Below are 53,489 nucleotides of genomic sequence, written 5' to 3'. Positions count from 1 at the left end.
GATGGATTTGGCTTTTTTTTTTCTATGAGCTTTATACAATGATTTGCTTCTAGTACTGATTGTTATTAAACTTGCAAACATTAATTTGTATGTGTTAAAATCCAAAGCTGAAAAAACACTCATTCAGTTATTGCAAGAAATAAATGCACTGGATTCTACTGGATCACCTTCTCCAGCTGTTGATTCTGATAGAGAGAGGATGGGGTCGGGGTGGATGGAAGGGCTGTGTCCCTCCTTACTGGAGTGCGCAAGGAGCTCTCCGGGGCTGCACCGGGGTTTTAAGGCTTCCATGCTCCCAGGGATTTGGCGGGGTGTGAGGGGTGTCGGTTCAAGCCCACTGTAATCACAGAACCACGGAATGGCTGGGGTTGGGAGGGACTTCTGGAGTCCAACCCCCCCTTCCCAGGCAGGGTCACCTGGAACAGGAGCCACAGGAACGAGTCCAGGTGGGTTTGGAATGTCTCCCGAGAAGGAGACTCAACGCCCCCTCCTGGGTAGCTGTTCCCGTGCTCTGTTACCCTCCACGGGAAGAAATTTTTCTTCATGTCGAATTTGAATGTATGAATGTAAAGAAGTATCGCTGATGGATCGGGGGCTCGGTACCCGTTCCGTGTCTGTCTGGGGCAGGGAGGGGGCGGCCGTTCCCTGAGCGCCTCCGGGCTGGGCCGGCCCGGCCCTCCCGGCCGCCGGGGGAGCTGCGGGGCTGGGCCGGGCCGGCGCCTCCTCCGCCCGGCAGCGCTTCCCGTCCTTTCCCGTCCCTTCCCTTCCCTCCCCTTCCCTCCCCGCCGCCGCTCCGCCAGGGGCTGAGCCGGGCCCCCCTCGCCGTCCCCGGGCCCGCACGGCCGCGGCTGCCCTGGGTGAGGGACCGGGTGGGGCGGGGCCGGGCCGGGCTCCCTCCGCCCCGGGGGCCGCGGGTGCTCCCGCTGCTCCCGCGGGGCTCCCGGCGTCAGGCGGAGCGGTGGGAACGGCGGTAACCGCCATAACAGCGGCGGGGCCGCCGGCGCCAGGCTCGGCCTGGAACTTGGGGGTTATTCCTGAACTCCTCCCGTCCCCCCCATCCCCGTGGGGTCGTGCCCGCCCCGTGCTGGGGCCCGCGGGTCTGCCTGAGACGCGCAACGCGGCCACTGCTCCTCAGGCTGGGAATAAACATGTAGCTGGGAATAATCATCCCCCGCTCGGATGCGGTGCTGTGGGTGTTGGGGATGGGAGCGTGGAGGGGCCTTTAACCCCTGAGCGTGTGTTGTTTGTCCGCCCGCAGCCCCAGAGCCGCTGCCAGAACCGCTGGTTCCTCCCACAAACAACACCGACGTGTTCGTGCCTTACATGAGAAGTGCCCGACCCCGGCCCCAAACAGGAATGGTCACGGACCAGCACCTCGGCCCTCCCACCGCGCTGCTGTGAGTCTGAAGGTAATCCATCCAGTGTGGCTTTATTTTCCCAAATCTAGAACTGAGAGATACTCTAGGGGCGCATCTACAAGATACCTGTGCAGGATTTGAACCTTTTTACTGACATCTTCAATAAGTAATCGCAAATGGGGCTGTTTCCTTGTTTGCTTTAGAACATTGGACAAGAGCTACTGTTATTAATTCCTTTTTCATGTGTTTTTTGGGGTCTGTTTTCTCCTTCAAACATCAATGAAATGTCCCTGTGTCATTTGTGCTGTCTCTGTATTTCATTATTTCCTCCCTTACATCTGTCTTTAGCTATTAACACAGGGTTTGCTTTCTGCCTTTTCAGTATTCTGGTGTGTGTGTGAGTTTATTTTATAAAGCTACCATTTTTTTTCAGCCTGTAAAAAACTTTTAATTATATTTCACATTGATTAAGATCAGTTACTTGGGTTTCTAACTCTTATAGTAGTATAACATAGATATCCCAAATTAATATTGGAATAGGACGTGTTAACTCAGTTCATGTTGCAGAGTGGTGGTAACTCCACAGGAAAGTTAAATGTCTTCAGAGGACAAGGAAGCTCAGGAGGATGAGCTGTTGGCTCTGGCCAGCATCTATGATGAAGATGAGTTTAAGAGAGCCGAGTCTGTCCAAGGAGGAGAAACAAGAATTTGTCTGGAGTTGCCTCAAGACTTCAAAATTTTTGTGAGTGGTGAGTTGAGATGTTTTGTGTTATCCCCAGGGAGGTTTTACCAAGCTCGTTTGCTGGTTGTGGAGTGTCCTGCAGGAGCAGTGACTGGACAAACCATGGCTCAGGCTTTGCTGTGCTTGTGGTAGCGTTGGGGTTTGTATTTGAGTAGTTTAACCCTTTAGTAAACTTTACAGGTGAGTAATAGTATTTCTTCAGAATAATTAAGTTCATTTATTATTTTTTTATTCCCTTGAGGATATGTCTTTCCATGTTCCTGGTTTGAGCAGGATCTGACATTTCACAGTTGTTGGTGTTCTGCTTTAATCACAGAGCTACAACCCCATGATATTTTACCTCGCTGAGTTTAGTTATTTAGGGTCGAACAGATAATTTTAACCCCAGAAACGTATCAAGTTAAAAGAGATTGGGTGCTGTCATAAACAGTGACAGTTCATTAGTTTTCATTTTCCTGTTATTTCTCAACCTGCCTTGGTTGTCTCAGGTTCAGGCAGTTCCACAGAAAGCCTCCAGAGCAGTGGGTTCGAGTACTCCGTGTGCTTCCTGCCTCCCCTCGTGCTGAATTTTGAGCTCCCACCCGACTACCCATCAACATCACCACCTGTGTTCACCCTCAGTGGGAAATGGCTCTCCCAGGCCCAGGTTTGCAGAAGATTTTTAACATTTTGATAGAGCTGAGCAAGTTAATAATTGACAGCGTTCTGGGGAATGGTAATGAAATTAAATAAAAATAATGACATTGCTGTTCAGTTGGCTCTTCTTTTGTCTCCTTCTTGTTTTCACTTGGTCACTGTTCCGAGGAAGAAGAGTTTGCATCGAGGCAAACTATTTTATATGTATTTTATGGATAGATTAAAAACTGGTGAATCTGTAATCAAAGTGTGCACTATGGACCATGGGAGGAGAGGAACCCAGTAAGGAGCTGTCAGAACTTAACCAAAATCAGGAATTGTTTGTTCTTTTCCAGCTCAGCGCTCTTTGCAAACACTTGGACAATGTGTGGGAAGAGAATCGAGGCTGTGTGGTCCTATTTGCCTGGATGCAGTTTCTGAAGGAAGAAACACTGAGTTACCTGAATATTTCGTCCCCATATGAGTTAAAAATATGCCCTCAAGGGCAAGCACAGAGTCGGACGCCACTGGGGCCTCTCGACCCTGGGAAGGACTGTGGAGGTGCAGCAGGCTCTGCCACAGCTGAGGAGGAAATCATGGATGCCAGAGCTGTGCAGGACGTGGAGTCGTTGTCGAGTCTGATCAGGGAAATCTTGGACTTTGACCAGGCCCAGAGGAGGAAGTGCTTTAACAGTAAGATGTATTTGTGCAATATCTGCTTCTGTGAGAAGCTGGGCAGCGAGTGCATGCACTTCACCGACTGCAGCCACGTGTACTGCAAAGCCTGCCTGAAGGACTACTTTGAGATTCAGATCAGGGACGGGCAGGTCCACTGCCTGAACTGCCCCGAGCCCAAGTGTTCTTCTGTCGCCACTCCTGGCCAGGTAATACACGTGTGCACACAGGGCTGGAGAGTCCTGCTAACTCACCCCCAATTACAGGGACAGAGTGTGGCTCTGCGTAGTGAGCATTGGGAATCTCAGAGTCACTGAGGCTGGAAAAGACCTCTGAGATCACAAAGTCCAACCTGTGACTGATCCCCACCTTGTCAACTGGACCAGAGCATTGAGTGCCAGTCATTCCCTGAACACCTCCAGGGGTGGGGACTCCATGACCTCCCTGGGCAGCCCCTTCCAATGCCTGACAACCCTTTCCAAGATGAAACCTCTCCTGGTGTCCAACCTGAACCTTCCCCGGCACAGCTTGTGGCCATTTCCTCTTGTCCTGTCCCTTGTTCCCTGGGAGCAGAGCCCGACCCCCACCTGGCTCCCCCCTCCTGTCAGGGATTTGGGGAGAGTGAGAAGGTCCCCCCTGAGCCTCCTTTTCTCCAGGCTGAGCCCCCTCAGCTCTCTTAGCTGCTCCTTGTGCTCCAGACCCTTCCCCAGCTCTGTTGCCCTTCCCTGGACACGCTCCAGCCCCTTGATGTCTTTCTTGTTGTGAGGGGCCCAGAACTGACCCCAGGACTGGAGGTGCTTCAGTAGTGCCCAGCACAGAGGGAGGATTCCTGGGGACGTTTTCCAGGGAATATACCTGGGGACATTTTCTTCATGCTCTGAGCCACACAGACACAGAGTCATTGGAGTTAAAACTGGATGCCTTGGCACCTATTTTGCCCAGTTTATTAGTACTGGCATTGATCAGCAGCCTCCCATTCTATTTGACACTGCATGCAAATTCCATTTAACACTGCATGCTTTTCCTTTTCCTAATTATAATTAGAATAGCATTTCTAGGAATATTTTCATGAGCTGTTGGAGAATAAAGTGGATTCATTCCAACTGTAGGGATTTTTTCATTGCCTTACTGTGTTTTGCTGATGGTAGCAGGCTCAGAATTTCAGATGCAAGTAATCATAGAATCCCAGGATGGTTTGGATTGGAAGGGACCTTAAAGCTCATCTTGTTCCACCCCCCTGCCATGAGCAGGGACACTTTCCACTAGACCAAGGTGCTCCAAGCCCCATCCAACCTGGCCTTGAACATTTCCAAGGATGGGACAGGCACAGCTTCTCTGGGCAACCTGTGCCAGGGCCTCACCACTCTCATAGGGAAGAATTTTTTTCCTAACACCTCTCTGTGGCCTTTAGGTGAAGGAGCTGGTTGGAGAGGAGCTCTTTGCCCGCTATGACCGGCTGCTCCTGCAGTCCAGCCTGGACCTGATGGCCGATGTGGTGTATTGCCCCCGCCCGGGCTGCCAGACCCCCGTGATGCAGGAGCCCGGCTGCACCATGGGCATCTGCTCCTGCTGCAACTACGCCTTCTGCACCCTCTGCAAGATGACCTACCACGGGGTGTCTCCGTGCAAGGTCACCGCAGGTGAGGCACCTCCACCCTGTGTTCCAAAGACACATCAAGGTGCAGTTAAATCTTGTGTGAAATAGTCAGAAATTGAGCAAGCAAACTCCTCCCCGTGAGCTTTCTAAAAGACCAGACACATTTCATTTGGAGTAGGTCTGTTGCTGGCAGTTAAATATTATTCCTTTGCTGACAATCCACAGCTTAGGAGGTCCCCAGACTGCTGGTTGTCAAATGCTGAGAGGTCATAGCAGGGGAAGAATAATTTTATATATGTATTTTTTTTTTTACCTTTTCATGTGAATCGACTACTTTGTGTAGTCAGAGTTAATACTGAAATCAGGTGGAAGCTTCTCTCTCTGTTTGGCCTCAAAATCCTGTGACCAAGTTTCATTAAATATATGTTCGGAGAAAATTCCATTTTCAAAACTTTACTTTACATTGTAGACTTGTCCTGATGCCCTTGACAAGTCACTGTTATAATGAAATAGTGTAAAACTCTTGAATTTTGGGGCAGAGGGGTTTTAATATTTTACATTTTCTAATATTTTTCTTGATTTGTAATGAATTATGTTAGTTTCCTTTGAAAATCTTTATGCTGCAATTAGCTGGACTTCTTTATATGATATATTACAAAAGCTGTTTGGTTTGCTTTGGTTTTGTTCCTCAGAGAAATTAATGGATTTACGAAACAGCTATTTGGAAGCAGATGAGGCAACTAAAAGATTTTTGGAACAACGTTATGGCAAGCGAGTGATTCAGAAAGCCCTTGAGGAGATGGAGAGTAAGGAATGGCTGGAAAAGAACTCTAAGTCTTGTCCTTGCTGTGGGACTCATATAGAGGTAAGAATGGAGGGAAAGGATGGAAAATCATGGGAACAGAAATTAACAGAAATTAAGGCAGTTCTGTGTTTAGGCTGGGACAGAGGTGTGTTTGTAGCCTCCAGCTTCATCAGGGAAGGGGAATTTCTAGGAAATATTAAGAGAACTTTCCATTTCTGTCTGTGTTACATGGAAAAGGAGGCGAGGTGATGTTTGTGGAGCTCAGGGATTTGAGATCATCCAGCAATTGGTGGTGTTCAGGCTCCAGGACTAAACAGATCCAGGCTGACTATGGATCTGTATGAATCCTTTCATTTCCTGTGTGGTTCAGGTTACTGCTGCTTCACACTATAGCCAGGAAATAAAACCAGCTTCAGAAAAATATTAATTTCCAGTATTTTTAGTAGTATAGCCAATTTACAGTGCTGGGATTCCAGCTCCCAGTTCTGTTGAACAGTGAAAAAAAAATCAGTGTGTGATGGAGTCGGGGTCGAATGTATTAATTGGCTGGTTTAGTTTTGAGGGCTGTTGTCATAGAGAGACTGAAGCCTGACACAGTAAGATTCTGATGTTGCTGTTTCTTGGTTTTTCCCCCCAGAAGCTCGATGGCTGTAACAAAATGACGTGCACAGGGTGCATGCAGTACTTCTGCTGGCTCTGCATGGGCTCTCTGTCCAGGGCCAACCCCTACCGGCACTTCAATGACCCTTCTTCCCCCTGCTTTAACAGGTTGGTGCTTACAGGTATTTCCTCTAGTGCTGGAACACTTATTTTCTACTTTTTCTAACAGTCTCTCCCAGATTCTTACCTTGAAATTTGTAGCTATAGTTTAAGACATAGATTTTTCTCCCTTACAAGGACCCAATACTAACAGTAAAAATCAGGAGTGATTCAAGATGTGCTTTTGCTTTTTAAGATTTTTTTTTTTTTTCAAAATTCTGGAGGAGACTTGTGGGCCTATTCCTGATTTTTTTTTGGTCTGGGTCATGACCTCATCCTTTCTGTGCTGCCTCTGCCTGACACACAGCCTGCAGGGAAGTGTTTCCATGAAGATGCTCAGGTGCAGCATAAGGTTTTGGATCAGAAAGCTGCTTTTAAACAGCTGCAGACTTGCCTCACATCATCACTGCTGGGGAAGGATCAAGGAAAATAGGGTGCTGCTGCTGTCAGGACAGGTGAAAAGGCAGCTCAGAGGGATGTGACAGTGGCAGCCTCTTGGCTCTGTGTATTCCACAGGGATATGTGCCCATCACTGCAATAGTAGTGCCTGGATCCAAAGTCAAAATCCCAACAAATTTCTCAATCCACCATCCATTCTGCTGTAATAGATGTGGCTGACAGGATTTTTCTTGTTCTTGGCCCTTTTTCAGCATTTTCTCTTCTCCCAACAGTATTTTTTCACTTCCTACTCTGTTTTCCTTTTTCTCCTGTTGTCCTTTTTTATTTTAGTGTAGCGTAACCTCCCCTTGTCTTGACTAAGCTCCTGTGCTTTATAAAGAATAATTTAGAATCAGGGAATCATAGAACCATTTAGGTTGGAAAAGACCTAAAACCATCTAGTCCAGCACTGCCAAGTGCCTTTTTGTCCCCCCTGTGCCTCTCTGATGCTCATATGTTTTATTTGCCCAATTCCATGTGTCCAATGAGATTGTGAGTTGTCTGGAGCAGGCAGGTTTGGCTGCTGATTATATCCTGCCTAAAGACCACCCAGGAACAGCAGCCTGCTGGGTAACTTTAATATGGTTTGGATGATTAATATTTTCAGGGATTTCTTGGGATATGATGTGTGTAAGGTACCATCAAACCTGCTGGTGTAACGAGCTGTAGAAGTGCAGAGTCTCTTACTTAATTTGGCATTGATATCATGAGTGGTTTGTGATACTGAAAAAAACAGTGAAACTTACTGCTTTTGTACTTTTTGTTGCATTTAGATTGTTTTAAACATATTTAGCATTATTACCACTAATTTTCTGTCTTGCAGATTGTTTCAAGCCATGCACATCGATGATGGGGAGTACTGGGGAGTTGAAGACGATGACCAGTAGCTTTCTCCAGCAACAAAAGGTGAACAAACCAGAGACAGATGCTTTTTTCTTGGTGTCCTTTGTTTGCTTTTCACTTCCATTGTGTGATAGAAGAGTGGTAACTACCCTGCACTGCAGGATACTCACACCTCAGAGCCTGTTGCCAAAGCCAAAGGAGACCACTTTACCCATCCTGGGGTCAGGATCATCATGGAATGCCCTAACAATCACATCGATTATTAAAGACATACCATATTAAATACAACCAGTCAGAAGTTGGAAAAATATATACCAAGAGATGCCCCTTTTTTAAAAGCAAACAGAAGCCTCAAATCATGGAGAGATTTGGGGGTTTCTTTAGGGAGACCAACATTTGGAGACTCTTGGATCATGAATATTGTGGGGGTTTGGGCAGTTTGTTGGAGCTGTAGAGCTCTTTCTGGAGCTGTTCAGTAGTGCTGCTTGGACTGGGGAAGTTTAGCAACAAAGTTTGTTGCTTTTATGAATTTCCTGATGTTTTTCTCTGAAAAGCAGCTCATGGTTCTGTCACTGGTACTTTCTAATGACATTAAAGCTGATTGTCCCCAACCTCCTTCTCGCTGGCTGTTGTGCCTGGGCCTTTGCATCCCTGAGTGCTTGGGCAGAAAATGACCAACAGCCTTTTCCAGAAATTTCTGTCAGGTTGGTGACTCAACCCAGTGTTCCTGTTGGATTCACTCCCATTGCCTCTCCTTGTTTCTCCAGTGATGAGTGCTAAGGCAGTGAGCTGAGGATGTGAGAGGGTGAAAAGTACCAGGCAAAGATGATTCTTCAAGATACTGACAATTACCTTGTATTCTCAGATGATGAAGTAATTTATTTTTATTAACTCTTCACATAAGAAATTTGATTAGTTGATACTTTTGCTTCTGGACTAGATCCCTTACTTCCACTAGTTTTGGACTTCAAATTATTCAGAAAGCAAATTGTTTTCCCTAAAATCTCAGAAGTAGTTTTATAAACATGAAGGTAATTACTGGAGGGAACCACTAACTTTTTACAAGTTTTTCCACTTGCAGAACAGTCTAAAAGTTTATTTGGAAATTAAAGCTATGTGTGCTGTGTTCAAAAGTAGTAGGGCATGGAGGGATAGGTCAGGAGATGGAAGACTCTTCAGAAACTCAAAGTGATCACCTCTCAGTTTTTACTGATAGTTCATAAATTCATACTGGGATATGTGGCCAAAATGAGTGCTGCTTCAGTTCCTTTCCCAGAGGATGAGAGTCTATTCTGTCAGAAGAGGCAGAGATTAAAAAGATGAGATGGTGAGACTGAATCTCACCTCAGTTTAGGCTATAGGTCAGCGTGTAGGAGAAGTTTACATTGTGTATGATTTGAATTGCATTTCCTGCACCTTTCACATGCACTAAATTCACTTTAAGATGGTAAACACAGTTGTCTCTCTGTTTGTCTTCATTCTGGTATGGATTTGGCAGCACAGGTCAGTGTCCAGGTGGCCATTGGCTCCAGTGTTCGTGTGCCATGGGGCTGTGGAATGGGACAGCCCAGAGCTGGGCTCAGAGCTCCCAAGTGAAGCTGGCACAGCACGTGTTCTGCTCATGGAATTTTGGACATTTATGTATGCAAAGGGCCCTCCCACCCAAAGGGCCCTGGTTTTCCCTTGGAGGTACAAGCCCCTGACTGAGACAGGGTGGCTGTTGGGACACTGCTCTGGGATCACCATGTTGGATGCAGCTCTGAGCTGTTTCCCCTCTGGCCAGTTTTTAACTCTCCAGGCTGAATCACAAAGCTGCCTGCCTTTGGAGAGGACTTTCTTCCTGCTGAGCTGTGTATGTGGGCATGGGGAATGTTTTTGACAAGGAGAAACATATGCATAAACCTCCTTATCCTGCCTGGATGGAGGAGATGGCACTGGATCCCCTAAACCAGGACAGAGGTGGGCTGAGGGCAGTGCTGGGATGCCAAAGGGTACATGGGGATGAAGATCCATGGCTGGGGATGTACCAGAGCACAAATAGTGAAGTACTGGAAGACGTAGCAATGAACCACCTCAGCTTTCAAGGACTTTGTGTGGAGGGAGGAGGAGGAGTGATGTAGCCACCACACTGTCTATAAATTTGGGGACCCCTGGGCTGGAGTTTCCGGATTCTGCAGCAAGGCAGAGGAGGACGGACCCTCTGGGCAAGGGACAAGCAGATGACTGCACATGTAGGACTATCAGCTGGTGTTGCAAAGGCAGGACAGCTAAAACCAGCATCTGCCTGTAGAGAGAGCAAAGCAGCAGCTCTGGCAACAGAGTGCAGATTTTCTCCCTCAGTCTTTTCCCCTCTTGAAAACCTCACTTTCACCATTTCTATGCACGCAATTAAATTATTTATAAACACTTTGTGGTACCAGGTAGAGCTGTGGCCTCCTCCTTTCTCCTTTAAAGGCCCCCACATTTCATGTGGCATGCCTGCTGCCTGGCAGGACAGAACCATAGCAGGTGTCTGGTGGAAACCTGCCAGCAAACACTGGGCAAGGAAGTAGGGAGCTATTCCTACCAAACTGCTTCCAGGACAGCTTTGGTTTCGCAAGCACAGATACAGTCAATGCCACCATTTAGAAAAAATTAAAGATGTTTAGTCTAGAAAGTTGCGTTACAGATCAACAGCTTACAAAATTTCTGCATAAAGAAAATAAACGTTGGTCAGTTTTCTTGCCCCTCCTGTGGTAGAATTGGATGGAATCACATATCAGAATTAGTGGGGTCTTGCTAGTACAGGCTGTTGTCCACCCATGTGGGACTTCTGTTATTAAAGAGAGGCTGAAGCCAGTGGGAACAGAGCATTTCCTTGGAGGCTGGTTTGGCATTTACTCAGAGCAATGGAAGGTTCTGCAGTGAGGAGAGAGAACATATTGCTTCAGGCTCTGCCCTGTTACAGTGAACAGTGCTGAGCACAGAGTGGTCACTTCTGCTTCATCTGAACAAATCTACCCTTCTGAGTACTTCATAAAGCACCAGGGCATAGAAAGTTATACCCTGGGACTGAACATGAAGGGCTTCTTGTGTGACATCAGTAACATCCTCAGATGCCCAAACTGCATGATTAACCCTGTGTGGGTGAATGCTGCTGTAGCCTCCTGTGCTGAGGTGATCGCAAGTCCAACATCTGGCTCAAAGCAGGGCTCAGCCAGGGCAGCCAGGGCTTTATCCAGTCAGATTTTGGAAACCTCCAAGACAGAGCCTGCACAGCTTCTGGGGAGTCTGCCCCATTGCTTGGCTGTCCCCATGGGGAGGTTTTATCTTTCTATCCAGTCTGAGCATTGTGTCTCCACTCAGGTCCCACTGTCTCTTCTCATCTTCCTCCTGGCTCCATCTTCTCACTGACCCCCTCCTGGCTCTGGGGCTGCTCATGTGAAGCTTTCCCTTCTCCACTTGGACAAGTTTGCTTCCCATTTTCCATTAGTCTAATGCAGGAGTGTTTCATGGAGAAAGAATGACACACGAGGTACTTGTCCTAATTACAAGGAATACACCCCAAAGTGATTACCCACTCAGTTTGTGTTGTACTTTCACTTATCCTCACATTTCAGTTTTGCAGCCTTCAGTCCAAGATTACAGTCAGATCAAACAACTCATCCTTCACTGACTTCACCTTCAGAGAATGAGTTAGTGACAGAAGTTTGTGGAACACAGTGTACTGGATCCATCCATTTGGTTAATTAAGGCAGGTGTTTGGCATCTGTCTCTTTAATGGAGAGAAGCAACCATATGACCATTCTGCTAATTTAAGAACAAATATGAGATAAGTTTTTGCAGAAATTCCCTTTTTTCCCCAGCTATTTTCAACAGCTGTTTCAGCACTGCCCCGAGCAGATCAGTCACTGTATGGCTTCTTAGACTGGCTCCTCTCTGCTCCTGTTTCCTTCATGCTGTACAAGGGCTCCACGAGCTTGTTGTGAACCAGCATTAAACCTGATGGAGAAAGTAAAAAGATGATTTAAGTAGATATAATAAAGCAAAATTGTCATTCATTGGATGCTGATGAAATTAGACATTACTGATGTCCTTGTTCCTTTGCCCTTACACCTGAGCACTTACACATTTACCTTCACACTGATTACTGTGGTATATTTAAGGAATATACTCCTTTGGGAGGTGATTACACAGAAACATCTAATGCAAAGCATGGCTTGTACCACTTAAAAACTACCAAAAGAGCTGCCTGGCCTGGTCAAACACTCACCTTTAAAGTATTTCACTGTCTTGACTCTGAGCTCCAGCGTGGCATCCTCGTCACACACGAACACGGTGTTGGGGTGCTGCTGGAAGGCAGACACTGTCCACATGTGATTGATGCCTTCCTCGATGGCTTTGTACAAAGCAAAGGCTTTGTGGGCTCCTGTGATCAGAATCATCACCTGCACCCCAAGACACAGAGAAAGGCAGTCAGGGTTGTTGCTTCAAAACAGGATAACTTTTAGCTGCTCCAGAGCTACTATAGGAACTGCTTTTCCCCTAACCTCTCTGGCATCCATGACAGTGCCTACTCCGACTGTCAAGGCCATTGTGGGGACTTTGGAGAGGTCACCATCAAAGAACCTGGCATTAGCCAATATGGTGTCCATGGCCAAGGTCTTCACTCGTGTCCTGGACACCAAACTTGATCCCGGCTCGTTGAAGGCAATGTGACCATCCGGGCCAATACCTGGGACAGAGATAGTGGGAGAAGAGGGTCAGCTGTAGGAGCAGAGCTAACAGCTCTCCCACAAGGACAGTCAGTGCTTCCAGAAACACAGATCTGAAAAAAACACCTGCAATTCTTCTGGTCAAGCTCAAATTTGTGTCTGGTAGAATGACAGCAAAAGGCCCCTCTGAAGTCAACAGACTCTTCCCTAACTGTGCTGGGACAACAATAAAGCAAAGTAGGTGGCAGAATCTCAAGGCAAATTGATGGGAGAAGTTTGTGCTCCTGTTGGCTCAGAGGACTCTACTCCCAGGAGTTTCCTGTCAGCACTGACAACTATAATACATTTTGCATTTGTATCATTCTAGCTCTTCCCATTTCTTCTGCTAATCATTTCCTGAACAATTCACTGACTAGATTGAAAAACAGAAAACTGTGGGAGCAGTACACTGGGAGACAAGGCTGCCAGCACACATCAGTGCCCAGGGTGGTGGACTGTGGGGTGCCTTTCACTGCAAATCCACTGAAGGACACTGGAAGTGAACAATCCTGACAATTCTCACCTCCAACAAAGAGTTCAATTCCTCCAGCTGCTTTGATTTTCTCCTCAAATGCGTCACACTCTGCCTGGAGATCAGGTGCATTTCCATCCAAAATGTGGACGTTCTCTGGTGAGATGTCAATGTGCTTAAAGAAGTTTTTCCACATGAAGGAATGGTAACTTTCTGGGTGATCCCTCGGGAGACCTGGTAACAGAGCATGCACAGGACTAAGACAAACTGGAAAAACATCATAACATAAAGCACTTCCATACCCTTGGAGTGGCTTTGGTAATGGAGCACTGATCTGTCTGTCCTTTGTCACTCCCTCAGCTTTCACGAGTTGTTTTTATTTTCCTAAACAGCAGAATTAAGGTCAATCACAACAGCTCCTATAAGACATGTGCCCATATTAACAAGCAGCAGATTTTCAGAAAAGCAGGTATGTACCGTGCCTCATCTGTCTACCTTTTCAGCCTTCCTCCCACTTCATATTAGCAAGAGTGATTAAAAAAAAGTGCAAAAACCTGAGAAATAATAATAATAATTATATCATTATTGCATATTTTTCCCCTCAAATGCTATAAACCCACACTGGACTGCTTATTCCCTAATGCTGCTTGATTAGGATTGTTCACAGAAAAAATTCTTGACCAGGGTAAAATCAGCATTAGCAAATATTTAGCCTGTACGTTTTTCACCTTTGGATCTCTCTTTCTTCCAAAGAGGCTCTTTCACCACAGCTTCAGAAAAGAAACAGTCCCCTGCTATCTTAGCAGGAGTTACTGAAGGGCATTCAGGGAACACACTGAGTAAGGGACCTGAGCTACAATGACCTTTATAATCCCAGAGCAAAGGTGGTAGTTAACGCTGCACACTATCTGAGCCTGCAATGACAAGCTGGTTCCTTACCTGGTCAGCACATCAGTGCAGATAAAATACAGCAGTGTCTGTAATAGTGTGTGTAATACAGCCAACATCCAATACCCTTCAGTATCTGGGTTTTTTTCCATAGGTTTTCAAACCTATGGAAAAAATTTCAAATTTCTTCCACAGGTTTTTAAATTGTCCCCATCATTACCTTGGCTAATCCCCTGGAGGTGTTTAAGAAAAGACTAGATGTGGCACTTCAGTGCTACAGTCTGGTTGATAAGGTGGTGTTTGGTCATAGGTTGGACTCAGTGATCTCAGGAGTCTTTTCCATCCTAACTGATTCTGTCATCCTGTCTTTCTATGAAATGTTGTTCCATCTTACCTGGAGCCCTCTGAAGGTGGAATTTCTTGCCCCACCACGCACTGCTGTGGTGTCCGGCTGCGGCACCAGGCGCAAGGGCAGAGACAAACACACCCGGCAGGGCAGGGAAGGAGAGCCAGGAGCGCTGGCTGCGGGCACTCACCCACGTACTCGTCCATGTTGAAGGTCTTCACGTACTTAAAGGAGAGGTCCCCGTTCCGGTAATACTCCACCAGCTTCTTGTAGCATCCCAGCGGGGTGCTGCCTGCGGGGAGCCGCCGCCTCAGCCGGGGCAGGGGCCGGGCTGGACCCTGGCCCTGCTCCCACCCCCCGGCACCCACCTGTGGGCAGCCCCAGCGTGAAGAACCGCCCGGGGCCCGGCCCGAACTGGACGATGCGGTTGCGGATGTACTTGGCCGCCCACTCGCTGGCCTGGGAGTACGTCTCCAGGATGATGAGCTTCATGGTGGGGCCGCCCGGAATCGATTCCTCCGCCCGGGGTCGCCTCTGCCCGGGGATCGCCGCCTTCGCCCGGGGATCGCCGCCTTCGCCCGGGGATCGCTTCCGCCCGGGATCACCCGCCCGCCGCCCGGGGCCGCCGCCTCCTCCCCGGATCGCTTCCGCGGGCCGCCCCCCGCACCGCCCCGTCGGTGGGCGGTGAGAGCCCGGCCCGGCCCCCGCGGCCCTGCCGGGCCCGGCCCCGGGGAGCCGGGAGGTGGCAGGGCCGAGGTTTGGTGGTAGAATTCGGGGAAGCGGTTAAATCCACCCAGGAATGATGCGCCGCGGCTGCCACCCGGCTGTTCGGATGAAGCAGTCGCCAGCACTGCAAGAGGGCCCGTTGGCCAGATAAAGCTTTGGGAACCAAATACATTATTAAAACATTAATAAAAAGGCAGCAAATATTTCAATGCGGTTCTGCTGGGGTGCCCCCGTCACAGCAGGGATCCACCCGACTCCGTCCTTCAGCCTTTCATCCCTAAATCAAAGCCTTGTCACATCATAACAAGCTGCTCTCACACTTGAACTATCCTGTAGGGACACAGTTCAGGGCATGTTCTGCGGGATGGAGAGACCACGACCTGCAGGTGTCCACGGTGCTCCTGGCACAATGGTATTCCCAAAACACCCTCCTGCTGTTCCTCTGGCTGCCTTTAAGTTCCGATGGAAACGTGCCTGACCTCTCCTTACACAGGTTTGGATCGTTGTTGGGATGCAAAGCCCTTACTTCAAAGTTAGAAAGCTTTTAACTTTCATTAGAAGAAAGAATAAGATACAAATTGCTTTGCTGGGATCCAGCCCAAGCAGTTCCTTCTCATTTTAATAATTTAAATGACCTGGCTAGAACTAGTGCTCCTGGTATTGTCTCATCGTGGAGAGACCGCGGTTTGCATTTGGATAGGGAATGATGGGTGTGACAGGCTGTAGCCAGATGGCTGTGGTCAGACACGGGAAGGGTTTTAAGCCACAGAGACTAAATAAGTTCCAAGCCCCATGTGTTTCCATGAGCAGTGGTCAGCCAGCAGGCAGGCAGGTCTCTTGGTGGCTGGTGCTGGGTGAGGAGCTCACAGCAGCAGCATTCCCGGCTGTCCTGCAGTGCAGGGCAGCCTGGGCTTTGGCTCTGTGTGAAACAGCTCTTCCAGTTGTCCCATTGGGATCGTATCAGTGTGACAGACCCATTGGTCCTGTGGACACTGGCAGGAATCACGTTATCAGTGGGTTCAGAGGCACAGGATCAAGGTGCTGGGCTAAGCAGGGGCTGTGTCTCTGCTGAGATGGAGAGGAGGAGGGGACCTGGCTGAGGTCTGAACGATTCCTATCCTGGGGCTGCTTCAGTCCATTCTCCAGGTGCTGCTGGCCCGAAGGTGAGTGCACACCTGACCTGCACATGGGAGTTTCCACATCACCACTATTGCAGCACAACAGCAGCTTCTGGTGTACAAAGCCAAAACTGCTCCAGGGCTCAGCAGAGAGAGATGCTCTCTCTCTACCAGAACCTCGAGTCTCCAAATAACCCACATCGGATCCCTTAGCGTTACCATGGAAACGCAGCGAGGGCTCGGAGATTTAGGAAAAGCAAATACTGGAGGCACAGCCCGTGTAGGAATTGATTGAAGGAGACACCACAGACTTCCCACAGCGGTAGCTGTAGGGCAAGAACCGTGTCCCCCCTGGGGTGACTTGCGGGTTGTGTGGTTTGTCTGCCATCAGAGCAGCCTGTGGGCAGTGCCACCCTATCCTGCCTCCCACCTCACCTGCCCTGCGCCCCCTCGGAGGTGTGGAGAGCTGCTGCCTTTAAGGATTGGCCTGAAACAATCCCATTGTAGGGATGGGCTCGGTTTAAATCCAAGAGCTGTGGGGCTCTGCCTGTAGAGGATCTGGCTTTCATCTCCCGTGCAAGCGGCTTGAGCAGATACAGGGCACAAAGACACAGGAGGCAGCCGGCAGCTCCCAGTAAAAGCAAAACATGCTTTGGTGAGAGAAAAAGCTGCAATGGTCAGGAGAGCCAGGCACGTGCCCCTGTGCTGCCCACATTCCACGGATCTACTCCCTGCTGTCTGCATTATCTGAGTTGCTCTGGGGCTGGGTCATGCTTGTGACTCGCATGCAGAGTATTTTTAGGTATGATAATTTCGGCCCGTTATTGTTTCTGCGTTTCCAGCTTGCTGTTGCAATGCTGAAGAACTTCCTGGTGTCTGAACAGGCTGATTTTCCTTCCTTGCAAAAGCAGCAGATGGAAGGAAACAAACACTTCTCTGCAGGAGAAGTTGAACAGGAGAGTTCTAACAAGCACAGCATTTTCTTTTGCCCCATCTTGAAGGGATCAGAGTCAACAATGCTCAGAAGACCAGGGCTTTTGCTACTGGGAACTCCTTGGGAGCACTGGGATTTTTTTCCAAAAAAAAAAAAAAAAAAAAGAAACAATTTAAAAATATCTCCATGAAGGACTCAGTCTTCAGATCCTGTAATTAAAGAATCTTTTTAATATCCACCATCGATCACTTCTTCCTGCTCAGCATGTTCCACTTACCTTCTCAACCCACTTTATAAGAAAAGGAGAAACAACATCCCATATTGGATAGATCTGGAGGGGAGCTGCTCTTTTCTGCAAGCCTTGCTCACAGCTTAGGTCTCCCAGCAGCAACTCAAATCCCAGTTAGGAGGTTTTTGGGAGGGTCACAACAAGCCAGTGTGTAGGGCAGTGCATGAGCAGGCAGCTCCAGAGAGCACACATGCCAGTCCCTTCCCATATTGCAGACAAGGCTCCCATGGGAAAGCTGGCAGGGCTTCACTCCTCACCAGGTTAAAAACTGCCAGCCTAAGCAGTAAGGGATTTAATCTGGACAGCAAGATTAAATTAACCAGTGGTTAATTGTGATTTCTCCAGTAGGCTGAAGAAATAATGGAGCGACAAAGGACACTGGTGAAATCAGTGAGTTGGGGCTCCAAAAACCATGCTTGACTGAGCTGGCTGTGCCAAGTGGAGGCAATTTGGAGCTCAGCTCTGCCTTGCCCTGTGCACCATCCGTCATGTTGGCACAACTCAGCTGGATCACTCCGTATCTGCCCCTCGGTTCTGCTGCTGGATCTCGGGAGAAAAGTCCCGTTGGGAAAGTCTTCCACCTCAGTGCTGCTGTTGTTTTCATTCCTCCTCCTTACAATACTCAGGGTTTATTGGGGCATAATTTTCTGCACCAGTAAACCACGCTCTGCTTACGCCTGACTCTGCCCGGGCTGGAGGACGTGTGGCTGTGCTCGCTGGGGCTCTCCTCGTTCCAGCAGACCCGATGTGACCGAGTGGCTTTTGTTGTTACAACAAGCACTCACCGAAAATTGCAGCTCTGTGTCTGTCTAAAGCTGTGTATGGAACCCACACCTGTGTCTGCCATGCCAGGAACCTGCCACTGCGAGGCTGGCTGAGGTGTGGGGCATCTTCCTTGGACAGGGGCTGTCATAGAATCCCAGGATGGTTTGGGCTAGAAGGGACCTTAAAGATCATCGAATTCCAACTGCTCTGCCCTGGGCAGGTACACCTTCCACTAGACCAGGTTTCTCCAAGCCTCATCCAACCTGGCCTTGAACACTTCCAAGGACTGAGCAGCCACAGCTTCTCTGTGCAACCTGTGCCAGGGCCTCCCCACCCTCACAGGGAAGAATTTATTCTGTATATCTCATCTAAATCCACCTCCTGTTCCCTGTCCTGCTTTTATCTTTTCACTGTTCCAGAAGTCTTCTGTGATGTTTTGGGGAGGAACATCTATTATACAGCATTTATTAATCCTTAACAAATCTCTCCAGCCTAATTATACAGCTCTAATTCAGGATATTATTCCACAATGGGAAAACAAGACATGGCATCTATGCATATTCAATGGCTGTGATTCCATTTCTTGCACATGAAGTGCTTCTGCCTTCAGGGACACAGGAATACTTTATAGTGATGACAAAAAAGTTTTTATCATATGAATATTTTGTCTTGGCTTTTTTCTTAATTGGGTAATTTAGCACTAAAAGATTAAAAGAAAGATCTAGTTTTAATGTCCTGCTTATGTCTTACTGATCTAGGTTTAACCCACCCTGCCTTTGAGTTTTATTATTTAGCTTTTAATGTTCAATATTTATTACAAAGTGAGATTAAAAGTTTTCCTTTATTGCTCAGTCCTACACAATAATTAAAGGAACACACATACAGTGCCAGGATTTCAGAGCACTCACTCCACTGCAATTCTGTCATATTTTCAATTGCTTTCAAATGCTTTCACAGCACATCCCATGCGGAAGTCACTAAAAGCAACGACTTTGAGCTTCAAGTGTCTCTTGGGAGAAAAGACATTTTGCACTGGAGGAAAAGTCAAAAAACACAGAGGCATGAAGTGATTTGCCTAAAACCAAGAGGGAAATGAAAGCAGAACCAGTCATGTGCTGTAACCACAGCATTATCTTTCTACAGAGCTTCCCCACCTAAGAAAATAAAATATAACAGGGAAAGCAGCTGGAAGAAATTCCCATTACCCCTCCGGAATCAGTCGTGCTGAGACTAGACGGACTAATTAGGCCGTGATTTGCCTCCACTGGCCCCAAAATGGCTTTGACACAAACAGTTTCACCAGTTCTCCACGATACATTCCAGCATCTTCTCTGGGGGTATGTACAGGTTGCATCTTATTTTAGTCTCTACATTGTCCAAGTCAATCACTGTGCAGCTAATTACCACTGTGGCTACAGCCTTACTTAGGGATGTAATCCCACCTCAGTGGCAAGTAAATCCATGCATGTCATCTGGACAGCTCCTTACTCCAGCAAAACTCTCAGTGCAAATTGTGAATCTGGTGGAAAGGTGAAACCAGAGTCTGTCAGTGCCTGCAGCTCCTGTGCCAGCTCCTTCAAAGGCACCTGTGTTGCAGGAAACTTGCCTTCTCCTTGTATCTCCAGTATGACTCCTCAAAGAAGAGTCACTCTTTGAGGTTATTCCTGGCTAAAATCCCTCACGGTCCCTTCAGCATGAGAACTGGGATGTTCATTCATCTCACTAAGACATCGATGAACTACCTATGCCTCAAAGGCAAAATACAGGGAAAAAAGAATCCAACCTGATTATGGTACGGAATAATGAGCACTGAGGCATGTATTTATGACTGAATTGCAGTTCAAAACCATGTCCTCAGGCTTAAACGCTTGTAACTCTGAATCTGCAGCTTGGAATCCCAGAGGGGCTGATTCAGCCTTCCTCATCCTAAAGCTGATATATTTAAATCTCATCAACCTTAGGGATTGATGTGGGTAATTTTGTGCAAGTCTGACTACAGCTGAACTGTGCACGTAGAAAATAAAGGTTACACAAGCTAGAAAATCTCTTAGCCAATGTAACAACACAAAAACTCCCTGAATAAACCAACCTCTCTCGCTGCGTGGTTTCCTACACGTGCTCCTTCTGGAAAGAAATTTCTGAGCTGCAACACCATCTGCTTCATGTGGATATGGAAGAGCTGATGGCGCTTTTGGAAGAGTTGGCCAACATCTTGTGTTTGGCTCAGCTGTGGTGCAGCAGTCGCTGCCTCTTCCCTGCCTGCATGGGCATACATTGGCCCTGCAATGTGGTGGTGGGACAGGGGAGGACCAAGGCTTGGTCAGCATGGCTCATATAGTGCTGCTTTCTGAACCCTGGCCCTGGTGCGTTGCTGCTGAGGCGGCAGTGTTTGTCAGCATGAGTTTACATCAATTTTCTGACTCCCTATGTTTCGCTAACACGTCCTGTGGCAGCTTCCACTCTGAATAATTATACTTGAGTTCCACAGTGTACATTTTGTGTAGTGCATGGAGCTCATGGGGTCACTCCTGCAGCTCCCGCAGTGCTGGGGCCATGCTGCTGGCCTGTAGCATCCCCATGGGCAGTGACACACTAGGTCCCTCTGGCAATCCAGGCTGGCTCCAAGGGGTTGTGGTTGCCCTCTGGGCCCCAGTGGAGCTGCCCTGGAGCCACCCTGGTTAGAGTGAACTGCTTGGAAAGTAGCCCAGCAGAGAAGGACCTCGGCGTGCTGGTCGACAGTGGCTGAACATGAGCCCAGGTGTGTCTGGGTGGCCAAGGGGCCAATGGCACCTGGCCTGTATCAGGATTAGTGTGGCAGCAGGACCAGAGAGAGAAGTGGTTCTTCCCCTGTACTTGGCACTGGTGAGGCACCTCAAGTGCTATGTCCAGTTCTGGGCCCCTCACAGAAAATGGACATTAAGGAGCTGGAGTGTGTCCAGGGAAGGGCAATGGAGCTGGGGAAGGGGCTGGAGAGTCAGTCATGTGAGGAGCATATGAGGGAGCTGGGGGGACTCAGCCTGGAGAAGAGGAGGCTCAGGGGGGACCTTCTCACTCTCCTCAAATCCCTGACAGGAGCATAGAGCCAGGTGGGAGTCGGGCTCTGCTCCCAGGGAACAAGGGACAAGAGGAAATGGCCACAAGTTGTGCCGGGAAAGGTTCAAGTTGGACATCGGGAGGAGTTTCGTCTTGGAAAGGGTTGTCAGGCATTGGAAGGGGCTGCCCAGGGAGGTGGAGGAGCCACCAACCCTGGAGGTGTCCAAGGAACGACTAGACGTGGCACTCCATGCTCTGGTCCGGTTGACAAGGTGGGGATCGGTCACAGGTTGGACTCTGTGATCTCAGAGGTCTTTTCCAACCTCAAAGATTCCGTGATTCTGTAACTCCGTTCCCCCACGAGCGCTGCCCGCGGCCCCGGGCGGCTCCGGCGGGCGGGGCGGGAGGCGGCGCGGCCGAGCGTGACGGGGAGGGCGGGAGCGAGCGGAGCCCGCAGCGAGCAGCGACCGGGCCGCCGCCGCCTCCGCCTGCGCAGCGCCCGCACCGAGCCCGGAGCGCCATGGCGGCCGCGGCCGCCGAGCCCAGCACCGGCCGCTACCAGCAGGTGAGGGGCGGCGGGGCCGGGCCGGGGCCGGGCGGCTCCCGGGGCGGCGGGGCCGGGAGCGGGGCTGGGCCCGCGGCCTGTGCTGGCGGCGGCGCCCGGGGCGGAGGCCGCGGGTCCCCGTGGGGCCGGGCCGGGCTCGGCCGCGGAGCCGCTTCCCGCAGGCTCGGGGCCGGGTGTGCTCGGGACCGGGTGTGCCCGGGGCCGGCTGTCCCTGTCTCAGGGCCGGTGTGTGCGCCGGGCCGGGTGTTTGTCCTGTCCCGGGCGGGTCCCGACCTTGGCGCAGGGCGCTGTCCCCGCCGGTCGTTTCCCCCCACGGGTCAGCGAACCCCGCGGGGAACGGGCTCGTTCCGCATCGGCCTGAGGTCACCGTTAGTTTTATTCCACCTTTTATGTGTAGGCTCCTCTGAAACCCCTCCGGCCAGGGGCTGGCCTTGCAGAGCTCCCTCGGGAATTCGGGGTAGTCCTTCCCTCCCTGCCTCCCGTTTGTCAGCAGTGCCCGCCCCTCGGGAAGGGTCGGGGCTCAGCTGGGCCCCCCGGTGTGACCCAGTTCTGGCCGGCGCCTCTCTGACATGGAGAATTCCTTACTTCAAGTGAGGGAGAAATCCTTCAAAGCAGCACACACAGCTCGCTCTTGCTGAACCGAGGTTCTCACAGTAAATCGCTGTGTTGTGACTTTTCCTCGGTAGCATTTCCAGCGTGGGTAGGCTCGCTCTCGTCAAGAGTTCGAGATACACCCTCCCATGGGATGGAATACTTGTCTCATCTGACAGCTGGAGGTCTCTGTGTTTTTACATGCTGGAAATGTGAAATTAAGTAAAACTCAGGCTATTTTTTTTGGTTGTTCTGTGCTAAACAGATGTGTTCACTTACTGTGGCAAATCTCTTTGTGTTGTTCTTGGAACTGGTAGGGACAAATAACCAGGTCTCTGCACTAATTGCCTTTCTCGGCACAGTCCTGCCGTTGTTGTCGACCCTGACAAGTGTCTTCACAAAAGCCTTTTCCCAAGGGATCTAGCAGTGTGTCCCATCACCTGGAGTTCGTGGGGATAGGTGATAGAATTGCTGAATGACCCTGTTGCCTTGGTCTTTGGTCACCCTGTTCCTGGCTGATACACTCCTGGTTTCCTTAAAGAGGGCTGTGTAAAGCTGTTGTTTGCCCAGCTCCTGCTCACACCTCACAGACACAGAACAGACTCATCTGTGGAGCGTAGCCGTGCGTGGTGCTGCGGAGATTAGGGAGCCAGGCTGTGCCAGAGGATTTGCACTGCTAAAGACAAGCAGATAATGGAGGCCTGTGAAGCGACTGGTGTAACTGGAGCACAGAGTCAGATTTTCACATGTAAATGTATTCACTTTTGTGTAGCTCTTTAGAAATTGCTTTTCTTTCCTTGCCCTCTGCCAGAACCCAGGTATTCGTGTTGTGAGGTGTCTTATTGGTGAACTGGCTCCTAATGTTTGTGTTGCTCTGAAAAACCCTGCAAGCTGTAAAAATGCAGAGTTGGGGTTTAGATGAAGAGGAGATGAGAGTGTGGGAGTGTCTCTCTCTAGCATTGAATGTATCTGTTTTTCTTCCGTATTTTGAAACTTATTGTGTGTGTGAATGTACGATAATGAATGTTGACAGACTAATAGTGAAGTGATAACTGTAAAGGATAGAGGTGAATACAGGACCCAGTAAGTGGGGGTTGCCTGGAGAAATTCAGAACAAACTCATTAAATCCTTTAAATTATTGGATTTGGAGGCAGTGGAAGAATTTTAGAACTTGGGTTCGTTTTTTTTTTTTTGAGTGATGGATGTAATGGATTAGTGGGTTTGGTTACACTCATAGATGGTTCCTGTACAGATAAATGTCCAAACATGCTGGGAACGTGTATCCTCGCTCCAGGAAGGGTTACTGGTGTATCCATGTGTGTGTAGGAGCAGCACTGGTGAGAAGTGGGCACTATTTGAACATGTACAAATATGTAAGATTCTTCAAGTGCCTGTATTTTCAGGGAAAAAAGGTGATAGTTAATAAGCATGATCTGAGAACAACAGAAATAGATAAACGAGTTTGAAACCTGTGTGTTTCCTCACCCACCCCTTCCTCAGCCCATGCTGCCCTGTGGATGGGGTTGGGAAGGTGGAAGTGTGGGCTGTGCCCCTCAGGAGCCCCTTCCCCACAAACTTACAACCTGTGTCCGTTCCCCAACGCGGGCAGTGCTCAAGGGCTGTTCACTGATTTATTTTCCAAAGCCAACTTTCTAACCTTGGGCTTTGTTCAGGCATTAGATAATCTGATAAAAAATAGCCTGCGATGGAGGCTTTGGGCGATGTGAGTCTGAGCTCATGAACTGAGGAAGTGCAGCTTGATGTACAATAAAGCTAAAACTCGGGAGAAGGGATTTCAGCTTCCCTGACCCCTTCCATGTGGAGCAGGGCTGGGGCAGGGTGACCGGGGCAGACAGCAGGATTTGGATCCTCCTCTGCAGGCTGGATGCCAGGGCTGTGCTTGTGGAGGTGGGAGTGGGAGAGGTTTGGGAGGGAAGGAGGGCTGCAGCCTGCCCTGGAAGTGTTGTCCCAGGCAGTGCTGTGTCCCAAAAAGGTACACTGAGTCCCACAAAGGGACACTGGGAGGCTGTTGTCATTTTGACCTGCCTTTGGGAAAGTTATACAGGGATTTTGTTGGAATTAGGGGTTTAAAGCCTTTTGAGCATAGTCCCTGGATTGTGAGTTCAGTGGCAGAACTGTATTTCATCCTCGGAATAGAAATTACCCTCCATTCTGGAAAAAATAGCCCGGCTTTAACAGGTTTATTTACACTCTGTGTTAGCCAGGCCTGCTTTTCACTTGAAGCATTCGAAAATAAATGCGAGGTGTATGAGTAATGTAAACCCACCTAGGAAATGGTGGGAGTGTTAAATAATGAAGACACATTCCTTTTTAAGTGCCATTTCTTCCTGTTCCACTTGTTGAAGGCTTACATGGATCATGAATCATTCCATAAAGGGAGGTGGCTATGGGAAAAATAGGGAAGAAAGATTCTTCCATTTGTTTGTTTTTCTTTCAGTGATACTGTAGAAGATAGAATTCCTGAAGATAGAATGGGAATAGAGTTTAAATCCATGAAGGACCATAATGCTTCCTTAATATCTGGGAAGGCTGGAGTGGAACAGGGAGGCAGGTGTTAGTTGCTGCCTTGTGGCTACCTTAAGCTTGTATTTAAGTTTTTAACTAGGTGGGCACACAAATCAAAGCTAAAAAATAAGAATGTACCAAATCTTTTAATGTCAGCAGTTAGAATTAGAGATGTCAGTGGCTGTTTCCTCAGTGAGGTACTTTTAGTGTGCAGATGTGCAGGCTAAAGATAAGAATGGTAAGAAGACTTCCAGGGTAGGTTGTTTACACTGTTATTTATTAATTTATTTTAAATAGAAAAGGAGGTGTCCATTGACATAAAAACCAGTAAAGATTAAAAAAAATTGTAGCATAAAATCACTTGCAGAGCTGCTGCTTTGGGGTTGTGATGAAGCTGTCCTGTGTCCAGCCTGGGCTGTGCTCAGGTGACTAAAGTCTGGTTGTTTTTTTCTGAAACAACTCACCTCTGTAGGCAACAGTACCTGTCAGGTGAGTTCACAAGGTTTTAGTGATTGTATGTGAAGAAGTAATTATAGAATTAAAACAAATTCTATCTCTAAAACTCAAAGGATGTGGGAAAGGCAGGGAAACAGTAGCAGTCCAGTGTCATCTCACAGCTTGTGTATGAGGAGAAAATAGCTTTGCATGCACACTTTTAAATAAAATATTATCTCAGGCGTCAGGATTGTGTTGCACTCTGAGTTGGGCTTATTTGGTGCCTTTTCGCTCTTCACTAAGATTCAGTGGGACTCAGGAAACCCATTGGGAAGCGGCTGTAGGAGCAATCTCTGAGGGCTTTGGGTTGTTAAGTGGCTCCCAGAGGATGCTGTACCTCTTTAGGTGGGTTGGCATCATGTCTTAAAAGCAGCCATACAGAAAGCAAGTATGAAAAGTTCTATGTGTGTGAATTCTGATCCTTTGTCATTGGGACTACTGAGAAAAATTCAGTAATAAGGTGTATCCAAGCATTCTGTTCCTTCCTCTTGTGAAATATTAAAATTTGGTATATGATGGCACAATCAGATTTTTTTAACTTTCTTCATATGACAGTTTTTTAAAATGTGATATTTTAAAATGTTTAAAAGATCCAGAATTCTTTCTGTGATGCCTTAATGTCCATAAAAATATTAATCTGATCCTGAATGTTGTCAGAAGGCGTTATGCTTTGTTAAGTGTGAGAAATTTAATTACAGCTATCTAAGATTAAAACTTACTTCTTCCATATTAAGACCTTGAACCCTCAAGTCTAAGACCAGTCTAAGTGCAGGTTTGTGCTGGCCCAAGTGCTTGTTTACAGTCTGTCCAGACTGGTCTAATTCCCCGTTTGAACAGAAAGGAGGGAATTACATTAGCGTGTTTCCCAGGACTGAGGAGTATTTCTTTGTTGTCAGGCCTTTGGCTGCAGTGAGTCAGAGAAGAACAGCATCCTTGTGAGCACAGGTTGTATTCTGACGGATGTAAAATACGTTTTGGTTTGTGTTTTTACCTTGGTGGCTCCCAGGGTCATTGCGAATGTCCCCTCAGGTGGGTGTTCCTGCTGGTTTCTGCTCCATGTGTTCTCACTGTGCGCCAGGGAGCTGGTCCAGCTGGGGGAAAAAAAAGGTGTTTTTTTGGGAGAAAAAGTGGAGGCACAGTTTTCAGTCCTTTATTAAAATGGAGGAGTATATCAGAATCACAGAATCATCAAGGTTGGAAAACTCTTCCAAGATCGAGTCCAACCTGTGTCTGATCCCCACTTTGTCAACCAGACCAGAGCACTGAGTGCCATGTCCAGTCGTTCCTTGAACACCTCCAGGGATGATGAATCCACCACCTCCCTGGGCAGCCCCTTCCAATGCCTGACAGCACTTTCCATGAAGAAAATCTCAGGTTGGCACAGGCCTTGGAGGCCACTTGCCAGAGCCAGGCTCTGCTCAGGGCCGTGGGGAGAAGCGGTTTCCCAGCACGGCTCAGACAGGAGCATTGGCATCTCCCCGGGGCAGGGAGAAGCCTGGGGAGGGTTGGCTTAGCACAGCTGCCAAATGTGTCACCTAAGAAGTGCCCAGCACACCTCGTGCTGGGTGCAGGGAGCTGGGGCAGACACGCTCCTCAGGGCTGGCACTGCTCCAGGAAATCAGCTGGAAGTGCCTGTGGGAGAAAACAGTTATTTGCTCATCAAGGAGAGGGCTGATGGGTGTGGGTTGGCTTGTCTAGTAGCTTATCATTATTCCTGCTGATTAATAAGCTGATACTAAGTTATAGGAATCTGCAACAGCATTGGGCAAAAGTCAGGATTTTGAAGTGGGGTGCATTTAAAGTGAAGCATAAGTCAATAAAAGTAGTTCTCTTCAGAGTTGACAGCAACTTTAATTTGCTTCCAAAAGGCCAGGGATATGGAAGGAGAAGAGTCAGGAGTGTTGTGATGGGAATGAGTGTAACCCTTTTTGTGGCCAGGCTGGTGCCTTGCTGGAATACTGTCAAGTTTAGTAGCAATACACATTTCTAGATATTTATTTATTTTAACATTTGGCTTGCAAAGGTTATGATTTCATAATTCTGGAAAAAATCAGTCCTGTCACCTTGTAAAAAAAAATATTGATTTTCTTTCTGTCATTAGCCTAAATATCTGCCTTTTTAATAATCTTGGAGAAACCATAGTAACAACAGAACTGAGATCTGGTGAGGGTTGTCTTCACTCTAGAATTCCTCTGTGGGATTTTTGTGCAGTTCTGTCCAGTGTGCCAGAACGTAAAGTAAGAACTGGAACACAGTAAACATTGATGATAAATGGCTAACTTAACACATTACTGTGATATATTGCTAAGGCCAAGCTTGTAGAAATGCTGATTTAAAGTAAAAATATTTACATGCAGACTAAGGACTTGGGGAAGGGGAATTTAAAGATCCAAAACTGTGTCAGCAGCCCATATGCTGAGTTTAGGAAATTTGGAAGAATTAACCAGTATATTTATTGGAAATGCTTTCTTCAAAGTTTACATGGAAATATTTCCAAACAGTTTGAACTTTCATGCTGCTGTGCTATGTGTATTTACATGGGATATGTCTCACTCAGGGGGAAGTGGCAGCCAGAGGTGACGTCCTGCTCAGTGCCAGGCTTCTGATGCTGGTTTTTGGAAAATAAATATCTCGGGATGTTCTGTCAGGCAGCTTTCTGTTGTTTTAGCAATCACAGTCAAATTGTTTTTAATAACTGTATGCATGGCTGTAAAGACTGTTGTATTGCCACAAATATCAGAATCTTGCTTTAAAAGCTAAAATCCATCAGTGAATCAAGGAAAGAATGACCCCAGAGCCTCAGCTGAACAGACTGAAATCAAACACTGCTTTAACCAGGTTTTCCAGATTCTGAAGCCTCAGGAGTGGCCCAAAGGGGAATTCCTGGGAGCCGAGACTGGACCTGGAGCTGCACAGGGCAGGTGGGACACAGGAGGCCAGGGCAGCACAGCACTGCTGGCCCTGCAAGGCCTCATGAGTCATTCTTCCTGTCACATGAACCCTCCCTGCTCTGCTAAGAGGCACTTAGTTGAATTTTAGATGCCTGGAATCATTAAAACGGCTGGAAGGCATTTGTGTACCTTGTCCATTAGAAGAAAAATCTGTTTTTTATAACTGTAACCTCCTACAGCCTCGAGCTCAACTTTAGAAAGTAGCTGCATTTTTTGTGTCATTACCTGAATAGTGATGTTTGAAGCCAGCAGTGAATTCAGCTGCTTTCTCCCACATGACATTGGTGGAAGAACATGTATTTTTACTATTGAAAGAAGAACCAGTGGTAGGAGTTAATATTCCACTCAGTTATCTGTGTCCTCTTTTGTTTCATCTCAGTGTTGTCACATGTAGTGCTTTCCTTCCCCCTCCTTGGTGACTGCGCTCTCAGGTCGTACATGTCTTCTTTCTTACAGACATGAGGGGTTTAATTTCTGCCACCCCCTCGCCTGCAGAGCAGGTAACACAGGGCATGTGGTATCCAGTGTCCCAGGTGTGCCAGAGCCTTTCCTCCTCTGTTAACAGACTGGGTCTTGCATAGGCAGAAGGAAAAAAGGCGAGAAGTGTGGGATTTTCATGGATAGACTGACAATAAGCATAGCGGAACATTTTCTGTAAATTCATAGACTGCAAAGCTGGAAGAGTCACAGAATGGTTGGAGTAGGAAGGGACCTTAAAGCTCATCTGGTTCCACCCTGTGCCGTGGGCAAGGACACCTTCCACTATCCCAGGTTGCTCTAAGCCCCATCCAGCCTGGCCTTGAACACTTCCAGGGATGGGGCACTCACAGCTTCTCTGGGGAGAGACTGAACCAAGTAGTTTGACTGTGTGTTTCTCTGTCCCTTTGGTTGCCCCTCGTGCTCTATGCAGGCTGCAGTAGTGCTGTCTCTTTTTTTAATTTTTAAAGCATATTTTAATAGACAATTACTTCACAAGTTAGTTTGCATTTTCTTGTAATGGCTGAGTGCCATGGGTTTATAAAATACGGCATTTTTGTTTCCTGGAAAGGGCTCATGCTGAGTGAGCTGGTTTGAGAAGACAAAGATGCATTGCTGTGGTGGGAGTTGCTGCAGCTACTCCTGTCATTGCTTCGTGCCCTGAGGCTCATTAAAGCTGCAGGTGAGGCAGGTCCTGCCACCTCCACACCCATGTCCTCATTGCCAGGGCACAGGGAGGGATTATTTGCTGTGGTTCACATCTGGCCAGGGACCAGTGTTTCGGATGTCTCCCACTGGCAGCCACAGCTGCTCCTGGCGTAACACGGATTAAATTTTCATCCGGATCACTGAATTTCTCCTTCTTCAAGGAAGTGGCTCAGCTTTGTGTCATGTGAGGAGTTCTTATCCAGAAAGCTTGGGGCTGATCAGTACCCTTATTTTTTCTTACCTCTTCTGTTTGGAAAACGTGAATGGGGAGAGGCTGGCGGCTTGTTGTCACACGAGCAGGGTGAGCTCCAGCTGATGGTGAATCAGAGTGCAGGGCTGTGATGCTCTGTTGATTTGATACAGCTGGACAAGCTCCTGATTTTTTTCCAGCACTTCCCAGTGTTGTTTCCTCCCCTTTTCTCCTCTCAGGCAACCTCTTGGACCTGCCAGGAGAATCACTCGTGTTGTCACCTGCTAAGCCCAGTCAAGACTTTCACAGAGGACGTGGATATGGTCTGATCTGGAACAGGCTATAGATTATAGACTTTCACTGGCAGAGGTTGCCCAGAGAAGTGTGCCTGCCCTATCCCTGGAGGTGTTCAAGGCCAGGCCGGACAGGGCTTGGAACAGCCTGGTCAAGTGGAAGGTGTCCCTGCCCACGGCAGGGGGTTGAAATGAGATGAGCTTTAATGTCCCTTCCAACCCAAACAATCCTGGGATTCTGTAACCTTTGATCTTAGGCGGCAAAAGGAATGGAAACCCAAAACACAGTTGTATATCCAAAGTCTGCCTTTAGAAGTGTGAGCTGCTTAGGGTTTTTTCCCCTGATAAGATGTACAAGTGAAATAAGAACATAGCTCCACTCCCTCAACCCCTGAGTTAGGTCTGGAAGGACTTGAATGGCAACATGTCTTTCCAAAGGAAAGAAGGCAAAATGTCATGGATGGCTTCAGGAGCATTGGCTGGATGTGCAGGAAGGAAAGCTCAAGAAGATGTTGTTCAGTGGTGATTGCAAACAAGGGCAGTACCTCCTGCTCAGGGCAGTGGTTCAGTCCTAGGATGCTTTTTTGAGGTGAGTTGTTGTTCTGCAGACAACCTCAGCATCTTTGCTGCTGAGATGATGGGAAATGGAGAGAAGTTAAAAACGAGATGGCAGCTGTAGCCTCATTTCTGGTGTGTTCTGCTTTGAATTGTTGGCCTGGTACTGCTGCTTCCCTGATCAAAGCCGGCCTGGCACACCTGCCTCGTGCAAGTGACACTGTACCCGTGATAGCTCCGTGGTTATTTATACAGAGCCTGTGGGAAGCACAGTGCACAAAATAAACCATCTTCTTTTCAGTCATGCAGTGTGAAAGGTTGAAGGGAAATGGCAAGATTCATACTTACGTGCATCATTATGTAATGTATCCATGGAAAAACACTTCCTTAGCAAAGCCACAGGCAGCAATGGAGTCTTTTGTTGGGTATCTCACAGTATTTCTTTGACTAAAACACATGCAACTGCAGCTCCTAAGCAGTGGGAGCTAAGGAAGTGCCGGGGAAATGGAAAGGTACTGGAAAGCTGTGTGCTGTGCTTTATTGGAGTCCAGGTGTGTGATGAGAGGATTTAAAAACACATTAAAACCTAGATGGCATATTGATCATTCCAAGTGGGAGTGCTTCGGAGGGAGGCCGAGCAGCTGCTCAGTGTCCCGTGGTGCTGCAGAACAGTCTCCTTCCAGAAGAGTCTGTTGTGTGCAATTAAAGCTGCAGGGGTGATGTGACAGCACTCAAGAACCCCCCTTAACCTCCCGTGTGTGGGTCTGTTCAGCTGCAGAATGAAGAGGAGCCAGGTGAGACTGCGCCAGTGGTGAGCGATGCCCCTCCGCCCTACAGCAGCATTTCTGCGGAGAACACAGGTAATTTACCTGCCAGGAAAGGGCTGGGCTTGCTCTGCTGTTGTTCATTGCTCTCCTCGTCGATGGCTGGCACTTCCCAAGCTGCAGGAATCAGAATTGATCCGGAGAGCCTTGTTGGTACTTGTGGTTTAGGAGATGCATTTTGGCTGTGTTCGTCTGATGTCATCCCATCAAGTGGTGTTCAAGTTACAGTTCACAGTGTTCTCAGTAAATTGAAGACAGTTAAAAATCAAAGTGCTATGAGGATTTGTGGTTCTCCTCTCATTATTTGGTGTTTGGATGATGCTGTGTCCCTTCCCAAAAGGACTTGTTACTTAAAAGCATTTAAAGAATTCACTCTTCCTGCACTTTCCACTAACTAAGGACTTGGTCGTAAGAACTGTACTTCTGATTCATCCTCCTGTTGTGTCAGTAATAACTTTAATAACCACTTTATAACTACTTGGATCTGGAAATACAACTATTTCTGAGTATACAAATCAGGAGAGACACAGCAAGTGGTGTTGTTTTAAACATAAGTACAGCCAGGCATGTTCAGGTAGTGTTCTGTGGATTGCTTGACATCAGATAAGGTGCTCCCATCCTTTTCATTTAATGTTTTAGGATGGCAAGAGGCTGGAAGGGTGGGGAGGGGACAGGAGGGGCATCGAGTTGTTTGAAGTCACCTGGAACACTTCTCGTTCACAACACGGTGTTTTTAAGGAACTGACAAGTTGTCTTCTCTGTAACTGTTTTTTGTGCAGCTTATTTTGACTACAAGGATGAGTCAGGATTCCCGAAGCCGCCATCGTACAACGTGGCCACCACACTGCCCACTTACGACGAGGCAGAGAGAACCAAGGCTGAGGCCACCATTCCCTTGGTTCCTGGGAGGGTGAGTGCACCTCCCTGCCTGGGTGTCCCAGCTTTTCTAGGGTAGAATTTCTTGTTTAACTCCTGCCCATCACATGCCATGACTTTCTTTCTTTTGTGTTGGGGTTTTTTTTCTGTGTTTTTTAAGCTTTCTGGGGCAGTGATATTACACACTCCTGAGAGCTCTGTGGCTATTTTTTTTCTTTTTAATTTTCCTCTGAGCACTGTGATGATGTCAGACATCTCAGTAATACCAGCATGTGCTATCCAGATTAGCTTGGCAAGCTGACAGAGGGACTGTGCTGTAGTCCTATGCTCTGTCACTGGTTTTTGGGTTTTGGTTTTCTGTTTTTAAAAAGATTTAGGATTAATTCTTCAGCTGTCTGGCATATCTACCCTTGATACTCCTGCTGTTTACTTAGTTGACTTTTCTGGAGGTCAGTGTAGCTGATACAAGGATGATAAAACCATTCTGTCAGAATTATTTCTTTTTGCTTTTTCAACATTATCTCTTGTTCAGCTCTTTTGTCCATCCCTGCTAGCATTAGGTGTCCACTGCTCATTGTACTTCTTCACAGAAGCCAAATTCCTTGCTGAGATGATAATTTTTTGATGAGTAGAGGAATTCTTTACAGTGAGAAGGACATGCTGGATCTTGACTATGTTAAAAATAAATTTCATATTATGTAGATAACATTTCGTGCCCTGCATCATCTGAGGATGAGAAGCAGGAATTTTTTCCTGCTTGCATTTGTAGCCTTTTAGATTTAGGATTCCAGCCCTTTCTTGAAGAGCCACATGCAGAACTGGGATTGCTGTATGGACTGGACTGACTTAAATCCCCCCATGTGGTGTTTCCCTCTGATTTGCAGGATGATGACTTTGTGACACGGGATGACTTTGATGACACTGACCAGCTGAGGATAGGAAATGATGGCATTTTCATGCTCACCTTCTTCAGTAAGTACATGATGAATGAATTTCTTTTGAAGCAGTGACACAAAATAGTTTGGGTCACACTTATGTTTATGTAGCACCAGGAAAAAACTGTGTGCAAGGTGTTTATGATTTTTTTTCTCTTGGAATATAAAGGTGGCTTGACCTGCTGCTTTTCTCCTGCTTTTTCAGTGGCATTCCTCTTCAACTGGATTGGATTTTTCTTGTCTTTCTGTCTGACTACTTCAGCTGCAGGACGATATGGGGCCATTTCTGGGTTTGGTCTGTCTCTTATTAAGTGGATCCTTATTGTCAGGGTAAGTTGTGTGGTGCAAAACAACGTGCGCAGACACCGATACTCTTTTCAGCCAGCTTGTTTTTATCTCCCTTCTGTTGAAGTTAGTGATAAATTTAGTTTTTAAAAATGAAATAATTTTTGAGCCACTTATTCTCTAAGAACAGAGCTTTTTCATAATTCTTTCCTGTTTCTGTGCTGAAAGTATTATTATAGTAAAAGAAAATACAGATTGCACGCTCAGGTATGTGTTGTGGATGCTCCATCCCTGGAAGTGTTTAAGGTCAGGCTGAAGAGGGCTTGGAGTGACCTGATCTAATGGAATGTGTCCCTGCCCGTGGCAGGGAGGTGGGAAGAGATGAGCTTTAAGGCTCCTACCAACCCAAACCATTCTGAGGTTCGTTCTAAATGTGGCTTTCTCTGACAGAGCTGCTGTATTGGATGTGGTTGTGTGTTGAGCAGCAGCAATGATCTGATCTGTGTAAGACCTTTACCCAGGTAAAGCCAGCCCTGCCATCAGCACAGGGATGTGCCTCTCCAGCCTCATTTCCTTAGGCTTTCCTGTGGAAATAAATGAATTCTATAAAATGTGGGATGGCTGATGAGGAGAGTCGCAGTGGGAGAAGCCCTCTGGTGCCCTCTGGTGCGGAGTCCCTGCGCCACAAGAGGAGGGAACCAGGACGAAGCTGCTGTTCTGTTCAACTGTTGTTTTTGGAGGGATTGTGAGAAAATATTTCCATCAGGAAGTTACTTGGAGTCCGTGAAATGATGGCACACAGACATCCCAGGCTGAAAGGCTGAATTTCAGGCAAAGAATGTTGTTAGCTGTGCATAAGTAGAAGTAGAGAGCATTAGTGTTAGGCTATCACTTCATACCTCATGTTTTGGGGCTGGGAATTCTAATTTGTAAATACAGCATCTGTTAACTTTTTCTGTAGACAGTGAAGCTTTTCAGGGCCATCTTTTAACAGTGGTGTTAAGAACTGTTTGCTGGATTAAGAGATGTGACAGAAGGAGGTGACATTAACTGCGGATTTGATTTAAACTTTGATAACAAGTTTACATTTTGTTAGGTTCTTAGACTTGAATAGAATAATAATAAAGAGATTATACTGTATTTTCCACTGGCACAGTGAACTTCAGTGCTCTAATAGTGTTGGCAGTAATTTTCCCAATAGAAAATCATGTCAGAGGGTTCCACAGATCTGGGATTTCACTTTCAATGGCTATACCATCCAGCCTCACAGTGTAATGAACATGGTGCACTGCTGCAAGCCTGGTCTTCCCTGTCAGAAATTGCAACTGTGGTTTATGAGCATCAAGGACACAAGTTAAAATAGGAATATTTGCCCAGTAGTGCCCTTGAGCTCCACTGATTGCCAGAGTTTATGGCTGAGTATTGAATCTGTCCCGTTCCCCTTGTTAGAGTTGGTGTGATGTGTATAGAAAACCAATAAATAACAGTTTGTGGAGGTAACTTGTTCCCTGCAGTCTGTGCAGTTGGTGAAATGCAGCATTCCATGTGGTCTCCTGTGTGCAGTGTTGGTCTGGTTATTGCTGAAATTAGTGGGAATAGATTTGGATTCAGAAATTTCCATGTGCTCTAACCTTTATCTTTTTTGTTTGGTTGGTTTTCAGTTCTCCACCTATTTTCCCGGTTACTTTGATGGTCAGTATTGGCTTTGGTGGGTCTTCCTTGTACTAGGTGAGTGTTTGCAGGGGAAGATGCTTAAAAACTCTGTAAGTGCAGTTAGGATTTTGTGAGCACAGCTTTCCTGGCTATTAAATATGTGTGTGTGTAGATGTACAGCTGAATTGTCACCCTCATACTCATCTTACTAAATGCCTTCAGGTTTTAAAGGCAAGTAAGCACTGTCCTTCTGCTGCCATTTCTTGGTGGCAGCATCCTGATTACCATCCAGAAGAGGTAAAGAAAAGAACAGTGCTTGTAACTGATACTGTATCTGTTTTACATCTTAAATGGAAGTGTAGGTTGTTGTTTTCCTGGTTTTAATTTCTTTATCCTGCTTTGGGAGTGACTGGATCTCATTTGTAGTCAAAAATTTTGTGATTGCCCAAGGGAAGTTTGGTTTTGAAATTGTCTGAAATGGAAAGATTAGATGTCATTGCTACCAACAATAATTATTGTATGTAATCAGCTCTTGTGCATCCCAGGGATGAGGTCCCTCTGTACTAGTAATGGGGAGTTCAACTGTTCCCTCTCTCACTGAAGAAGCAACACTATGTTAACTGGACAAATGTCTTTTCCCTCCAGGTTTTCTGCTGTTTCTCAGAGGATTTATTAATTATGCAAAGGTTAGGAAGATGCCAGACACTTTTTCCACTCTCCCCAGAACCAGAGTTCTCTTTATTTACTAAAGGTAAACTTTCTACTTTCCTGAATTTGTTCTGCTTTGTTTTTAACTCTATGTAGAAACATTTTTAGGCTAGACTTTTCTTTGCTTTAATATTTTTAGAACACAAGGCAGCAGGGAATAATTGTTTCCTGGTATCCCATACCCAGCTCTTGTGTCTGTGACTTGATGGGGAGCAGAGGAATACTTGACATTTCTCCCTGAGTTTTTACTGTGAGGAATTGTATATTCATTTAATTCCATGACTAGATATTGCAAGAACAGTCTTGCCCCTTGGTATTACACTGTGTTTGGCAAATGTGTCTTTCAGAATTAATCACATGCTTGAAACATGTGATGTGTCCTAAACATGAGGAAAGGTCACAAAATGTTGTTAGAGGGAGGTGCCAGTGCCTTTGGCTTTTGGCACAGAAAGAGCAATTTGTCTGAATTCTGCCTACTGTTTGAAATTGCTGCCAAGTTCCTGAAGAAATTACACTCTTGCACATCTTTGCTCTCCAAAAACCCCTCCCACCTGAACACACTGTCCTGCCTGAGCATCTTTCAGAAAACTGAGTGCCTGCAAGTCTTTTGCTTTAATGCTGAACTTCAGCCTTGCTGCCTTAATGGAACTTTAAAGGAGGAGGCTTAAGTAGCTGAACCCTTGTAGCATAATTTCCTGCTCACAGCAGATAATGGCCTGGCATTAACTGTCCCTCCCTGAGGGGAAGGAAATCCTGGAATAAGTTGCTTCCCAGCTGGGGAATGCAACACGATGCTCCCTTTAGAAATATGGTAATAACACTCCCATTTCCCCAAGACAGAAGAAATTGCAGCTGGGCCAGTGGTATAAAGAAACCAAACCAACCCCCGCTTCAAATTGGGGGTCATTAAATTGTTCAGATTTTAAAACTGAGCCTTGATTTTCCAAATGCACTTTCCTTTTATTAGGAACTGCAAATTGCCCAAGATTCTGCTTCATTTCTAGTCTGTAAGGAGAACCTGCAGCACAAAACAGCCTTTGTGCAGTGTTTTCCACTGGTGATAGTGTGTAAAAATAGTTCAGTCAATTTATTTACGGGTTTGAGTTCTGTTTAACAAAGTTCTGGTTTATGACCTCCTCCAGGATTTGTAATATCCTCTCTGATTCCTGCTGAGTCACCAGAGGGTTTATTTGCCCCAGTTGTATGGTCACGTAGTGTGAGCGTTTAAAATCAGCTTTATCATCTGTAGTTTGCCTCACTGAACATTTTTTTTAAGTTTTGCTTCTTTACCAAAACTTTATTTTCCATTTATTGAGGGAACTGTGTGATTTCTTGTTGCACAGACTTTTCCTGTGTTTGGAATTTGAAATTACCATTTTAGAGACCTTGCTTCACTCCTTGCTACTGAGGATGGAGGTGTAAAGTGTTTAAATTCTTATTTATGTGTCATTTTAGAGCTTTCAAAAAGCACTTTCTCTTTTTGATATACTGAGATAAATGTCCAGAATAATTAATAAATATTACAACTTTGGCAATTCCCCTGAAAATAAATCTTTAATCCTAAATTCTGAGTGAGGAAACCACAAAAGACTTGGATTTTTAGTGTATTCTTGTTCTGAAGATGAGATTTCTTCTGCGGGGCACGATGAGAAGGGGACGGTGAATGAGCATTTTAATGTTAGAGCAGGAATCATTTTTAGAAAATTAGGAGGGGAGTAATTAGTGCAAACCATAAAATACAGCCTGGTGAAATGAATCCAATGGGAAGCTGGTGTTCACTGTTCCACCTGCGTGTGCAATAATGGACACGATCCTGGCATTATCCCATAAAATATGCACAGACTCCCGAGCTCTTTGCTGGAGTCATGCCATTGTGTGCTGAGATACTTCATAAGTCTTTAGACATCCTGTGCTCTGTGTGAACGACATCCTTCTGTTTTCCAAAATAACACTCTGACTATAGTTTCGGTGTTCAATATCCTTCTCCGACAGATGTTTTCTGGCAAATGTCTTCCTGCATTAGTGAATTCCCCCCCCAAGAAGCAGCAGGACACCTGCAGGAAGTGAATCAAGGCTCTGGAGCAGAAGAAAAAATAATCACCTGCTTTAAAATAAATAAATAAAAGTACTGTTGGAAAAAGAAAAAAGGAGAAGCATTTCTTTCTATTTGTTTTTAGGTGTACAATTTTAATAATTAACGCAGAATTCTGTAATTGTTGAATCATTAGTGGCTAATGTTTGAAACAGCTATTGCAGTCGAGTCTGTGACGTGCTAATAAAGCCTTACAGCGATAGTTTGTTGTGATTTGGTAGCATGAGCCGTCCCCGGAGCCAGCAGGGGCCAGGCTTGCTTTATTTCCTCCTCCAGCCTGGGAGCTGCTTGGGCTCTGTGTGTGCTGTACAGCCCGTGTGTGCCGTGTGCCACATCCTGTACAGCCTGTGTAACACCGTGTCCTGCACAGCCTGTGTAACACCACAGCCTGTGTAACATCATGTCCTGTACAGCCCATGTACACTGTGTCCTGTACAGCCTGTGTAACAGTCTCTTATACAGCCTGTGTAACAGCACATCCTGTACAACCCGTGTACACAGTGTCTTGTACAGCCCATGTACACCGTGTCCTGTACAGGCTGTGTCACACCATGTCCTTTACAGCCCATGTACAGTGTCCTGTGTGACACTGTGTCCTGTACAATCCAGTTATGCCACAGCCTGTACAGCCTGTGTACACCATGTCCTGTACAGCCTGTGTGTTCTGTGTCCTGTAGAGCCCACATGTGCCATGTGCTGTACAGCCTGTGTGCACTGTGTCCTCTACAGCCCGTGTACACCATGTCCTGTACAGCCCGTGTGCTCTGTGTCCTGTACAGCCGACGTAACACCATGTCCTGTACGGTCCCGTTATGTCACAGCCTGCACAGGCCGTGTGTGCCATGTCCTGTACAACCCACATAAAGCCATGTGCTGTACAGCCCATGTACACTGTGTCCTGTACATCCTCTGTATGCAGTGTCCTGTACAGCCCACATAACACCATGTGCTGTACAGCCCGTGTAACATCACATCCTGTACAGCCTGTGCGCAGTGTCCTGTCCTGTACAGTCCGTGTACCCTGGCTACACCCTGTCCTGTCCAGCCCCTGTACACCAGGTCTGTACAGCCCCCACACACCAGGTCCTGTCCAGCCCACATCCACTGTGTCCTGTCCTGTCCTGTCCTGTCCAGCCGTGTGCGCCGGCGGTGAAGGGATGATCTCAAAAGCTGAAGCGACAGCACCGCGGTGGCTGCACACCTGCCATCCAGCAGCACCTGTGCTGCCTTTGGAGGAAAAGGCGTCGCTGTGGTCCAGGTTCCAAGGTGTCAGAGGAGGGAGGATTACTTAGAGGTGGCACAAGTATTAATTTTTAACAGTGTATATTCTCGGTGTTGTCCTAAACTTTCCTTTCGCACTACCTACTTTTTTGGGCCATCCGGGGGTTTTCATGGAACACTTCAGTAGTGTAAAACTGAAAGATCACGTTGCAACTTTGTATAAAAAATTATCTTGCAAAACAAAGGCCTTTTTTTTTTCCTTTGGCTTGGGACTTTTGAGACAATTCCTAACATACCTGTAATTCCTGCTTTTATAATTTGTGTTAGCAGAGACTGATGCGTCCGAAATGTAGATTTAATGTGCACTCCTGTGCTTTCTGCCAAGTGGTAATTCACTTTGGAATTTTACTATGTTCAACCTGTAAATACAGCAGAACGTTAATAAATGTCACTTCTGTAGCAATTTTTGCTGTAGGACAGTGTTTAATTGACTTTTGATTCGTTATTGTCAATTCGTCATTATCAATGACAAGTGCAGATTGTCTGGGGAATTCCATCACTTTTCCACAGGAGGTGTAATACAGACTTCCACTTCAATGTGTCCATTTTCTTTTTTGTAACCAAGCAATGCCTGCCTCTCAGGAAATGGTGACTCAGTTTTGGGGGGTTTCTTGGATTTTTTGGTAGTTTCGTGACTTACCTGCCTGGTGAAACTCTGGTTTTGGTTCATGGCTGAACATCTCAAATGCACAGTCCCCACAAACAAGCAGTTGGGGCTGACAGAGACAGATGGAGGTTCCACAGATTTCTCTTCAAACAGGAGTAAGTGAATACAGAATTAGGAATTTTATCCTGCAAGGCAAAATCTGCAGCATTGGGGAGCTCTGAATCACATTTGCCCAAACTTGGTCGATCAGCCTTGTGTTTGCTCTCCTGGCATCTGGGCCTTATTTGGGCTTGTATATTCGGAGAACTGGAATATTTGGCATTTCTATTTCTCCTCCTTCAGTGGCCTGAAGCTGCAGACACCTACAGCTCCATGTTCCTCCGCAGACAGCGGTTCTGGGAGCACCTGGAGGGATGGGTGGGTGGCGGGGTCTGGAGAAGCCACGTTTGGTTTGGTTTGTGTTGACACCAACTCCAAACTCAAGCAGTTATTTTGGGTCTGTGACAGCTCAGCCACTTTACATGACCTACGTGGCAGGTCTGTGGTCACCTGCAGTGACCATGCCTTTGGCCTTCTTGCTGGCACCTTGTCAGCCAGGTGGGGAGATGGAGGCTTTGAGGGCAGACACACCTGTGGAGTGTCTGTGCCATGGTGGGAAGAGAGCTCAGACAACCCCAAGGCTATTGACAAGGCCCTGGAGTGACAGGAAAAGGGGGAATTGCTTTAAACTGACAGAGGGCAGATGGGATACTGGGTAGAAATTCTTCCCTGTAGAGTGGTGAGGCACTGGCACAGATTGCCCAGAGAAGCTGTGGCTGCCACATCTCTGGAAGTGTTCAAGGCCACTTGGATGGGACTTGGAGCAACTTGGGATAGTGGAAGGTGTCCCTGCAGGGGTTTGAAACTGGATGAGCTTTAAGGTAATTTCCAAGCCAAATCAGTAGGAAGCACATCTTGAGATCTTATTTCCAGTTCCCATGAAAGAAAAAAAGGAACCCAAGGGGAGAAGGCTCAGCTAAAGGGAGAACAGCATGTTCTGGAGGAAATCAAATGTGCCTAAGGAGAAGGTAGGAGCACCACAGAGGAAAGGAGTGGGATCTGCCCATTGTTGGTGCTCTTCCACCTGTTCCAGTGGGAGCTCCAGTGGAAAGATCGGTGCTAATTGTCCAGGTCATCCATGTGAAAAGAGAGGATTACACTGAGAAATAAAACCAGTCCATGGGAGACTTCCCAGTTACTTAAAACAGATGTTTCCCCCTCTCCTCTTTCTCTAGCTAATACAGTTATATTTCCAAGAAGTTGATAAATATTGCTGGATTTAGGAATGATTTCTCTAAACCGTTAGGTTTTACTGCAGAAGTCGTTTCTCACAAGAGAAACGCTCCAATGAATTAAACACTTTGTGCCTTGGCCACACAAAGCCAAGGACTGACTCATGTTCAGTGGCTTCATTAGTGGAAGTGATTCACGGGCTGGATTGCTGTGACCTCTCCTTGGGGTTGGTGCACTCTGCTCCTCTCAGATCTATGTGATGGCCAAGGGGACAGCCGGAGATCCTGGAGCAGGGGCTGGTGGGAAACACCTGAGAGGGCCAGAAAACATAACTCGGTCAGAAGCTCAGCCTATGCCCAGGGGGCTTGTGGGAACTGGTGCTGTCTTTTCACGTTACAGAGTTAAGTTTTCATAGTACCTACTGTTGTTTTCATTGCCTCGTGTTTAAAAGATGGCATTGCTTTCATGGGAAGGAAAGAGAAACAAATGTGTTTGAAAATACATACAATATTCCAAAACCAGTAGCAGTTGGATTAAGGAACCTATTTAAAAACTCCTTGAACATGGAACATTTACAAGGGCTGTTTTAGTGGTGATACCTGTTATTAATCAAATAAAACACAACACAGTAGGTACTGGCAGGGTTGTTGTGCTCCCCCCTGAATGGGGGTCCTCTGAATGCCCGAATCCATTGCTCAGCTGGGCTGTCACCCCATCCCATTTCAGCTCAGGATGGAGATGCTGTGCTGATCAGGATGAGGATTTCCATTCTACCTTTTTTTTCTGAAATTTCTGTGGAATAAACAAAAGCCGTCAGGGAAGGGAATTACCATAACACAAGGGCTTAGTCACCACATAATAAATCAATCACAGAATGTATCCTAGAAACTGATTTCGAATCATAGGACTTACATGGACACAAGTCCCATTTTGCTAAACTTAAAATATGTTAATAAAACGTCATAGCAATGGATATAACAATAAAGCAAAAGGCAGGGATCCCTGCCCAGGCTTTGGAGTGTAAGGAAGGGTCTGTGCCAGGAGTCAAAGTGCACCAGGGAGTGTCCCAGGGAGTGAAACACAGTCCATGTCCCAGGGCCAAGTGCAGCGAAGTACAACAGTGCTGTGGACTTGCTTTTTAAAAAAATTGACTTAATAGAAGCTATGCCAAGTAGGAAATCGGTGTTTCCAAAATATCCATCACCCCTCAGTGAGCTCTAATGGGCCACTGAACTGTAACCTCAGGTGTTTTTCACTGGAGCCATCTGGGCACCAGGAGATGGTCCTTGGAGCATCCTTTGGGCACTGGTGGGTGGTGTGTGAGGTGGTGGGTGAGGGCAGTGTGACTCCTGCCTGTGGGCATCGTGCTGGAGCACTGACACTGCTGGGTCTGGAGGCAGCACTAGGGGCTTAGTGGACCAAAATGCCCCATACCACAGTCACACAGCACATGGACAAAGTAGGTGGCAGATTGGAGAACAATGGGAAGAAAAACCCATCTTTGACCAGATTTTGTGTTTGTTTTTGTTGTTGCTTTAACCGAAGTGGCCGGAGCGCGGTAATTAAAGGCTCAGTGGCTCTAATTGGAATAGGTTTAAACTCGAGGTCAAAATCCCTTCTGGCACTTCCTCTGCCTAATAACCATCAACAGAAATCAAACAAATCCAACCGGCTCCAGCCCCTAATCTGCGACCAGCAAAGGTCGTGGTGGTGATAAGGGAGCGAGGCAGCCACAGACAGCCCTGAGTGGGAACACGGTCCCATGGGCCCAACAGCCAGTGCTGAGGGACAACTGGGACACAATGGACACATGTTGGTGCTGGGGGATGACTCATGGTGGGGCAGTTCGTGGCTGCGGGTGATGGGTTGTCACTGGTGCTGCCCAGCTGGGGATGGAGGGAGGATGGGACATCTTGTGAGCGAGTGATGCTGGTGCAGCCTGTGGGATGGGTGCTCAGCATCACAATTGCACCAAAATGCCCGTTTTCTTTGAGCAGATGAAGGCATTGAGGCTGTGATGGGGGTTGGAGAAGGAGCTTTTAACAACCCAGTGCTGATTCCTGGGCGCCCGGTGGGTGTTGTGCCCCCCCAGCCCACCCACCGCTGCTGCTTCCTGCCACCGCCGGAGGTCACTGCCCTCGCCAGGTCGCCACTTTAACTGCTTTGCTAATTATGCCCTAAGCTGGACCTTTAAAGTGATCTGGGAAGAGGAAAAAAAAAAAAAAAAAAGAAAAAAGGAAAGCAAAGGGGCTGCAGATGTGCAACAGCCCCGGGATGCAGCGGGTGTGGGGCCGTCCCTCCCTGCCACAGGCTGCCTGTCTGTCGCAATGCCTCCGGTGACTTTTGCCTACAGATTGTGCCATTTTAGTATTTTTGGGATCTTTGTTCCTGCTCCTCTCTCTGCCATCCCACTCTCACACGTTGTACCGATTCAAGGGGTCTGGGTGGGTTACTGTGCTGTGCCCTGGGTTTCATTTGAAGGGTTTGTTTCCATGCCAAGACAGCCCCTGTGCTGTGGCCAGCTGGAAGTTGGGGCTGCCCCGAGGTTGCTGCAGTGGTCATTTGCCAAACACTTCTGCATGGGATGGACACACCAGGTCCTGGGCTGGCAGTGAGGCAGCTGCTGCCCCAGCTGCTCTGTCGGGTTTGTGACATGTGGCTCCCCCTGTGCAGCATCATCCTGCCCCAAAACGGCTGATCCTGCTGTGGGTGTCAGGGGATGGAGGAGCTGAGGGTGCCTCTTTGAGGGAGGCTCTGGTGCCAAAAGGAGAACGGTGTGGTGCAGGGGCTGGTGGGCAGCTGCAGATGTGACTCTTCCCACTGGCTTTGACACTTCCAATGGAAACATGAAGCAGCTAAAAATTCATAGAATCCCAGAATGATTTGGGTTGTAAGGGATGTTAAAGCTCATCTCATTCCACCCCCTGCCATGGGCAAGGACACCTTCCACTAGACCAGGTTGTTCCAAGCCACATCCAACCTCTCTTGAACACTTCCAGGGATGAGATGAAAATGGAAACAGTGTAAGAGTAGTGCTGCCACATGAGGCCATGCAGTGCCATGGGAGACTGTGCCGTGCTGCAGGATGCTATGCCCTGCCATGCCATGCTGCAGGATTCCCTATGAGGCCATACTGTGTCACAGCTGAAAGGCATCAGCTGCAGCCAATGCACCTGAGCCCCACAGTGCTCCCAGGGCAGCAGCTCTGGCCGGAGCCCTGGGCAGGTGTGATGCATCTGCAATCACCCCTCCCACAGGAGTGTTCAAAAGCCCTGTCCACAGCTGGGTGTTGTTTGTTCTGGGGCTTCTGTGCTTGCAACAGGTCGTGGGAGCCTTACCTGGGAGAAAACCGTCTCCTCTACATCTTGCTCCGGGACCCCAAATAAGCTGAAACCTGCAGCAGCATCATCCTTTGCCACAGGATATGCTCCTGGTTCGTGTAAGGACGTGCCTGAGTTACTGCTTGATTTCTGCACCTCGCACAGAGGTAGGTGGGAGCAGCACAAAATCCTCGAGCTGACGTGGAACACTGTGAGATTTGTCCCTTTGTGTGGGAACTGGTTTAGGTGGTGTAGCTTTTGATGGGACTGGACTGGTCCCTCCTCAAACTGGCCCCTGGCTTCAGGGTCAGGCCTGGGGCTGGGCACAGGAGAGTAGGAAAGTCTGGAAGGGTAAATTCTCTTCCAGTTGTCAGAGGAGAGAGATAAGTTGGATCTTGCACTGATTAGGTAAAGTGACTTAGTGCAATATGTTGGAGCACTTTTATCAGAGATTGGGAAGCACATTTCAGGGAATTGTATCCTTGCTGTTCCCTAGGACAAGGAGCTGAGGCACAAGCAGAAGTGCTGGCACAGTGAGGGAGTGACAGTCCCATCTTGTCCAGCCACTGTTTCCATGGCCCAGGACTTATAGGGCATTGGGGTTGAAGAGCAAAGACCCTGGTGCTGTTTGTTGGTGCCAGGGTGGTTTGGTGGTTGGGCAGTGAGCCCTGGGCAGGGGCTGCCCAGTCCCAAAGGGGTTACCCGGTTGCCACGAGGCTGCTGCTTGGCATGGGCAGGTGTTTTGGTTTCAAATGTCTCCTAGGGGATAGTTTCTCATGATGTGGGATGCAAAACTCTGTACTGGGGCTTTTGGATGAGCTCCTTGTGCTTAATTCCTACATTTTGTGGGTGTTTATGTTGGTGTCATCATCTTGTTGGTTTTAGTTTGTTTAGAGAAAAAGCTCCTGATTTCTTGGAGGAATTTTACAGCCTTCTCAATCTGCAGCTCAAAGGACATAAAGTGGCCCCAAAGCACCCAGCATAAACCTGGGGCCAGGTTGTCTCACAGGGCAGAGTTGTGGGGAGCAGGTGGGGGTGGGTGTCAGAGCCCCTTGTCCTTGGCACTGCTGGTTTAGAGACAGGCTTTGATCAGATGATCCGGATCTATCACCCCAAACCTCTCAGCTGGAAACAGGGAGGAAGAAGCACTTTACAGGCCCAAACTTCCCAAAGCTGCTGGGAATGACTCATCCATACGTTAGCAGAGCCTGAGCCAGGTGACAGCAGGAGAGAGCAGGCAGGGCTCTGCTGGGAGGAGGAGGAGGCAGAGAAAGGCTCTTCCTGCTGCCTTTCCCCTCGGCCATCTTCTCTTTGGCCCAGCATGTGTCCTCCTCACTGGGACAGGGCTCAGATCCCAGGAGATTTGAAAAGAAAGGACCAAGGGGTTCTTTCACCCCACCTCTCCTAAAATGAGCTGTGGAAGCACAGAAATGCCAAGGGATGCAATTAGGGAAGCTGCTTTTTTTTGGAGATGCAATACTCCTATTAAGCAAGTGCTCTGGTTATGTCTCTGCTAATTGAAGTAAATTGCTTTCTGCCATCAAATTGGGAAGTTCCCCTTCCGATCTTAATGTGAGTTGTGCTTTAGAACATCATTTCCAGTCTTTAGTCTGCTTTTAGTGCTCTCCCTTTAATTAATTCTGCATATCCTGCTGATTCTTGCCATCCTGCAGCAGTGGTGTTTGGAGGAGACTGTTGCCTTTCGGAACCATAGGGAACAGGAGGGATTTCTTTGCTGTGCTTTCCTTTTCCCTGTCCCTAGCCTGTGATCCCGGTGCATGGCTGAGGCAGAGCTGGGGTACTTTTGAGGCTGGTTTCACCCAGGCAGTGGTTGGCCATGGGTTCAGTAGGAGGAGAAATATATTTAATCTGGTCCAGCAGAAAATTACTATTCCAGATTAGAAATGAAGACCATGGAGTGGGCATGAGTCACTCTATTTGCTGTGGTCACAGTTTTTCCTCTCATTAATCTTCCCTCCTGTTCTTGCTGCCATGTTCTGAATGGAAGGGAAGACTGGGAACTGGAATGTCAATGCCATCCCCTCATTCAGTAGCTCTCACTGTCCACAGCTCCTCGGGTCTTGCACAACTACCAGGATATTTTCTTTTTAATTCTTTCCATTCTGTAGAGTATCTCAGGATTGTCCCATGTTTTGCAATAATGGTGTTGAAAATCAAGGCCTTATCTATGAGAAAACAAACACCACTTTAATTTAACTAGTGCAAAGCCATGTTTCATGATGTATAGAATCACAGATTGGCTGGGGCTGGAAGGGACTTTAAATCTCATCTTGTTCCACCCTCATGCTATGAGCAGGGACACCCTCCACTAGACCAGGTGGCTCAGAGCTCCATCCAACCTGGCCTTGAACACTTCCAGGGATGGGGCAGCCACAGCTTCTCTGGGCAACCTGTGCCAGGGCCTCACCACCCTCACAGGGAAGAATTTCTTCCTAACACCTCATCTAAATCTACCTTATTTTCTTTCATTTTAAGGCCATTCCCCTTTCTCTTGTCATTATTAAAGCTGACTTATTTTGGTTAGGTCTAAATTGATTTCTAATGTACATAAAACTTCAGGGAAACAAGCACGTGAAATAACAAAATGCTCAAATGATGCTTGCAGAGTCAGGTGAGCTCTTGGTCTGCTTAGGGGGAGGATTGTGTGAATTGAGGAGTTTTGCTTTGTCCTGAATTTTTGAAGTCTGAAGCTCAGTCTGTCCCTGGGACAAGCCCACTGCAGGCATTGGTGCTGAACAGGCACATCCCAGGTTTTTGCTTTCTGTTGTGTTATGAGCAGATTTGGGTCGCTCACAGTGACTTGAATTCCTGTCTCTGGAATGGCCAGGAGTCAGGAGAGAGGAGCCAGTTGTGTTCTGAGCTGTAGCTCTGTACTGTGATGACATGATCAAAACGTTAAGGATCCTGCTTCTTGGGGAAATGCAGGAATCCAAAACATCTGGGCAGTTTGTTTGTGCGTGTGTTGCCTTCCTCCATGCCTTTGTTCATCCCTTCCAATTACTGCTGCTAAGTATAAACTTAAAACAGAGATGATGCTGAGCTTGTGGGGAACATATGGACAAATGGAAAATAAACAGCATGAGGAATTCCTTGCTAATGAGCTCTTGGATGATAAGATACTAGCAAAAAAAAAAAAAAAGGCAAAAGACAGAGGTCTGAGCTTTGCTTCTGTTGCAGCATGAGAAGAAAATTTCCCTAATGATGCCCAACATCACTTTGATGCTGCACTGCAGCATCTTCCTTATGATTTACTGGGGCCCCAGCCTGATGGGGACTTGATGGTCCATTGTCCACACTGGATCCATGCTTGGAGGCTCATTCCTGCTGTACTGGGCTTCACAGATGGATTTGGGCCATAGCCATGGTCTGCAGCCACCAGCTCTGCTTGGTGATGGAGGGGATGGAGTCACCTCCTCTCTCTAAGGCTGTCCCACCAGTTCCAGCCAGTGGCACTGGCTCTGTACTGGCTTTCCATGACTAGCACGTGTGTGTTTCCCTGTTTGGCCTCTCTTGGTACACATGCAATTAATTGCTCCAGCTGAACAACAGGAACCTGGTCCTTCCTCCTCAAGTTCAAGGTTCATGTCTCTTGTTCTTCCTGGCAGAAGAATAGATGTTTCCTTGCACTTGAGGCAAGAGTTACCCTACCAGCTTTGCAGTTTTTGTGGTTAAGAGGCTGCCAGAATTATTTTTGGTGGAAGAGTTTGTGATTAGCAGCTATATTCTCTGCGAGTCAAGGTAGAATCATGGAATCATTTAGGATGGAAAGGCCCTCTGACATCATAAAGTTCAACTGTTATCCCAGCACTGCCAAGGCCATGACTAATCCATGTCCCCAAGAGCCACAACTACATATTTTTTTGAACACTTTAGATGTTCATCCCTGATCAGCTTTGGCACCTGGATCTGTCTCGTGGTGCTGCTTAAACTCCTTTGATGTTCTCTAGTGGCCATCAGGAAATCCTGGAGCATCCTGCAGGATAGAGCTTCACCTTGGAGCCTGCATCTTGTTTTTCAGTGCAGTGATTTATACTGACATATCCTTTGTAAGTTCAAGGAAATGGTATTTTCCATCCAAACACCCCTGGGGACAGTGGAGAGGACAAACAGTGGGGCCATGTGGGGACCAACCATGTCTGGGACTCCTGTGTCCCTGCAGGGTGAGCAGGGGCCCTGGCCTTGCTGTGTGCCACTGGCTTAATTCCAGCTCCTTCTGCTGGTGCCCAGACCTTCCATGGCAGGTGGTCATGGACACTGGTGGAGGTGGCTGTCCCTGTGCTGGATGTCCCACCACTCCGCAGGGGATGGCCTGGACACTGCCCACATGCAGAGGAGCTGTGGGACAGTGAGGAAGGGGATTTTACTGTGGGATCAGTGGGTAGAGAATGTGGACAGGGATGCAAGGGGGAATCCAGCAACAGGCAGAGAGTTGGACAGGGAGAGTGGGGTCTTGGGGCACGGCAAGGGAAGACTCAGGCAGCAGGGATCAGGATGGGTGGCACAGCACATGGAAAAGGCAAATCCACTGAAAACATAAGTGAATAAAATAAAAAAGAAATAGAATTTTTATGGATGTGGAAAAATATATATAAAATAACCATAGAAGTGTTTCCAAGGAGGGTGGCAGTGCTGGGGAGTTTCTGCCCTGGCAGCTGGTGGGGCACTGTTGCACCGTGCTGGCACTGGTGGGGCCTGATTGTGGTTTTGGGGTGGGGGTGTTTATATTTCAAGCTGCTCCTGCGATCCCAAATAGCAATGTTAAATAAATGCAGCACTGGACTGCTTCCTTCCAGAGGGCAGAAATGTAGTTGCAAATGCCTCTATCATACTCATCTCTCTGGCCAAAATGGTATTTAAGCATCAAACCACACGGACCCGAAGGAGGTGGCAGGTTTTACTTCAACTCAAAAACAATTAGTTAAAAATCAAAGAAGCAAATGCATTGTTTGTTACCGGTGTGTGCTTTTTTTCCAAGGGAAATTGGGATTCTTTAATTGGCTCAGTTGGAGCAAAAAACCCAGATCAAACAGTGAGTGAGCTGGAACAACAAAGGAATGTCCTGGTATTTCTTTTTCCAAGTTTAGAAATGGAAGTCAGGGCAGCTTTGGGATTTGTGGAAATTCCTCTGTGCATTGTTGGGAGGTAGAGGAAGTGGTTTCAAGTTGAGCTACTGGATTCTGCATTGCAAAGCGGGGGCCAGTTTCCACTTGCCCAGCTCCGGTTGTCCTGGCTCTGCCAGTGGCTGCTCTTTGCAGCAAGATGCCTTAAACATTTACCCCTGACCACTGCAGACACCTGTGGGGGGGCTCACTGTGCCCCTGTGCCGGGCTCTGCCATGGCAGCTGGCCTAGGAAAACACATGGAAACATTTTTCCATTCCGGCCGGTATTTCTTTCTTGCAGCTGCTTGGCACAATCACAGTTGGAAAAGGTTGTTTTCAGTCCACTATCAGCTTCTGGAAGAGCTGTTCCCATTTCTATACGAATCTGTTCGTGTATAGATCACAATTTTAAATTTTGGTGCCTGTTTCCCACAGTCATCGGGGTAATTTGATAATAAAAAGCCTGCAAGACCCACAGGTAGATCATCAGTATATACGAGGGGGAAGAGAAGAGCACTCCTGGTTTAAAGTGCGTGTGCTGTTTGTGTTCCCTTTACAGTAGAGATGTTTTGTTGGCAGTTTTTGGTAGTTTTTGGGGCTTTTTGTTTTTTTGGATAGCACACCCATGCAGCTGGAGGGCAGAGCCTGTTCTCCTCCGGCTGGGCTGGAGTCGAGTGAGGCCGAGAGGCAGGACATGAATGGGATGTTCCGTCCCTGCAGCCTCGGGGTCCCTGGGGGGGGATGTCCCCCCGCCGGGCAGGAAGCGAGAGCCCCATCACTCCTGCCAAGAAAAACCTCTCCAGAACATCCTCTCTGCTCTGCCGAGGCCGGATGGTTTTCACCCCACTGTGGCCCCGCTCTCCCTCACAGCACTGGGGTTATTTTTCAGCAAGGGCTGGCCCCAGATTGGGGACGGGGATGGCTCCTGCTGCTCGAGGCTGTGCTGCTGCTCTGTGTTGGTGGGGTTACAGCCTCTTGCTGCTGGTAACTGGTGAGCTGATGCCCTGGGAAGCAGCTCCTGAAAACTGACCTCTCTGATGGGTCACAGTGACAGGCTGTGGGTCAGGAAGGGGTGATGGCCTCGGCTGTGGGTCAGGAAGGGATGAGCCACAGAGGGTTCAATGGGATGTGCAGGGCTATGCTGGAAGGGCCCATTTCACCATCACTGCCCAGTACCTCGTAGGCACTCCAGGATGGGGAGGGACAGCCACAAGCCCCATCACGGGGACCTTTTGCCTTTCCAGGGTCCTGTCATGGTGGTTTCAAAGGCAGAGATAGATCTCAGATGTGCTGAACTGGCTGGGGCTGAAGCTGCAGCATCTGGCTGCTGATCATGGGGATGCCCACATGGAGCAGCCCTGGCAGCACCATGTTATCCTACCACATATATACGTATATAATCCCCCTTTACATATATATTTTTTACATGCATGGTTTATCTTTGAAATTCTTTTTTAATTTTTTTGTTCTGATGTTTTAATGCAGTTCCTTCCTACAGTCACTGAAGTGCTTTGGACGTTAATAGGAAACAGTATCACATTTTTGTGTTTTGGGTTATTTGTCTCTGCTTTTATTAGGCTTGTCATGCAAATCATCAGGCAAAAATGTAAAAGAAGAAACTGTGTGTGTGTGTGTGTGTTCGTACTGGGGACCAAATCCAAGACCCATCAATACATGATGCAGGGAATTGTTCTTTGTTTTCCAGGGAAATTAGGTCCCGGTATGAGGAAGCCCTCAGGGCGATGAGTGGTACCTATTGTTTTATTCATGGTCTCTGTCAGCACTGCCTTTCCAGTGCCTGCCATATGCTCTGGAGGTACTGACATGAGGATGTGTCTGATGCTGTGACTTCGGGACACCAGCAGATCCCAGGGGTCCCACACCAGGGTTTTTCCACTGGGTCTTATGTAAATCTGGGACTTAGGAGCCAGTTTGGCAGAGCCAGCACAGCCTGGAGGCATGGCCCTGGCTTGGATTTCAGGCTTGCTCAAGGATGGGATAACAGCACAAGCTCAACACCCTGGGCGAGGGTCCCCAGCAATGTCACCCTTGTGTCTGTCCCATCCTCTTGTTTGCCAAGGAAACAGGAGATGTGTTTTCCGATGGATGAGTTTCCAGGCACTGAACAACCTATGATCAGCTTTGTAGGAAATAAGAAGCAGCAAAGAAAAACTAGAAGAGGAGGAAGAGGGTTGTTTTGTGTATGAGCAGTGCTCCAGCATCCCTGCCTCTGGCTGAGGCAGAAAAGGGAGTCATTTTGTTACTCCAGCTTAAATGTAGGTGAAGGTGAGAGGAGCTGCTGCTGAGGCTGGTGCTGGGTGCCAGGCAGGAGGTGCAGAGCCCCTGCCCCAGTGCTGTTCCTATGTCTGATGCATGTAGCCACAGCCAGGGCTTCTGAGCATGGCTGGTTCACCATGGACATGAGTGCTGGGGGCAGGGTAACAGGATCAGGCTCCCCAGCTCAGTTCTCAGCTGTGTACAAGTGAATCATATATTGAAAGAACCTGATATTGAAATGTGCCTGTTACAGCACCCCAAACCCTCAGCTCCTGGATGCTGAAAAAATTTACTTTGTGGTTTTACTTATCTCTTTAATATTCCTGAGGAAATGGGGAGGTTTCCATAACATTTCCAAATGACTGACATGCTCTGTGAAGCAGAACATTCCAAGCAGGGTTGCTGGCTCTTGGCTAGATGTGTGTCCATAGCTGCGGTGCCGGTTGGACTGTTTGGACATCAGTTGATGCTGAGGCTGCCTCTGTAGGCAATGGTACCCACCAAGGAGCTTTACAGTGTAAATAGGAGTGAAAAAGACTTTCAGAAAGTTGTTCTCTTTATGTCAAGAATGATTCAATCTGAACGGGAAAATCCACCTCCAGGCCCCTGCCTTCTCTTTGGGTGTGCCCACGAGGTGCTCTGCTCCTGTTGCAGCCACTTGCAGCAGTACGAAGTAGCTGTAAAATCCTTCTTTGGTTCCACTCCATCTCTCGATTTTTAGTCCTGAATTCTCTTTTTTGTTGGTGTTTTTAGCTTTGTTGGCAGCAGGATCCCTGCCTGTCCCCCGGCTTGGGGCTGCTCCGGCAGGGAGAGGTTATTGGTGCTGAAAGGGGCTGCTGAGACATGTCCTCTAGTTAGTGCAAACATAAAATTACAACACTTGCAGCTGACATTTCAGGGTTTTTAACTCCCTTGTTTATTCCAAAGTATGTAATTTTGGGGGTAGCCTTTTTGTTGTAGCATAATCATTATTATAATAATTTTATTTCCAATGCTCGTAGTGTGGAAACCAAGGAATCCAGAGGGAGCAGGAGAAGTGTTTTCTGAGCTGACAGAAGGGATCGTGTGCACTGATCAGTGCACATGTCAGTGGAGGTGTGTTGCTGAGCACTCCTAACACCTTCCACTAGACCAGGTTGCTCCAAGCTCCATCCAACCTGGCCTTGAACACTTCCAGGGAAGCATCCACAGCTTCTCTGGGCAACCTGTGCTAGTGTCTCACCACCCTCACAGGGAAGAATTTCTTCCTAATCTTACAATCCTGTTTTTATTTCATATCTACACGTGAAGTTGGTACTGAGAGTCCCTAAATGTGCCCATGTGTGTTCTACTTGCAGCTTGAATGAGCTGTTCGAGGCTGGCCCCAGTTTGAGTGAGCCTGGGTGGCTTCTCTTGAAGCTGTCTGAGATCCTGTTTTGTGAGGTTTTCACATAAAAATCCCCAAAAGCTAGCTGTTCCTGGTTCCAGTTTGTGCATTCCAGTTTTAGCCAGGAAGCACAGGCTGAGCATCCTTCCCTCAGGATACAAAAAGTGTTTGCACAGGCTCTGCCTGAGATGTGATGGTCTTTCCTTCTGGGAACATGTGGGTGCTTGAGCACCTGCCTTGCACAAGGGTGGGACTGTTCCCTCTTGCAACCCCCAGCAGGGAAATCTGAGGTCTGAAGTCAGAGCACAACTCAGGGTGATCAAAGTATCACAGAATGGTTTGGGTTAGAAGGGACCTTAAAAATCCTCCAGCTCCAACCCCCT

The 53,489-nt window shown here is 47.6% G+C and overlaps 3 protein-coding genes across 6 annotated transcripts; 2 read left to right on the top strand and 1 right to left on the bottom strand.

Annotated features, from left to right (window-relative positions):
• Window positions 1-700: 700 nt before the first annotated feature.
• On the top strand, window positions 701-9,284 carry RNF14 (ring finger protein 14). 4 transcript variants are annotated; one of them, XM_064671668.1, is made up of 9 exons: window positions 701-857; window positions 1,259-1,409; window positions 1,926-2,107; window positions 2,589-2,746; window positions 3,072-3,599; window positions 4,802-5,030; window positions 5,680-5,852; window positions 6,430-6,560; window positions 7,813-9,284. In XM_064671668.1, exons 3-9 carry the CDS (start codon window positions 1,954-1,956, stop codon window positions 7,874-7,876), a joined length of 1,437 nt encoding a protein of 478 aa, XP_064527738.1. In that variant the 5' UTR covers window positions 701-857; window positions 1,259-1,409; window positions 1,926-1,953; the 3' UTR covers window positions 7,877-9,284. The 4 variants fall into 4 exon arrangements, with proteins under 4 accessions (XP_064527738.1, XP_064527739.1, XP_064527736.1 ...); XM_064671669.1 differs by having other exon boundaries at window positions 1,914-2,107; XM_064671666.1 differs by having other exon boundaries at window positions 702-857; window positions 1,945-2,107.
• Window positions 9,285-10,455: 1,171 nt separating this feature from the next.
• Window positions 10,456-14,929, bottom strand: GNPDA1 (glucosamine-6-phosphate deaminase 1). The gene is made up of 6 exons (XM_064671670.1): window positions 14,640-14,929; window positions 14,462-14,563; window positions 13,089-13,271; window positions 12,362-12,546; window positions 12,085-12,259; window positions 10,456-11,813 (listed from the first exon to the last, which is right to left on the bottom strand). The coding sequence occupies exons 1-6, from the start codon at window positions 14,761-14,763 to the stop codon at window positions 11,716-11,718; spliced, it is 867 nt and encodes a 288-aa protein (XP_064527740.1). The 5' UTR covers window positions 14,764-14,929; the 3' UTR covers window positions 10,456-11,715.
• Window positions 14,930-21,544: 6,615 nt separating this feature from the next.
• NDFIP1 (Nedd4 family interacting protein 1) lies at window positions 21,545-39,545 on the top strand. Its single transcript, XM_064671675.1, has 9 exons — window positions 21,545-21,701; window positions 31,261-31,348; window positions 32,092-32,222; window positions 33,073-33,160; window positions 33,329-33,453; window positions 35,070-35,136; window positions 35,707-35,812; window positions 37,762-38,236; window positions 38,363-39,545. The coding sequence occupies exons 1-7, from the start codon at window positions 21,657-21,659 to the stop codon at window positions 35,808-35,810; spliced, it is 648 nt and encodes a 215-aa protein (XP_064527745.1). The 5' UTR covers window positions 21,545-21,656; the 3' UTR covers window positions 35,811-35,812; window positions 37,762-38,236; window positions 38,363-39,545.
• The last annotated feature ends 13,944 nt before the right edge of the window (window positions 39,546-53,489 follow it).

Source organism: Pseudopipra pipra, chromosome 15 (genome assembly GCF_036250125.1).
Source record: "Pseudopipra pipra isolate bDixPip1 chromosome 15, bDixPip1.hap1, whole genome shotgun sequence".
Taxonomy (NCBI): Eukaryota; Metazoa; Chordata; class Aves; order Passeriformes; family Pipridae; genus Pseudopipra; species Pseudopipra pipra.
The sequence above is the reverse complement of the archived record's forward strand: the minus strand, read 5'-3'. Positions and strand labels throughout refer to the sequence as shown.

Bases quoted from the DNA above. Each gene is read 5' to 3' on its own strand.
- GNPDA1 (XM_064671670.1), bottom strand. From the start codon at position 14,763: ATGAAGCTCATCATCCTGGAGACGTACTCCCAGGCCAGCGAGTGGGCG. The intron at 12,547-13,088 runs GTGAGAATTGTC...TCTCTGTCCCAG, and splicing joins AATTGAACTCTTTGTTGGAG to GTATTGGCCCGGATGGTCAC. The intron at 11,814-12,084 runs GTGAGTGTTTGA...TTTCTCCATCAG, and splicing joins GACAGTGAAATACTTTAAAG to GTTTAATGCTGGTTCACAAC.
- RNF14 (XM_064671668.1), top strand. From the start codon at position 1,954: ATGTCTTCAGAGGACAAGGAAGCTCAGGAGGATGAGCTGTTGGCTCTG. The intron at 3,600-4,801 runs GTAATACACGTG...TGTGGCCTTTAG, and splicing joins CTGTCGCCACTCCTGGCCAG to GTGAAGGAGCTGGTTGGAGA. The intron at 6,561-7,812 runs GTTGGTGCTTAC...TCTGTCTTGCAG, and splicing joins TCTTCCCCCTGCTTTAACAG to ATTGTTTCAAGCCATGCACA.
- NDFIP1 (XM_064671675.1), top strand. From the start codon at position 21,657: ATGGCGGCCGCGGCCGCCGAGCCCAGCACCGGCCGCTACCAGCAG. The intron at 32,223-33,072 runs GTGAGTGCACCT...TCTGATTTGCAG, and splicing joins TTCCCTTGGTTCCTGGGAGG to GATGATGACTTTGTGACACG. The intron at 33,161-33,328 runs GTAAGTACATGA...CTGCTTTTTCAG, and splicing joins TTTCATGCTCACCTTCTTCA to TGGCATTCCTCTTCAACTGG.